General features: G+C 43.3%; 2 protein-coding genes across 4 annotated transcripts; one reads left to right on the plus strand and one right to left on the minus strand.

Annotated features, from left to right (window-relative positions):
• Positions 1–8,197: 8,197 nt before the first annotated feature.
• Positions 8,198–21,544, plus strand: LOC118578079 (cytochrome P450 4A10). 2 transcript variants are annotated; one of them, XM_036178715.1, is made up of 12 exons: positions 8,198–8,451; positions 9,541–9,685; positions 10,282–10,326; positions 13,774–13,901; positions 14,828–14,952; positions 15,774–15,928; positions 16,351–16,457; positions 16,559–16,749; positions 16,846–16,979; positions 18,587–18,651; positions 18,796–18,872; positions 21,371–21,544. In XM_036178715.1, exons 1-12 carry the CDS (start codon positions 8,263–8,265, stop codon positions 21,537–21,539), a joined length of 1,530 nt encoding a protein of 509 aa, XP_036034608.1. In that variant the 5' UTR covers positions 8,198–8,262; the 3' UTR covers positions 21,540–21,544. The 2 variants fall into 2 exon arrangements, with proteins under 2 accessions (XP_036034608.1, XP_036034609.1); XM_036178716.1 differs by lacking the exon at positions 10,282–10,326 and having other exon boundaries at positions 18,813–18,872; positions 21,371–21,403.
• A 3,019-nt stretch (positions 21,545–24,563) lies between these two features.
• Positions 24,564–42,123, minus strand: LOC118578078 (cytochrome P450 4B1). 2 transcript variants are annotated; one of them, XM_036178713.1, is made up of 12 exons: positions 41,944–42,123; positions 35,546–35,687; positions 35,317–35,361; positions 33,971–34,098; positions 30,424–30,548; positions 30,043–30,194; positions 29,798–29,904; positions 28,861–29,051; positions 27,042–27,175; positions 25,692–25,756; positions 25,513–25,595; positions 24,564–25,152 (listed from the first exon to the last, which is right to left on the minus strand). In XM_036178713.1, exons 1-12 carry the CDS (start codon positions 42,121–42,123, stop codon positions 24,975–24,977), a joined length of 1,530 nt encoding a protein of 509 aa, XP_036034606.1. In that variant the 3' UTR covers positions 24,564–24,974. The 2 variants fall into 2 exon arrangements, with proteins under 2 accessions (XP_036034606.1, XP_036034607.1); XM_036178714.1 differs by lacking the exon at positions 35,317–35,361.
• Between the last annotated feature and the right edge of the window lie 29,966 nt (positions 42,124–72,089).

Below are 72,089 nucleotides of genomic sequence, written 5' to 3' on the forward strand. Positions count from 1 at the left end.
TCCTTTGTTCTACAAAAGCTTCTCAGTTTCAAGAGGTCCTATTGATTGTTTCTTTTTTTCTAAGAATTTTTAAAATTCATTTCACATACCAATCACAGATATCCCTCTCACCTCTTCTTCAGCTCCCCCCAATCCTTCTCCTTCCCCACCACTCATTCCCTATTCTGAAAGAGTAAGGCCTCCCATGGGGAGTCAGCAGAGCCTGGTACATTCAGTTGAGACAGGTCCAAGCCCTTTCCCCCTGCATCAAGGCTCTGTAAGACAAGATGTCTCACCATAGGTAATGGCCTCCAAAAGGCCAGCTCGTTCACCAGAGATAGATCCTGATCCCACAGCCAGGGGTTCCCCAAACAGACCAAGTTATACAACTGTCTCCTGTATGCAGAGGGCCGAGTCTGGTCTCATGCAGGCTCCACAGCTGTCAGTCTAAAGTTCACGAGTTCCCATACGCTTGGCTCAGTTGTCTCTGTAGATTTCCCCATCATTACCTTGACCTACCTTTGCTCATAGAATCCCTCTTCCCTCTCTTCGACTGGATTCCGGGAGCTCAGCCTGGTGCTTGGCTGTGGATCTCTGCATTTGCTTCCATCAGTTACTGGATGAAGGCTCTATGATGACAGTTAGGGTATTCACAAATCTGATTGCTGGGGTGGCCCAGTTAAGGCACCCTTATTTAAAATTTTTATCTTTCTCTTTTTTTGAGAATTTTATCCATGAGTACTGTATTTATAACATGTCTACCCCTTTTGCTCCCACTCCAACTCCTCCCATCCCCCCTCACAGTCTCTCTCAAATTCAAGATCTTCTTTAAGTATGTACTGAGTACGTACTTGCATTTAGGGCTGATGACTTGACCTATATGGGGGCTCATCCCCAGATAAAATAAATTCTCCCCTTCTAGCAGCCAGTTATTGCCTAAAGCTCTGCACGTAGGGGTGAATTCTTGTGACATTTTCCACATCCATGTTGGCAAGTTGACTGATGTTGTGATTATACAAGTCTTGTTTGGGTGACCATATTGTTGAGATTTATGGATATAACGTCCCTGTCATGTCTTGAAGACACAGCAGCAGGCATCTGACCTTCTGACTCTTACAACATTTTTACCACCACTTCTACGATGTTCCTGAAGCCTTAGGTATCTAGTTTGTATTGTAGATGTACTAAGGAGGGCTAAGTACCCCATTGTGGTGGTATTGTGTTCCCCAAAATATTGTACACCCTAATAAACTTATCTGAGGTCAGAGAACAGAACAGCCACTAGATATAGAGGCCAGAAAATGGTGGCACACATGCCTTTACTCCTCTCACTTGGGATCTCTGTGCGTTTAAAGCCACACTGGAAACAGCCAGGCATGGTGACTCACACCTTTAATCCCAGGAAGTGATGGCAGAAAGCAAAACGGTATTTAAGGCATGAGGATGAGGAGCTAGATAGAGCGGGTTAAGTATTCAGGCTTTTGAGAAGCAGTTCAGCTGAGATTCATTTGGATGAGGACTCAGAGGCTTCCAGTCTGAGGAAACAGGATCAGCTGAGGAGCTGGCGAGGTGAGGTAGCTGTGGCTTGTTCTGCTTCTCTGATCTTTCAGTGTTCACCCCAATACCTGTCCAGGTTTGTTTTTATTAATAAGAACTTTTAAGATTTGTGCTACACCCCATGGTCACTTATTCTCTGCATTTTGACAAGAGAATCTGTCTGTTGTAAAAGAAGCAGAAGCAGAAAGAAGAAGTAGGAGGAAGAAGAGGAGAAGAAAGACAATAGGAGGTGGAGGAGAGAATGAAAGAGAAAAACAAAAGGAGAAGGAAGAGAAGAAGAAGATTTGATAAAGGATGAGAGTGACATTTGTCTGCAGGTATAAGGTAAGTATTTATAATGCATTTAGAAATTATGTTGGTTTAGGAAATTGGAAATAGTAAGTTCTCCTCCAAGGACAACACCTAAAGACTTTCGAACTTGGAAGGAGGAAAGCTCATGAGGACTCAACCCTATGCAAAGAACTACAGGCAGCTAAGAAATGCTGAGAACATGGAAGAGCACATCAATTGAGTATCCAAAAACAAATAATCAGCCCCCAAACATACATACAAGTGACATTATATGGATTGACCAGGTGTTATTTATGTATTTAGGATCGCACATATGCATATATGCATAAATACATACAAATGTATATATGTTTATATAACAACAATTAAAGAAAAAAGGAGATTAGTTTGGAAGAGCAAGGAGATTTGTGGAAAGGAGAAGAAAAGGAAAGGGGGAAATGATGTAGTTACACTACAATCTCAAAAAAACTATTTTAAAATAGGCTATGGGATCTGAACAGAGAATTCTCAAAAGAAATAAAACTTCTAGAAAATGTCTTTTAAGGGTGTCCAACTTTCCTAGCTATTAGAGAAATTCTAATTTTGAGACTCTGTCAATCCTAAGATAAAAAAAAAAAAAAGCTGAAAACAAGTTCTGGCGAAGATGTAGGGAAAGGGGTCAACCCCCTGGTAGGTTGACCATGCTTCTTCAGTGAATGGCCACATAAACAAGTGTATATGGGCAGCACAAATTGGACTTGACAGGTGTAGGGTAGGGGAAGAAGACAGAGAATGAAGTATGTAGGGAAGTGAAGCACATATCTGGGAGGAATTGAGAAAGGGGATGAATATGATCACAATACATTGTATAAAATTCTTAAAGAACTCACAAGTGAGTTTAAAGAATAAAAGACACATGACTGTAACTGACAGTCAGGTTCAAACTCCAGAACTCTTTCCACTCTATTCCTTCATTTTAAGGGTTAAAAAATAGGTCCTTGGGCAAAAGAAGGAAAAGGTCACAGTCCAAGAGTCCAAGGTTAGAGGGTACGAGCAGAATGTAGATACAAAAAGTAGGCACGAAACTGGGATAAAGTTCAATGAGAGGGGAGGGTAAATTGTTACATTCCCCTTTGCTCTAGTTTTTGACAGGGCATATGATTTAGGAGAGCAAGAAAGGACCTTTGGCCCTGTAGGTTGAGAAATGCATCCCTTGTTATTAGGAAAGGCAGAGGAGAAAACTTTTAGGAGCATGTCAGCAGTTTCTGGGGGAGGCAGTCTTGTAATCCAATAGGGAAGGTGACCAGTACTACCATGGACTCTCAATGATTGATTTCCTTTTTACCATATCACTTTGCCTCTCTGTTATCAGTTTCTCATCATTGAAATAAGGGCAAGGGTACAACTAACAATACTTATTGAACTAAACTGAGTTCTTTTAAGTCAAGGTTGGTGTCTGTTTTGCTAGCTGTGTGCATACCCCCTACCGCCCTGCCAGGCACACAATAAATGTTCAGTGGAAAGTCACCAGCAAAATAGCTGACTAGATGTATCTGCTATGTTCCCCTCTATAACAAGGGCCCAAACCAAGAAAAATCAAGTATTATTCCACTGGAATAGTGTTTGAAGGGAGTAACAAACATCACACAGAGCCCAGAGACCAGAGATATCTGTGTAAAAAGGGAAATGGAGGACGCAACATGTATTGTTATAGTTCCTAACATGAGAGCAAACCTAAGCTTCACAACATAGTGAATGCATATGTTGGAGGTGTCTAGCAGTCCCTGTTCAAGACACAAGCATCTGAAACACTTGCTCTCAGAGAAGCCAAAGGCCCGTTTGCAGCACTGTCAGGTAATCTTACACTGCAGCATTAACTCAGGTACAGCCACCACTCCAGCTTCTCCTGCAGGACACCATCTTGAGCTCCACCTTTTCCCCCAGAATCCCATGATGTAGCCAATTAGCACCAATCAGCTTCCTAACTTTCCACAAAGCAGCCTGCCCTACCAAGGCCATAGGAAATAGCTTAGAGATCCTTTCCTCCCACCAGAAGCCCCAGGAGTAACTAGGCATTGCCATCCTAATCAATTCAGTGAGTAAAGTCCCCATGAAGAAACAGTGTGCAGCCAATTAACATTCACTAGTCTCCTACCTGAGCCTACTCTTATATCTTAGCCCCTGCATGGTCCTAAGACAATTGTAGGGAATGGGAAAAGCCCTGAATAAATGAAGCCTTGAGTGAATGTGTTCTGTTGACATGGACATGGCTACGTCAAGGACCCTAGCTCGAACATGTAGGAAAATGGCAAAGTTTCACTTCCCTGGGATGAGGCTCAGAGGGATAGCAAAGCCTTTTTTGGTCCTTGTAGAGATACTGATTGTGTGTGCAGAAACTGTCCACCATAGCTTTCTCCCCCTGAAGAGCCCGAAGAATGCTCCCCTACAGAGGCTTCCAACTACCACAATTAACTAAACCTGCCCCATTGATCAGCTGTGTGCAAAAACCTGCCTCTCTGTTCAGCCATATATATAAACACACTGAGCTTAGGAAGAGGGACTTCAGCTTCTCCACCACAGACCCCAGTCCATGCAACTGCAGCTTTTTCTGTGCATCTGTGTTTCTGTATATCTGTTTGTCATTTCTTCACTCCCTCACCACCCCAGTCAGATCTGTCCTGGAGCCATGCAGAACAGAGTAGATACGCAAGAATGCCACATTCCTGCTACCAGGCTTGCTGTGTTCTGCCTGCTCAGAACTTCCAGAGATTGGGCACGGTGGCTCAAATCTTTAGTCCCAGCACTCAGGGGGCAGAGGAAGGTAGATCTACATGAGTTCGAGGCCAGCATGGTCTACAAAGAGAGCTCCAGGATATCAAGGACTACACAGAGAAACCCTGTCTAGAAAAAACAAACAAACAAACAAAAACCTCCAGAGGAGCCTGGACTACCCAGCCCTCAGACAGTGATATATGCCTTTTCATTACTAAACACACAATAATAAACCTTTGTGATCCTTCAGCAGCCTTGTCCCTTGCAGCCCTCAGAAACTGGCTAGCATGGTCCCTTCCAGTGATATGCCAGTCATGCCTTGATTTCCTGGCTCCATCACATCAGCCATACCTGGTGGAAACAACAGAAACTAAAATGTGACCTCCCACCCTCAGACACAGCAGCATGCATTGCCCTCACAGCTACAGACAGGCTAACTTTCTAAGGAGACCTATCAGTAAAACCCCACAAAAACCTGTGGGCTAGACCACTAAAACACACACACACACACACACACACACACACACACACACACACACACACACACACACACACACACACACACACACACACACACACACACACACGTCATCAGTGTTGATATTGTAAATGAAGAAGCTTCATGGACACCACAATGCTGGAACTAAAACCAGTGTAACTATCCTACTGACACACTGGGGCACATCTCCAGAAGAAAGTCCCTTGCAAAAAACAAAAAAACAAAAACTACCCCACAAAAGCTGCAGAAGCAAGTGATCAACCACAGACACAAGTATAAAAATAAAGACACTTCTCCAGAGGGCCTGATCCAGCTGGGGCTCCACTGCCTGGGTGCCTCCCAAACAGATCAAGCTATTCAATTGTCTCACTTATCCAGAGGCCCTGATCTAGCTGGGGGCGCCACAGCCTTTGGTTCATCATTCATGTGCTTCCATTCATTTGGCTATTTGTCCCTGTGCATCCAGGCTGTGGGACCAGGACCTGCCCTTAGTGCATGAGCTGGCTCTTTGGAACCTTGGGCTCACACAGGGACACTTTGCTCAGCCTGGAAGGAGGGGACAGGACCTGCCTGTACTGAATCCACCAGGTTTAAATGAATCCCCAGGGGAGTCTTGGCCCTGGAGGAGATGGGAATGGAGGGGAGGGGATAGGGGGAAGGTGGGGGGGGGGGTGGGAGTGGGGAGGACAGGGGAACCCATGGCTGATGTGTAAAATTAAAATACAAATATAATAATAATAGTAATAATAATAATTAATTAATTAAGTTTTTAAAAAATTGGGACAATCAAAAAAAAAATAAAGACACAACTAACATAACAAAGAACATCTTTCTAGCAAATGCTACAAAAGCAATCAATGGATTGCCTTAAGAAAAAACTCAAAATAACGATTTTAAGGAAACTTGACAAGATGTGGAAGAATACAGATTTTATTAAAACAAACAAAAAAATCTATCACTTGAATAAGAAACTGGAAAAAGAGATTCAGAGCAACATGAGAAGTATTGAGGCTACAAGTCAATCAAACTATCAATTTGTCAATCATTTAAAACAAATGAGAGTTGGTTATAGACGTTGCTAAATAATTAGAGATATTGCAATTTATAACAGTTAGAGTATATTTCCTATGTTCAAAACATTATGCTGAATTTTCTTTTTCTTAAATAAAAAGGCTTATAGAGCATAAAAAGAACCAAATAGATACTACAGAGAACTCAATTAATGAAATAAAAATACCATTTTGAGTCTGAATAGCAGATTACATCATGCAGAAGGAAGAGTTCTGAGCTTGGAGACATGCTTTTGAAATAACCAGACAAAAAAAAAAATAAAAAGGAACAGGAAAAAGACAGAATAAAGTAGATAAGGCCAACAAGATGCTATGAGTGAAAAGTATTGGAATTATAGGGTACAGAATGAAAAGAAACCTACTTTGTGAGAGCTGGGGAGGTCACTCAATGGCTAGAGGTACTTGCTTCCAAGTTGACAATATGAGTTCATCTCTGGAAGCCACATGATAGCTGGAGAAAATCAACTCCTACAAGCTGTCCTCCGACCTCTACACACACATTATGGCATGCATGTGCAACACACATGCAAACAAATAAACAGGTAGATCTATTTAATTAAATAATAGCTGAAAGCCTTCCAAATATTGAGAAATATATGGGCATCCAAGTGAAATATATTCAAAAGACTGCTTAACCTGATATGGTCCTATCAAAGACAAACTATATTCAAGTTCTCAAATGTCCAGGGCAAGAAATTCTGAAAACAAGAGAAATATGCCAAGTCACATGTAAGGAAGTCTCTAGTAAACCAACAATAGAGTCCACAACAGAAATTTTTTATAAATGGATGAAACGTTCCCATCAAAAGAGTTAGTTTGGCTGAATAGATTTTAAAAGTGGAATTTAACTGTATGCTGTCCACAAATCCTCATCAGAGGGTGTGGAAGAACAGAAAGAAACTTACTGACTCCAAATAAAAAGCAAAACAAGACAGGCATGAGGAAGGAATATCTGCAGTCTATGTTGCTAAAAGGGCACTCATGACCCTGCATAGCCTGACTCCTTTTGCCATTGTTGATGGAAATTTGGGCAGAAATCGTCCACAATCAGAAAAACATGATGTCAAGGAAAACCAGATCCACGTCATCTATTGCCCCATAGAAATAAAGCCCAGACTGAACTGAAGCAGTAGAAATAATAGAATCCCAAACATCACTATGACCCTGCAAGAATAAAAGTTAACTCAGAAAAAAATGCATGCATGCGTGTGTGTGTGTGTGTGTGTGTGTGTGTGTGTGTGTGTGTGTGTGTGTGTGTTGATATGTTCAGAGAAAGTCTCATGAGCTGACACTTAGACTTATCCAGTCAAAAGAAACTGGACATGGAAGATGTGCTCAGCATCCATCTGGGATGCTCAACAGCATTCAGGCAGAGGATGAATGCCTCAGGAACAATGCAAGACATTGACTAGAAACTTTAGCATCACGAGGCATGGTCTGCTCATGAAACCTAGAGGGAGAAGGGCAGAAGTGCCTGGATGCTTTGCAGTCTGAATTAGAACCACTCACCATCCACTTGGCATGGACAATTCAGAAGAAACTATGTAGGTGTTGAGTTCGCTGTGGGAACTGAAGGACCTCCCAAGAGCAACAAGTAAAGCCACAGACTGGGGAAAGAGCCAGAGTATGGTGACCCCCTGTCAGATACTACTTCAGCAAGATAGTTATTTTTATATGACAACTTCGTTTGATATTTAAAATATAAATAAAACTTTGTATGAAAAAGTTAAAATGGATAAATATTTAAGGAAATAATATTCTGCTTAGCTAATATGTACAATATTCATGCATTGAAATACCACACTGTACCCCATAAATGTATATGAGAAATAATGAAAAGGAAAAATAAAAAGGCAAATAAATAAATGTTTTTGACTAACACAAAGAGAGCAAAGTAGGTGCAGTTTGGGCACTTTGCCGCTGTCTGCTGACAAATCATTCCTCTGCCTCCCCAGGTAAATAATTCACTTTAATTGGCCAATTGCACTTTGAGAGCGAGCTCTGTCTGCCTTAATCTTTCTCCCTCCCACTCACAGGTGGGCAGTCCTTACAGGATTTAGGCAGGAGCCAGAAAGGACTCCAGAGAGTGAGGGCAGGCTCAGCAGTGGCCGCATCATGAGTGTCTCTGCTCTGAGCCCCCTCAGGTTCGCGGGCAGCATCTCCGGCTTCCTGCAAGTGGCCTCCGTGCTTGGCTTGCTTCTGCTGCTGCTAAAAGCAGTCCAGTTCTACCTGCACCGGCAATGGCTACTCAAGGCTTTCCAGCAGTTCCCATCCCCACCCTTTCACTGGTTCTTTGGGCACAAGGTATGAAGGAAAGGGAAGGGTGGGTGGGTGGGAGAGCAGGGAGGATGGGGGTCTCACAGACTGGCCACCAAGTTCACAGGACAAAGCCCCCTGTATAAGAAGTCCAAGTACTTCATGAGACACACAGCTCAGGCCGAGACACATTCCAGCATTAGGGTGGTTCAACTCTGTACTGACAGCCCTGCACTTGCAAGGCTGTGGTTGAGCCTACCTAGTCTCCTCCTCTTCAGACTGAGCACCTTCAGTAGCCTCTGCTGTTCTCCAATAGCTTCTAGGTGGTTCCTTGCTTAGTGACTCCTGACTATTCTCTCCCAAGCTCAGAGACTGCCTGGGAATGCAGACATCAGTGAGATGGAAACCTTGCCCTGTGGGGTTCTTTTTATGGCAATGGCACACATCTCAGGAGCTGTCAGGCACAGGAAGAGTTCACACTGCTGGGATGAGTGGGTAGCTGGCCTAGAAAATTCCCTTCAGGGGAATACTCAGGATGGGTGAATTACAAGCTGAAATCCTGAAGTCATGGCACATAAAGGAAAAAGGCTGTGTAGTGTCCTCACATGAGGGCACTGATGTTAGAATTTCCTCGGGGTCTGTTTAGCTCTCCATTCTCCTTCCAAGCACCCTGCACTGTAAGCTACTTGGATTCAAGCAAACCATCACTTCCCTGTACAGGCACAGGTGTCTGAGATCTCCTAGGAAGATGTTGTAGCACCCTGTATGTTGGGAATGGGCAGTACTGACTCCCTCCACTGTCACCCCAGGAAACAAGGCACAGAGCCAAGTAGGAGGATACATGGGAAGGTAGTCAACAAAGGACTGTGCAATGGATGCTCTTCGAAGGAGATGGCTATGAGGTGCTTTGTGTGTAGAACTGAGGGTCCACCCAACAGCACTATCAAATCCAGCTCAGGAGCAGTCCCCAGTGTAGCAAAGCTCTGAGTGACAGCATACACAGTCCATCAAACTGCTCCAAATTCCTGGCTGCTTCTGAAAAAAATAATCTAGAACTGTGTTCCTGTGCTTATTCTGCTCTTGTCTCCAGTCCAAAAAACTAAACTAGAGTCCCACTCTTTATGTTTCCCTCAACAGCAGTTCCAAACTGACCAGGAGCTACCGCAGATTATGAAGTGTGTGGAGAACTTTCCAAGTGGCTTCCCTCGCTGGTTCTGGGGCAGCAAAGCTTACTTTACTGTCTATGACCCTGAATACATGAAGGTGATTCTGGGGCGATCAGGTGAGAGAAACATAGCACTGTGAAGAGATAAGTTCCTCTTTGTAGCTCACCCTAGGTTGTCACATTCCAGAACAGTGTGGTACTCCACCATTGCCCTACACACTCTACCTACCATTCTTCCCTGGCCACACCCCAGTACATGGCCAACTACACTCAGTCCTGAAATTTCAAGCCCTTAGCCAAAAGCCTTCATCTTTCTTTGTTATTTAATCAAAATTGTTCCAGGTCTGAAAAACACACTTCAAATGCATATTGGTTTGAGGTTTAAAATCTCTGTTACCTTCCCAGAATCATAATTAAGCCATGATCCATTGTAATGCACACACACACACACACACACACACACACACACACACACACACACAGTTGTCACACTTGTCCTGTTCTTTGACTTTGAACATATGAATTGTTCCTCATCAAGTCACCATCCCTGCTCTGGGCGAGTTCATGTTCTGGTACATGAATCCTGGCTTCCTAAGCCTGACTGTTCAGACATTTGCCAACAGACAGCCCTTAAAAGATCACAGAAGCCAGTGGCTTCAACCACAGCTGCCTTGGAGCTGCCTTATTTATCCCATTTCTTGTTTCTGTTTCAGATCCTAAGGCTAATGGTGCCTACAGATTGCTGGCTCCTTGGATTGGTATGTATGTCTAAATTGGGAATGTGGTCTAGTCCCAATTAGGTTTTTCAAGTGCTGTGGCGCTTTTTCACAGAGAACAAAATGTGACAGGCTACCACCATCTTGATCTAGCCCCAATCCCACCTGGAAGAAGTAGAAGCTCTGTTGTGACCCTTCACTTCTCCAAACAGTCTTATCTAAACATTGTGTATGTTCCTGGTTGGTCTACCATCAACTCTTTTGCAATTTTTATCTCACAGTGTAACATGAATCTTAAAAGGTCTTATTAATAGAATTGAAAAAATAGAGCCAGATATTGGGGTGAAAGCTGAAAGATCAGAGAAACAGAACAAGCCAGCCACATTCTGACTTCTACGAAATCCTCAGCCTCAAGAGAGTGAGTTCCTGTTTCCCCATGCCTTATATACCTTTCTCTACCCAGACATCACTTCCTGGGATTAAAGACATGTGTGCTTCTCAGTACTGGGATTAAAGGTGTATGCCACCACTGCCTTGCCTGCCTCTATTTCCAAGGTGACCTTGAATTCACAGAGATCCATATGGATCTCTGCCTCCCAAGTGAAGGATTAAGGGTGTTTGATACTACTGTCTGGCCTCTATGTCTAATCTAGTGACTGGCTCTGTCCTCTAATCCCCAGGAAAGTTTATTAGGGAACACAATATAGCACTAGATTTCCCCTTTTTGTCTAAAATAATAAAGGGTTATAACTAATATTAGAAAATCTATATATAAGTACAATAAGTATATACAATATATACAGTCAAGAATTATATTAACAATGCCCAGTCCATTAATATTTGACAGATTCAGAGAAAATACTCCATTATCTATCCTATTTTGGTGAGTCCAAAATGTTGTACCTATTTCACTTTCTATCCTAACTTGTATTACCAGCCAAAAATATCTTTTGTTGTCTTTCAATCTTATAACACTTTACACCTCTTCAGTAAGTTTCTGTTCTGAATTTGTTAACAATGAAAACTATAACTATTTAATCTTCAACTCCCTCAGAGACCCGAGAAGGAAATAATATTAAACTGAGTAAGGAGGAAATGCAAACAAGCAACTTCCAAAAAATGTGAGGAATGACAGAAACAACTGGTTGCCTGGACAGCCACCCAAGGTTCCTCTGCAACATTAGAGCATCCATCTTCAGCCTATAGGCCTAGCATATCTGACAGACTCATCTGTGAAGCAGGATCTTTTAAAGAGCTTTCCTACTTCGTGTTGGCAAGGATCAGCAGTCCTTTCTTTTGTATCCTTCTTGTCCATTTTGGACAGCATACTGTCAGCAGTCGAGGCAAACTCCATAAGGAGTTTTTCCAATGTCCATCATCTTCTCTGAAGTAGATTGGTGCTGCCATGAGCAGACATGTCTCATTGTCATTTTAAAAAAAGAAAAAAATCTATATTATTTTTAAAAATCTTATTAAATCTATGTTATTAAAATATCTTAAATGCCATATTCTGTAGATCACTGAAGTGTTTGAAGATGACCTATCTAAAATATATCTCTGTTTGACCTCGAAAAAATATCTAATACAACTACAAGTTCAGTTGTAATAACTAACTACTAAACTGCATTTATTATCCTAAATAGTTGGTAATAACTTTCAAGGACTAGAAAACTGCATTACATTGTTAAATGAACTGTATAGATACAATACCTTGAACAAGAATAGAATGCACAACAACATGCTTCACCTGATATAGTCACATGAGTGAGGTATCTACTATTATTATTTGTACACAGATCTATCATGCAGGGTGGAAACTAGGCAGCCCCCTTGACACGAGGCAGATAAAAAACCACCTTGCTGGGAAGGATGAACAGGTTGAGTTCTAGAGGATGGAAAGGTTGTCTACTTGGGGATGTGGGAAGCAGAAACTAAATGAGCCTGGCAGTGGTGTCGCACGCCTTTAATCCCAGCACTGGGAGGCAGAGCCAGGTGGATCTCTATGAGTTTGAGGCCAGCCTGGTCTCCAAAGCGAATTCCAGGAAAGGCGCAAAGCTACACAGAGAAACCCTGTCTTGAAAAACAAAAAAAAAAAAAAAAAAAAAAAAAAGAATAGAAATACATGTATAGTGTTTTCTAACAAAATCAATCTCAAATTTGTATCAATACACATGATTTTTATACAATATACAAAAATCCAATCCAATGTAAAATATTTAAACTAGCAGTTGCTTTCAAAAAGTAGATTCAATAATCTACCTTTTTATCTTATCATATCCATGTTCTCTTTTTTTTCTTTTGAGTAGATTCAATAATTTTCCCTTTATTCATCATTTCTATTTCTTTTTTCAGATTAGATCCAATAACCTACCTTTTATCTTATTATATCTATATCCTCTTTTTTCTTTTTCTTTTTTTCAAACAAAATCTCTGAATCTAATCTCCTTGATTAGATTTTTTTTCCTGACCATTGTCAATTAACAACTTGTAACCAACCATCCTAAACAATGACAATTATCCATAATTGAACCCATTGAATGACCAAAAAACCACCCACCCCACCTCTTGGGAATGTGGACTTCATGTTCTTAAAATTACTTCCTGCTGTCTGGGGGCAACAGCATCTTTAAGGAATCCTGAAAAGAAAATTTTGGGGTTAATTGTCAAGTCCTGGGAGAGATAACTGTATCCTTTGTTGTCCAGTCTCCACATAATGCAAAAGTTCAGGGCTTGTCTCAAGTCCTTGGATGAGTAGTCTGTGAGGCTGGGTCATCTTAGCTGGTCAATCAAATTGTCCTAAGCAGTTTTTAGTCCAAAGCTGATCTGTGGGTGGTGTTTGTCAGCTTGGTGGCATTACCATAGTCCTAGTGGAATCATTGTTGTGGGGTCCCATCTTTTATGTGATATCTTGTGTACCCTAATAAACTTTCCTGGGGTTGGAGAACAGAGCCAGCCACTAGTTTAGACATAGAAGCCAGATGCTGGTGTCACACACCCTTAATTCTGTCTTTCGGGAAGCAGAGATCCATCCAGATGGCTATGAATTCAAGGCCACCCTGGAAACAGAGCCAGGCAGTAGTGGCACACACCTTTAATCCTAGTACCAGAAAGCACACATGCCTTTAATCTCAGGAAGTGATGTCTGGGTAGAGAAAGGTATATAAGGCATGAGGAAACTTATTCTCTTGAAGCTGGGAATTTCATAGAGGTAAGAATGTGGCTGGCTTGTTCTGTTTCTCTGATCTTTCAGCTTTCACCCCAATATCTGGTTCTGGGTTTTTTATTAATAAGATCATTTAGCAGTTCGTGTTATATCACAGATGTCATAATCACAGATTGTAAGACTGTCTCACTAGCTAGGGAATTCATGTTCTAAACAGTACCATTCTTCAGAATTGTCATCCTCAGTTCCATTACACACCCCTCCCTAAGTTTATCTAATTGTCTCTCTGATTCCAACTCACACATACACACCCATCTCTGGCCCAGGCTATGGTTTGCTCTTGCTAAATGGACAGCCATGGTTCCAGCACCGGCGGATGCTAACCCCAGCCTTCCACTATGACATTCTGAAGCCCTATGTGAAGACCATGGCTGACTCTGTCCAGTTGATGCTGGTGAGTTCATTTGACTTTCTACTCTGCTCCCCTCAGATCTGCTGTTCATTCTACAACAGCTGCTGCTTCTGCAACTGCTGCTACTCCAGCAGCAGCAGCAGCAGCAGCAGCAGCAGCAGCAGCAGCAGCCACAGCAGCAGCCACCATCTTCCTTCTTTTGCTCCTCATACTCCCTTCTCTCCCTTCTCTCCCTTCTCTCTCCTTTCTCTCTCTCAAGCTCTATCTTCACCTACTCAGAGTGTACAACAACAAGCTCCACATGTGTATTCTACTATGAATATAGGCTCTTCAAAAATAGCTGGACCAGAAATATTACAGGTACCAGGATATGGCCATACTTTCTCATTGCCCAAGGCAACGAACATCATGTTAGATAGAGACCCCAATTCCCTCTTCAAATTGTTGACTTCAGAGGGACTTTCCAGATGATACTGAGTCAGAGTTTCCCTTGATCTCAGTGCTTCTACATGGACTTGACTGACACAGCAGAGTAATGGATGCCAGATCCACATTGCCGTAGCCAAGGTGGCTATACCACAAACTTTCAACAGGACTCTGGACTCTGACTCAATTGTTCTAGACAAGCTTTGCTGAATACATAGTAATTGAAGTCACTGGTGACCCCATTAGAAATGCCCATAATGGCTACTTGGGCTTTCTTATGCTTGATACATGGAAGTCCTACCATTATCTCAGGTTGGGCTCAGCTCTTCAAACACTGATGCATCATCTTCTTTACTGTCCCCCAAACAGCATTGCTTGTCAAATAAAACATGGTAACTAGTTGCAAACATTTGAAACTTGTTTCCTATCTTATAAGTTTGTAAAGGACTTAGAACATGGTATCTGAAAATATACAGAAATAATCAAGTTTATTGAGCACAAGTCTTCTGTGGATATTAGGTCACTGTTCCCTCCCACTGCAGGACAAATGGGAACTGCTGGCTGGTCAGGACTCCTCTATAGAGATCTTTCAACAAGTCTCTTTGATGACCCTAGACACCATCATGAAGTGTGCCTTCAGCCACAAGGGTAGTGTCCAAGTGGATGGGTGAGTGACAACCCTTAAACTTTAGGGTCTTTGGTCTTAACAACTGGTATAGCCTCATCTGACATGCAGATGGGACAGCTTGGATACTTACCTCCACACACACACACACACACACACACACAAAAAAAAAAAAAAAAAAAAAAAAAAAAAAAAAAAAAAAAAAAACCAAGAGTATGACTCCAGCCTGGAGCTGGTCCTGCCTGGCTCATGGTCAGGACAAATCTTTCTCACCTGCCAGTCCCGTAGCTTCTTGGACCCAAGCAAACACACAGAGACTTATATTACTTATAAACTGTATGGCCGTGGCAGGCTTCTTGCTATCTAGTTCTTACATCTTAAATTAACCCATCTCTATAAAACTATACGTTGCCATGTGGCTTGTGGCTTAATGGCACCCTACATCTTGCTTCTCATGGCAGTGGTGGCTGGCAGCATCTCCTGACTCAGCCTTCCACCTCCCAGAATTCTCCTCTCTTCTTATCCCACCTACACTATACTTCCTGCCTGGCTACTGGCCAATCAGCGTTTTATTTATCAATCAAAGTAACACATTCACAGCATCCCTAGCACCAACCCCAGGTCAATTTCTGACACAATCCAACCCTGTCCCAACCACAGAGCACTGATCCCTAGCTGAGGTGGATGCCTGGATACTCATTCCCCACTCTGCAGTCTTGAAAATTACAAGGGTTATAAGACAGAATTAATGTGTGCCTCAATGCTGTCTGTCTCAACCATATAGAAAATCTCTTCCCAGAGTCCATTCTATCTGCAGGTCAGATCTCTCCACAGTCTAATCTATTCTGCATCTTCTTCCTCAGAAATTACAAGTCCTACATCCAGGCCATTGGAGACCTCAACAACCTGTTTTATTCCCGTGTGCGGAACATCTTTCATCAGAATGACACTATCTACAGTCTGTCCTCCAATGGCCGCTTGGCCAACCATGCCTGTCAACTTGCTCATGATCACACAGGTTCTGTCTGTACTTCCTGTCTCTCCTCCTTTCCAAGGATTAGCTCAAAGGGGCTGGTTGTTGATGACCTCTGAGGCAGATCTAGGCTCTTCAGTGCCCCTATAGTACTGAGGTCACATACACGTGGATATTTTCACACTGCAAATGTTTGAGTTGTGATCTCAGAATGCCACATTCTATGTGGATGTCATCACATTGGCAAAGTTTAGTGAGATCTGACCTATCAGCTCAAGCAGAACTTCCTTGGCCCATGGTCTTGAGAGGAGTTCTAACCTACATCAGATAGTACTGGTCTTCTAATGTTGCCCACTCCTTACTAACTCATCTATATATAGCACCTAGCTTTAGGCAAGGAGACACATGGAGCTATGTGGGGTTACTGTAGCTCTTGGGGGTATGTGATAACTGATGTTCTGGAACAGATGGAGTGATCAAGATGAGAAAAGATCAGCTACAGGATGAGGGAGAGCTGGAGAAGGTCAAAAAGAAGAGACGTTTGGATTTTCTGGACATTCTCTTGTTTGCCAGAGTGAGTGTGTGTCACAGAGGCCTGTGTATCACAGAGAGTCTGCCTGGGAGCACACAGCAAGGAACATGCACAGCTCTGATGACACCTGTTGCCTCCCTCAGATGGAGAATGGGGATAGCTTGTCTGACAAGGACCTACGTGCAGAGGTGGACACATTCATGTTCGAGGGCCATGACACCACAGCCAGTGGAGTCTCATGGATCTTTTATGCTCTGGCCACACACCCTGAACACCAGCAGAGATGCAGGGAAGAAGTTCAGAGCCTCCTGGGGGATGGATCATCCATTACCTGGTAAGAGTTCAAAGGGTGGAAGAACCCTTATTCTATGAGCAGGGAGCAGCCCCTGGTCTCCAATCTACCTGCTCTTCACGATGGACCTTGTTTTAGGGATCACCTGGACCAAATGCCCTATACCACCATGTGCATCAAGGAGGCCCTGAGGCTCTACCCACCTGTACCAGGCATTATTAGAGAGCTCAGCAAGCCTATCACCTTCCCTGATGGCCGCTCTTTACCCAAAGGTATGAGTTTCCCAGGCCCATTCACCTAAACTCATTCCAGAGATAAGGCATGATCAAAAAATCCATGTGCTTCAACAGTCCTGAAACCCTACTCCAATTCTGCTGCTTTGCAAGAATAATTGTAAGCATCTCTTGTTCATCAGCTAACACTCCATTTGAATCCATGTCCTTATCATGAGGCATCCATTCTTTGATTTTTATATTCCAGACAAAATTCCAGATGCCAACACTATGTAATTCATAGCCAGTCTTATCCTTCATGTGTCCTTACTGTCACATGTGTTTGTTTTCATGGTGGGGCTGGGAACACAGGCGTATGTTCGCACCTACAAGTGGAAGCCAAAGGTCAACATTAGTTTCATTCAGCAGGTACTGTCTGCCTTGATACTTTTAGTTCAGGAGGTCTCTCACTGACCTGTAACTCACCTATTAGGCTAGGCTGGATGGTCAGTGGGTGCCTGCTCCTACCTCACCAGCAATGTGATGACAAATATGTTCTTTTTATACAGGTTCTGCAAATAAAACATAGGTCCCCATGCTTGCACAGCAAGCACCTTACCAGTTTATCTGTCTCTCCATACCAATTGTTGCATCTTTTTATCATCCTCTACATTTGATATTAATTTGTGGGATTTGTATTTATAAAGAACTGCTATTTATATATAAATCAGTAAATACAGTGTGACTCCAGACTCTTGCCAAGGCCATTGGTTATTCTCCATAACTTGGTGGTAAGAGGAAATGACTTGATGCCCAACTAGCAGCACTAATTTGTAACCCAAATATTGAATAGGGTTTTTCTTCAAGCTTGTTTCACTGGTAGTTTTACATTTATACATGTACAAAACACACACACACACACACACACACACACACACACACACACACACACACGACATGACTCAATCTTTGGAAAATTCTTCACAAAGAAATCTTTGAATATGGTACTATGACTTCAGGTCTCAAATACTATTTTCTGGTATGTGTAGGATAGATAAGGAATCATAAAGGAATCATATAGGGACTACAGAGATGTGTTTCGTTCCTGGGTCAAAGCAAATGAAGGAGATCAATGATCCTATGACATGAGTCATATATGGTCCAGCCTCTGAGAAGCACTCAGGTTGATGGCAGAGATGAACTGATGAGCAGATACTGGACCCCTGTAACATCAAGAAACCACCCTTTGTCTCTTACCTCATTCTGTCAAATCCCTAGTTCTACCACATACTACTGTGGGGATAATATATAATCCATCTCTGAAACTTCATTAACTCACCTGAAAAAAACACACTAAAACACCTGGGAGATCATTTGTGGGGACCGAATTATTATACATCTTTACTGAAAATCCTTCATCAAATTTAAGTTCTAATTTTATTTACTCCCCAAACTCAGGTTCATATTTTTCTTGCTTTTCTTTCTTTAACTCATTTTTATATTCCTCATTTGTGCTTCAAACTCATTTCAAAGTCACCACATCTCCCAAAGCGATGATCTGTAGTATCCAGACCTTTTGTACAGGCATGTCCCCTGCTGTCTCAGGAACCAAAGATTCACAACCTGGGTATAACCCATCTCCTCTCCTATTTCTGTCTGCTCCACAGGTGTCTCAGTCACGCTCTCCATTTATGCACTCCACCACAACCCGAAGGTGTGGCCAAACCCAGAGGTAGGAGACCCCAGAGGAGGGCATGGGAAGTTCTCTCCAGACCATTAGCTCCTGTGGTTCCCACCTTCAGGCATTGCCTCCTGGTGGGTTGAAAGCAGGAATTTAACCTCTACCTGTCTTGACTGAGGTGCTCTCTCCCTGCAGGTGTTTGACCCTTCCAGGTTTGCACCAGATTCTCCCAGACACAGTCACTCATTCCTGCCCTTCTCAGGAGGAGCAAGGTGAGACAACCTGTGTATATCGATGGGATATACTGTGGAGGGTATTTGTAACATACCTTGATGTTTTTCACCTCCTGCATACATGACATCTCCAGGAATATCCTTATTGGTGGACATGATGGAAAATCTTCTTGGGGATGTTTTTGTGCACAACTGGAGGGTAGCATTTCAGAAGACACTATAAAGACATTAACCCATCGCCCTTCCCATTGGCCAGACAAATTTTTATGTCAGTGGATACCACACACTTGCATGCGTTCTGATATTTCCCTCACTTTAGGGGCAGTACTTTAAGTTGATTTATTTTTCATGTGAATTTAACTTTAGGTGTCTAGCTTTTCAAGTATCAGAATTCTTAAAGGTCCTGCCTTTTTCCACAACTCAGCCAGGCCCACCAACCACCCTTGCTGGGTAGTTCTCTAAGTCCAGAATCACTGTGGCAAGTGATTAGTTTGCTTGGGTGTCTGCATGGACAACTGCCCAGTCATATGCATGAGGTGTTACAGTAGGGCTTTTAAGGAAAGGTTTACGCCGAGTGCATCGACTCCACCTGTGCAATCACTCCCAGAACAACCAAAGAATCAATGCTGATGTTCACAGCCCTCTCCTGATTGCCCAAAGTCCAAACCTTGACAGAGAATATATATTCCTTGAAGTTACACTTAGAAGTTGAGTGGTCTCTCTTCAGACAAAAAAAAAAAAAGCATTGAAAAGGAGGAGAATAAGCTGTTTTTGAGTAAACCCTCTGTTTTATATATAACACATAGCATTTTTTAAGGTTCCTGGTGAGTGAAATGTAAAACACTCTTGAAATAGCTACTGAACCGAACAAAGGCTTTCCAATGGTTTCTAGGAAAATCCTCGAACTCACTGTGAGCTTTATAAGACAGTGCAGAAGCACGTATTTCTGAGCCTATACTTCACGAATTCCTCAAGTGGCAAATCAGCAATCACAGAGTAGGCTTTAAGCTAGTTGTTCTCCAGATTCAGGCTCTCTAGCTTTCGGTGTACTTCAGGATGGAATGTTCCCACCTCCACTCACTGCAAACCATGTCACTGGCACTAGAAGACAGGAGAGTATTGGGTAAACTCAGCTTAAGTTGGAATGAACCATGCTGCTGCTGGTGTTTTCTGAGACAGTCTTGGGCTTGCCTGGAGCTCATGATCCCTCTGCCTCAACTTCCCAAGTTCTGCAGTTCAGGTACAGGCTACCCTACCTTGCTTTGTTCAGAGATTTTTGTTGTTTTTTTTTTTTTTTTTTAAAGATTTACTTATTTATTATGTATATGGTGTTCTGCCTGCATGTGTTCCTGCAGGCCAGAAGAGGGCACCAGGTCTCATTACAAGTGGTTGCGAGCCACCATGTGGTTGCTGGGAATTGAACTCAGGACCTCTGGAAGAGCAGTCGGTTTTTTGATTTTTATTGTATTTCATTCCAGTTTTTTCATTCTTTAAATTCAAATGAATTAAATTTTAGAGTCAAGTAAAATTTTAAATGTACAATAACTTATGAAGGCACTCCTGTGTGTCAGGTGCTAGGCTATATAAAAACATGGGAATGAATGATACAATTCTATCCCTGCCTCCAGTTCAAAACTGTATTTCACAAGACAAATACGTCTATTGCCAAAAATATATTCTTCCTCCATTCTTTCACTCATTCATTGAGCAGTTTGCGAAATGTTCCTTGTTCTGACATCATCCCATGCCCTGTCTGTGGCATGTCCTTAAATAAAGCACTGATGGTGCCTTGGGTACCCAGGAGCAAAAAGGCAGTCTGCAAAGAAATGACAGCCAGGTACTCATTGGCCTGAGCTTTGGGAATATGCAACCTGTTAAGGTGTTGTTAAACACCTTAACAACTGGATGTGAAGTAGGAAGTGAGATGGGTGAGAAAGAGGTGAGGGCACCAGCCAGTAGAGGGTATGGCTGTAGCTAGGCATCTGAATACAGCCCTAGTTGATGGAAGTACAGAGAGCCATTGTGGTAGGAGGGTCAGGAAGATCAGAGAAGTCCAGGAAAGAAAACTAGAGGAGAAACAAGGGACATTTTTGAAGTAGAGTTAGATTAAGATGCTGATGGATGCAAGAGGTAGAGGTACCCTAAGTAGGATGCAGATGGGACAGCCAATTGAGGAACCCCAACTCAGTCCTCCTGTAGGAACTTTCTACTGAAATCTCAATTCACTCTTTGGAACTCATGCTCTAGATCTCCCTGGATGGAGTTAACTATGCAATGATTAACTTATTAAATAATTCACAAGTTTGCGCTCTAATTCTTAGAATACTGGCCTAATAGATTTTGTAACTCTAAAACAACTAGAGTCAAAGTAGCCTTGAAAAATGTAGAGGCCATATCAAAATGAGGAAAGCCAAGGCCTGAGGAAGAAGTGGGTATGGCCTGTAATGACAAAGGTTAGACTGGACCTGTGAAAGCAGGGCTTAAATGATGTTCTGGGATCAGAGGTCACTGAGTTTTGTTGTCCCTTTCTGACCCAGGAACTGCATAGGGAAACAGTTTGCCATGAATGAGCTGAAGGTGGTCGTGGCCCTGACCCTGCTCCGCTTTGAGCTGCTGCCAGATCCCACCAGGGTCCCCATCCTCTTACCACGACTTGTGTTGAAATCCAAGAATGGGATCTACCTGTATCTCAAGAAGATCCACTAATTCTGGTAGGGACAAGGACAGACTCTATGAGCATGCTGCCTGACATCCTGTCTTCATGCTCTGTTCCTGTCAACATCTTACTTTCTATCTGCTCATCTTTCTTCACCCCTGTTTGCTCCCGTGTTTCCTGTCCTCCTGTCAGTCCATCTCTCTCTCTCTCTCTCTCTCTCTCTCTCTCTCTCTCTCTCTCTCTCTCTCTCTCTCTCTCCTTCCTTTAGATTCCCTAGTTTCTGTCTGAATCCTACTACCCACATCTGATCCCTAATCTCCTTGGTCCTCTACCTCCTCTCCTTGCTTCTTATGTTTCTGTCATCTTATTTTTCCCTATGTGACTTCTTCATTACATCAATAATCAACCATCAAAACCCTTGGTTTTCTAAAATGACAGAAAGTTATTATCTTACAGTTCTGGATCTCAGAAGTCTGAAATGGTTGTTGTCACTGGCAGAAAACCAAGTTGTTGGTGTGGCCAACCTTCTCCTGAAGAGTTCTCTGGAGAGCCCCTTCTCCTCCACTTTCTGTATAAATGATCATTTCTTGGCACTGGACTGTCACCCCTGTTTTAAAGCCAGCATCCTCTGAACCCCTCTCTTCTAACTTCCTTCCCTTTTGCAAAGACTCTTGTGACATCATCAACCTCACAAAAAAAAAAAAAAAATCCAAGATAATTTTCCAGCTCAGTATGTCTTTCTCAATCCAACATACTAAGCCTTTTTTGAATTATGAGGAAATAAACATTCATGGGCTCCAAGACTTAGGCTTGATCATCATTGTGAAGCTATTGTAAAACCTGGCTTTACAGGACTGTCATCTGGTCTGTTTGTCTACTTCTCTACTGCACAGTGACTCTCTACCTGACTATCCCTTCACACAAGTTTCTCCATCTCCCCTCCTTTCATCAATAACATTCCCAGTGTCACGCATGGTGTTTGTTATGTTCCCACATTGCTGCAAACTGTTCCTGGACCAGGATTCATGATGCCATTAACAGACTTTCCTGGTATTCTGTGTTCTGCTTCTTAGAATGGGCTTCTCTTGAGGCCACTGTCTGCAACCAGGACCTCCTTCCTAGTTTCCTCACCTACCAATTTGCTGGTTCTGAGGAAGGGCAAGAGAGGATAGACTAGATACCCAGTGCCTGACTGAGGGGAGAGCATGAGCCCAAATCATCATGCACAGAATGTTCAAGCAATATAGAAAGTCTCATGCTGGCCATGCTAAGAGAACACAGGAAAAGTAAGAGGATAGAACTCTGGGTGCTCAGCCAAGGACAAGCACTCTAGCCACAAGATTCTAGATGGGATGAAATATGTAACAGAAAGTGATTCTACTGCCTGAAAGCAATGAGCAAGACTTAGGCTCAGTTCACTGTCCCATGCATTCCCCCTCCATGACACACAGAAAGTGACACTTATGTAAGCACTCTATACACACCCATAACACATTCTACCCACACATGTGCATGTGTATGTGCATGCCCAAGACCAATGGAGCCTCAGGCTGTGTTTGAAAAGTAATAAAGATGAAGCTGTGGTCATCTGTGATGGCCACCAGTAGCAGTGTCCATTCTCCACTCTCCCTCACTCAGGAGAACCCAACACACACACACACACACACACACACACACACACACACACACACACACACACACACAGAGTTCTTGACTTTATTTCCACTGATACATATACTCAGAAAGAACTGATGTTAATGATAGAGTTTTTAACAAAAGACATCAGAGTCAGAAAGCCTCAGCTCAACTTCCTCCTAGATTAGAGTCTCTCAATATCCTTCCCTTAACATTAAAATGCAGTCACAGTTTCCTCCTATCAGAAAAGGGGTGCCTCCCTCCTGTCCATACCTCGTGATGGCCAAGGTTCCGAAGATCTAAAATGATATTGTTTAGACTCAAGTGCCACCTAGAGGCACATGGTGGTTATGACCACAGAATCAGCACCGAGTGATAACTGTTGAAACCTTACTACATTTGTTCAGAGAGCAGTTTATCTGGTGTTAGGACAAAAGGGCAAGTTAGTTGCAGTAAGGCTCATAGCCTACAGGCACACTATAATGGGACCTTTGCATCCCAGCTTCAGGTTTACAAGATCTGGGTCTTGATGTGGCTTTGTAGGAGTTAGCAAGTGTCCTAGAGCAGATTTGCCAAGATGTAGCCTTCTTCCAAGTGGAAAAGAATCAGTAGTAAGAAAGTATATGGCACATAACCCAGGACAACCTAGGGCAGTGACTCTCAACCTTCCCAATACTGCGACCCTTTAATACAGTTCCTCATGTTGTGGTGAGCCTCCAACCATAAAATTATCTTCATTGCTTCTTCACAACTGTAATTTTGCTACTATTATGAATTGCAAGGCAAATATCTGTTTTCCAGTGGTCTTAGATGTACAACGTGAAAGGTTTATTAAACCCTATCCCACCCCTTGGGTTGAGCACTGCTGCCCTGGAGACTTCACCAAGTCCCAGGGCTAGAATTCCTAGCTCCTCCCTCTGATCTTAGTTTCAAGTGCCCTTCCTTCCCTAGGTGGCTGATTCCTAGATTTGATCCTCCTAGTGACCTCAGACCTTTAACCCTAGAGATACAGGTACTCATGGCCATCAAGCAGCTGCTGCAGGGACTGCCAGAGAAACAACTCTTAGTCATCATGTGGGTCCCACCCTGAACTCCACCCCCAAAGTCCTTTGCACAGTCATGCCTTGTGGAAAGAGTTTTCTTTCTCCCAGGAATTCATCTTTAGTGCTACTGTACACCTTCCCTAGGAATACTGTGAATGCCCAGAGCACTGTGTGACTATGAGACACCACTGTTGTGGATGGCAAGAGTGCCAGAGAGACATATCCCAAGAAAGAAATCACCCCAGGAAAGGCACCTTTCACGTTCTTTCATGTTAGTGGTGGGAGTGTGCTTTAGGAATTATTCTTTATTTTGTAGAGATTTAGTTTAAACAGTTTTCCATTATGTCCATTATATTCCAAATACACAGAGACAGTTAAAGAAACGCAAGTCAATGAAGAGTCACCTTCTATCCAAACCATCCCTCCTTCACATCCATCTTTCACAAATGTCAAGGCAACATTTCCATGGTCTTCACCAAGATTTTTCAAGAGCTGGAATGTATTTTTCTGGTTTTGGTTTGTTTGTTTGTTTTAGAAAGACACACAGTTATGAGAAACAAATGAAGTTTCTCAAGACTCCCAGATGTTCAACAAATGTTTGCGGAGTGAAGGAGCTGCAGAGTCCATCGAGTCATTAGACACATGTGTTTACAAGGGACTGCCTTCCATGAGACTGTCAGTGCTTTCACATCTATCAGCCCCCCCACCCCAGATCACGGATCCATGATGACTCTACATTCAAGCTAGGATGGCAACATCCCAGAAAAAGCCACAGCCTGTGCTATCTAAGCTGTGATCTCTGAAGGCCTATTTCCCAGAGCCCAGTGGCTTCAGGTGGAGGTGGATGCCATTTTTAGAGCGCAGGACCAGCTGGGGAAGCTTGATGGGCAGCTTTGAGGGATCCAGGGAGAATTCAAAGCGCAGCAAACAAAGGGCGGTGACCACCTTCATCTCATTCATGGCGAACTGCTGCCCAATGCAGTTCCTGCAGCGAGCAGCACAAAGAAATATCAAACTGTTGGCTATCCAGTGTTCTTAGAGACCCACAAAAAAAAAAGTAACTATTTTTGGATGCATTATGAATGATTGATTCATTGACCTGGGTTTAAAAGGCAAAACTCAGGAACATGGTAATGGGCCCCACTGGGTATTGTCCCATTGGGAGTTCTGGCTTGCAGTCTCTCACAGAAGGAAACACGTACCCCACCCATTTACCAGAACAGGAAAAAAAATTAGCAAAAGGCCCCCATTGTCACAGAGAACTCCGTATTGATGCCTCCCCAGTGATGACCTTCACTTTTCACTCCCAGTCTTTAAGGCCTGAGAATGTTGTCCCTCTCCCTACCTGGGCCCTGCAGAAAAAGGCATGAAGGCAAAGGGGTGGCGTCCTGCCACGTTCTCAGGAGAAAAGCGCAAGGGGTCGAAGACCTAAAGAGATAGGGCTTGCTTAAATACTCACCAAATCCTGCCAGAGGTTACCCCAGCCCACACCTTGTCTGCCCTCCAAACCCAGAGATGCAGTACCTCTGGATCAGGCCACACAGCACTGTTCCTGTGGAGGGCATAGATGTGCATAGAGATGAGACTGCCTGGAAGCAGAAAAGAAGCCTGATGACGAGGTGTTGTGAGGCAGCCAGGCCCAACTCCACATTAGGACTGAATCCCCTAATGTCCCCCTATCTGGGACACTAGCCTCTGTCTGTGCACTGCCAGTGACACTGAGCTCTTGGTCACAAAGCATTTTAATCATCATAATCAACAGCTCCGGGAGCCAGGTACTGAGAACAGTGCCTAACCTATACATCTGTGGAATGAAAACCAAGAGTGGTGAGCCTACCCCACTACAAAGTGGGATAAATAGGAGCTGCTTATTATAGCCTTTTGACTTTCAATTAACTAACTCTCAGGAAGCTATTATGCTATTAATAATAAGAGATACCCTTTATTTGATGCTTACTATATGTCAGGCTCAGGTCTGAACATTTTTATGAAGTCTCAACACAGAGTAGAACATGTTATACATGCATAGCATCATAGTCTATGTGAATCATCTCCTGGAGTTGTCCAGGGTGTAATCAGATAGGCACAGTGTGAATGAAAACTCTGAAGATCATTGTCATGAAAAATGTATTCTTTCTCCCTGCCCCCATTTTCATTTTTTGTTTTATTTTATGTGTATCATTACTATCTGCTTGTTAAATAGCACCATAGTAGAATCACTTGATATAGTTTTTTTTTTCTTTTCTGTTTTTTCAAGACAGGGTTTCTCTGTGTAGTTTTGGTGCCTGTCCTGAATCTCACTCAGACCAGGCTGGCCTCAAACTCACAGAGATCCTCTGCCTCCCAAGTGCTGGGATTAGAGGGGTGCGCCACTGCTGCCTAGCTTGATATAATTTTAAACAGAAGAAAAAAAGAAAAATTTCAGGTTACAAGAACCCCTCCCCAGAGAACAATGCAGCACCAGTACCCAGTGATTGGCCATGCCTGGGTCCTACTGCACTAACAGTCAAAAAGAAAGGCCAACTTTCACAATCACTGCCTCAAAGGAATACCTCATGTTGGATTCTTTAGGAAGACAAAAAATAGTCTTGCTACTTCAATCCACAGAAAGATGAATCCACATAATCACCCTAAAACCTAGGGGGGAAATGAAGTTTATATTTATATATACCTATATTTCTATCCTCAGCCCTATTTTAGAGAAGAGAAAGTGGAGGTTTGGGGGCAGAGACAAGTTTACTTTGTGAGGCCCAGGGCTCAGCACATGAAGCCTGAACTCTCTCAGCCTGATGTAAAGATTGGCCAATGGCACGGGTAATATCACAGAGCATTGAGAGGACTTTCATTTTGCCCTCACCATTTTCCCCAACCCACCTGCAGGTAGAGAGCGGCCATCCACAAAGGTGACTGGCTTGCTGAGCTGGCGGTACACCTGGGGCACCGGTGGGTAGAGACGGAAGCATTCCTTGATACACATAGTCAGGTAGGTCATCTTGGCCAGATCGTCCCTGCCAGCAACACGGGACACTTGGGAACTGGGAACAGGGATCCCAGGAGGGGGTAGGCCCAACTTTCACCATGATACCATTTTCATTTTCTGTTACCACCACACTTCCAACAGAGGAGTCAAGGGGGTTTCAAGTGCCTAAGCATAATGTAACACTGGGTGGCCAGAGAAACCTAGTGCTCTGGGAGGAGAAGGCACAGGATCCAAGAGACATACATGAACCCCACCCTGAAAGACAAGGCCACTTTTGTGTCATTCAGTGTCTTACAGAAGTCCCACAAGGGACACTTCTTTAGTTTCTGCTTGGCTTCCCTTGTGGCCTTGGAATGGAAAGGGTGACCTGATACTTGTTAGTTAAATAAATCAACCAATGTCCATGGATGAATAATGATAAATTCACATAAATACCCACTTTGGACACCATGAAGTTCAGACTCAAATGTCAAGTTCAATTATCAGAACTATATAATACCTTCGTACAGAGCCCCAAACTCCAACTCACTCTCCCCCTAATCCTGATTTTTCATTTCTTGTACTATTTTATTAAATAAGTATCCTCTAAGTTGCTTCAAATTCTGAATAAAACTATGTGAAAACAAAATAAGTATTTAATTCCCTGCCTCAGACTGTATACATGATTATCTGGCTAGAGAGCATGGCTCTCTTCACCTGAGTTTCAACCTTCTTTATAAAGTCAACTCAAGCCCCTCCCCTCCTCACGTCAACATCCTGGCCACTCAGTGTTACTCCATCCTGCAGCTTCCTCTGGATTTCAACCATGTGAGTCTGACTTTCTGAGAACTCCCTAAGAGCAGTAAATTGTCTCCTCCTCTCCTCTTCATATTTGCAATGCGCTCCCGGTAGTGCCATGCACATTGCTGGATCCCTTGGAAGGTTTCCAACATCCCACAAGTACACATTAGCTATGGAGACTCCATCCTTCAAATCTCTCACACTGGAATTATAAATCAGTCCCCCTTGGGAGAACAGGACTCCGGACACTGACAGGCCAATTTCTCTATCCCTGCTGTGTGCCCTGCCCCATGCTGGAGGTGGATCAGGAACTCAGTGGGATGAGGGACTGTCAGACTCCAAAGGCCTAAGAGGAGGAAGCAACAGAAGAGGCCTGAGTGGGACTCTCAGAGGACACTCTGAACGGGAAGGTGGTTCAGCTGGTGTCACATTCAGGACTTCAGACTTGAGCTGAGGAACAAGGAGGGACACATAGAAGTTTTTGGCATTTAGGATCTGTCTTTACTGTGATGAGGGATGTGGAGTCTGGGGCTTCTGTACTGTCATCCAAAGGCAGATGGCAGGTGGCAAGGGACTGGTTTTCCCAGCTGTCTTGCCACTGTCATCTCTGACTTTCCCTCTTTCTCAGCCCTCTCTGCTCTATCCAGAAGCCCAGCAGGGTCCATATTCTGTCATTATGAAATTCAGCCTCTGTTGACAATTTCTGTGACACTGAAAAGCCTCCATTTGGGGAGACTGGTTAAAGGGGGGGTACATCTAGAGTTAACCCCCCCCCAAGAAAGCTACACAACCAAACAAAAGGGAACACCTGTTGCCAACTTCACCTCATTTCCAGAACAGGTGTGGGTTGTCCTCGGCAGGCACTGGCAGGATAGGCACAACCCCTCCCTGGGCTGAGCAAGAAGGACCGAGCTCCCTCTCAGATTCACTCACCACTGGAAGGAGTCTTGGTCTCCTAGGATCTCATGGACCTCCTCTCTACACCGCTGCTGGTGCTCAGGGTAAAGGGCCATGCAGTAGAGAAACCAAGAGATACCGCTGGTGGTGGTGTCATGGCCTTCAAACATGAAGGTATCCACTTCAGCCCTGAGGTCTGCATCTGACAGCTTGCTCCCACCTTCATCCTGAAAGAAGGCACATGGGAGAGTTCGAGGCCTCTGAGTTAGGGTGAAGAAGATGCCCAAGATAAGCTGTCAGATGCAGGTCTGAGGAAGCATATGAACACTTGCGGGTATGCTTTGAGTCTTCCTCCAGATTCCTCTGTCCCTTCCAATTCCAGCCTAGATGCTTCTCATTCATGAAACCCTCCCTGAGCCCTCTGGACACATGCAACTTTACTCAGCCCCAGTATTGCTCATTAGGGACACCGCTTCTAGCTGGCAGGGAATAAATCTTTGTCAACATCCACCTACTACCTCCCCCATATGCAGATGGATGGCCATGCCAAGTCTTTCTTATCTCTGCATCCTAGCACAGGCATTGATTCAGGGTAGGCACCGAGTTTTCAGAAAAAGGAAGGGAAGGAGAAGCAGGGAGGAAGCAGAGAGGAAGAAGGGAGGGACAGGGACAGAGGTAAAGGAAAGAAAAGAAGGAAAGAAAAGGACATCTAAACTCTAAGCTTCTGCAATGCCAAGATGTTTAGGGATCTCAGAAGTCTAGAAATATCTTCAAGCTGCTACCATGTGATCCAGGCTGCCAGCTCCCTGGTGTCACAGCCCAACCACACACATGCTGCATAGTTTACCTCCATTGACTGGTGCCACGGACAAGCAGTAGGTTATAGTTGCCGAGCAAAGAGCCTGTCTTAGAAGGAGAGTCTAAAGGCTTCCCTGGGACCAGCTGTCCGGTAGGGTGGACTGTGTTCACTCACCCGAGCACCCAGGAGAATGTCCAGGAAGTCCAGATGTTTCCGCTGCTGGATCTTTTTCTGTTCCTTCTCATCCTGAAGGGCTGCCTTCCGCTGCCTGATGATCTGGTCTGGACCAAGAGCATAGGTGTCACTGCCTATTTCGGCCCTCTATCAGGAAGGGTGCAAAGGGATTCCAGGGGAAGAACCAAGGGTTCCTAGTTGGCATGAGGTGGCAGGGGGACAGGGGGCTTGAAGGAAAGGCCCACCTGTATGGTCATGGGCTATCTGGCAGGCCCGCAGGAAACGCTGGCCATGTGGAGTGCGCCAGTAAAGGAAGTCATTGTGGTACTGGAAGGATTCGATCCGCTGCTGCACCAGCAATGTGAGCTCGCTGACTGCCAGGTAGTAGCTGCTGTCTCTATGCAGAAGAGGGTGGAGAGAGGGAAGAGGCCTGAGCAGCTTTCTTTTAGGAATCCTATCCAAAATACTTCCCATTCCTCTTCTTGCCTCCTTCAGCCTCCTCACTAACACCAAATGTCTTCCACCATAAGTAGGGCAAGGACAAATCAAAGCAGGACCTCTGCACCCAGAGATCAGGAGTCCTTCAGCTTCCTTATCTGAGAGCCGTGGGTAGAGGTGCCTCTAACCTGTCGCTTAGGCCACTGTCTCCTTTGCCAAAGGTGCACTTCATGAGGGTGTCCAGTGCCATGTGTCCTACGTCACAGAAGATGTCAAAGCTCTTATTCTCGCTAGCCTTTTTTTCCCATTTGTCCTGGAATCCAGAGAGAGAGGGGATGTAATGTGCAAAAGAGCTGGGCTAGCTGGCCAGGGAAGCAGGTAGACTAACTACAGAGCTTCACTTCTCCCTCCTCTCCTCCAAATCCATTCCCCCAGTCTCATCCCCACCTCTGTAACAGACCATCTGCTGTAGCCTCCCTACTCCCCCCCCCATCTCCAGTGGATCACACAAATCTTCCCCTCCAAATTTTCTTCCCCCAACTCATGGCTTTATTCCAGTCCCCAACTCCAGCAGGCACTCCCTGGGAACCTAGCAACCAAGCCTGCCAGAGAATTAACTATGTCACTCTAGCAGGTGAGCTTCAGATCTTCAATCTCACACCCCTCCTCCAAATCCAATACCCCAGTCTCATTCCTAGATTTATAGTAAACTCCCTGTTTGTGCCTCTTCTCACTCTTGGCCCCATTCCCAGGGGACTAAAGTACATCCTGTGGAACACCCTGATTTCCTCTCTTCTGTGGACCCTTCACTCCTCCCAGGCCTTCTCCATTCCTAAGTGCCAGCTCCCATACCTAGAAACCCATTACCAGGACCCCTCTCCCACAGCAACACCTATATGAGAAAAATTCCCTACCAGGCAACACACAGCCACCACACTCTCCTAAGAACCTGAGAGGGCAACAGAAAGCAAGGAACAAAACATCCATGCAACAAAGACAAGACCAGATATCAGCACCTAGAATTACAATCTTCCCAAACCCAGATGCCTAGAAGCCAGCATGAAAATACAAGCAATAACAGCTAGAACAATATGTTTCCGTTAGAGCCTAGCAAGCCTAGCACAGCAGGCCCCTGAGAAATGCAACATAGCGGAAGCACAAGATAAAGATCATAAAATAGCATTTATTAATATGATAGAGGTCCTTAAAGAGGAAATCAATAAACCCCTTAAAAATCTATGAAAGCATAAATAAACAGTGGAAGGAAATGAACAAAACCATTCAAGTCCTGAAAGTGGAAATAGAATGAATAAAATTAATGAATAAAAGAAAACCCAAACTATAGGAAATCTGGAGATGAAAAGTTTAGGAACTCCAACAGGAACTTCAGAGGCAAGACTTGCCAACAGAATACAAGAGACAGCCATTTGAGACAAGATAGAAGAAATGGATACCTCAGACAAATAAAACATAAGATCTAAAAAGCTCCTGGCACAAAACATCCAGGAAATCTGGGACACTGAAAAAAACCAAACAAGAATAGTTGGAATAGAAGGAGAAGAATCTCAACTCAAAGACACAGAAATATTCTCAACAAAATCATAAAAAAAAAAATTCCCTAACATTAAGAAGGAGATGCCTATGAAGATACAAGAAGCATACAGAATACCATGTAGATTGGACCAGAAATGAAATTCCCCTTGGCACATAATAATCAAAACACCAAACATACAAAACAAAGTAAGAGTATTAGAAGCTGCAACAGAAAAAATGCCAAGTAACATATAAAGGCAGACCTATAAGAATGACACCTGACTTCTCAGGAGACTCTAAAAGCCAAAATGGCCTGGATAGATGTCTTACAAACTCTGAGAGATCACAGATACCACTTCTGAATACTATATGCAGCAAAACTTGCAATCACACTAGATAGAGAAAACAAGACATTGTGTGATAAAATCAAATTTAAGCAGTATCTGTTTACAAACCCAGCCCCACAGAAGGTATATAAGGAAAACTCCAATCTAAAAAAGTTTACATACCTGGAAAAACACAAGGAATAAATAAGCTCAGGCCATCAAATCTAAAGAGGGGAACACACACACACCATCACAACAAAATAACAGGAATCAACAAATACTGTTCATTCTCAACATCAATGTTCTCAATTCCACAATAAAAAGACACACATTAACAGAATGGATGCAGGGCCCATCATTCTGCTGCACCCAAGGAACACACCTCAACATCAACGATAGCAATTACCTCAGGGTAAAGGGTTAGAAGAAGATATCCCAAGCAAAAGGACCTAAGAAGCAAGCTGCTGTGGCCATTTTAATATCTAACAAAGTAGACTTCAAAGCAAAACTAATCAGAAGAGATAGGGAAGTACACTATATACTCATCAAAGAAAAAATACACCAATAGGACATTTCAATTCTTAGCATCTATGCACTGAACATAAGGGCTGTTTGTAAAAGAAACACTAATACAACTTAAATCACATACTGATACTCACACACTGGTAATGGAAGGCTTCAATACCCGACTCTCATCAAGAGACAGGTCAACCAGACAAAAACTAAGCAGAGAAATGCTGGAGCTAATAGGCATTATAAACCAAATGAGCCTAACAGATATTTTCAGAACATTTCACCTAAACACAAAAGAATAGACCTTCTTCTCAGCACCTTATAGAACATTCTCTAAAATGACACATACTCAGACATAAAGCAAGTCTCAACAAATACAGAAAAATTCAAATAACACCCAGTATCCTATCAGACCACCACAGACTAAAGCTGGATCTCAACAACAACAGAAACAACAGAAAGCCTACAAACTCTTAGAAACTGAACAACACATTACTGAATGAAAAATGGGTCAAGATAGAAATTAAAGGCTTGAATTGAATGAAGCCTAGAATTGAACGGAAAAAATCTATAGTTGAAGGAAAATGAATAAACATATCTGAACTTACAGGACACAATGAAGGCAGTTCTAAGAGGCAAGTGCACAGCACTAAATGCCTACATAAAAAATGAAGAAATTTCGCATTAGTAACAGCACACAAAAGCTCTAGGACAAAATGAAGAAATCACACCCAAAAACATAGAAGGCAAGAAATAATCAAACTCAGGGTGGAATGAATAAAATAGAAGCAAACAAAAACTATTTTAAAAATCCATGAAGCAAAGAGTTGGCTCTGTGAAAGAATTAATAAGGTTGACAAAACCTTCTTCACAGTGGTTTTCAACCTTCCTAATGCTGAGACCTTTAAAATAGTTCCTCATGTTTTGGTGATTCACAACCATAAAATTATTTTGTTGCTACTTCATAGCTATAACTTTGCTACTGCTATGAATCATAATGTAAACATCTGATATGCAGGATGTCCAACATGTGACCCCTGTGAAAGTGTCGTTTGACCGCCCAAAGGGGTCGTGATCCACAGGTTGAGAACTGCAGCCTTATCTAAATTAACTAAAGGCAGAGAGAATATCCAAACTAACAAAATTAGAGAAGAAGGGGGACATAACAACAGACACCAAGGAAATCCAGAGGATCATGAGAGACCTTTGGCACCATTGTTGCAGTCATAATGAGGACAGGGCTTCAGGAACCCTCTCCACAGGAGAGCACCACTTGCCTTCACCCAAGGCAAATTGGGATGTGTACAGAAGGCTGGTCCAGCAGCCCACAATTCCAGGATACTGCCATAGGGAGGGTACTCACCAGCATGATACGTGTGGATTCAGCAAATATGGCTGCATAGGGCTTCAGCACATCATAGTGGAATCCAGGTGTGAGCAGCTTGCGGTGTTGGAACCATTTGGGCCCATCAAGCACCAGTAAACCTTTTCCTGAGAAGGGAAGGGAGATGGAGGCTGTGGAATCCAGGCAATGCTGCTTTACCCATAAGACCACTCCCTATGGGAGGCACTGCAAGAACCAATATAGACCTCTGGTACCCAATTGCAACCTCCCAACATAGAAACCTCCCAATTGAGACCTCCCAACCTAGAGAAGGTAGCAGATCTTGAGTAAGTCAATAGTCTAAGACTGTTACCTTCCTACCAAGCAGCCCTTTCTTAGCTCCCAGGAAGCTTCCAAGGGCTAATTAATTAATTAATTAATTAATTATTATATATAAATAAAGTTTGGAGAAGCATATGGCCTTGGATCAAGAAGATTCAGAGGAGGCTGGAGAGATAGGCCAGTGATCAAGGGCCCTCACTTCTCTTACAGAAGACCTGTGCTCAGTTCCCAGAACACACATGACAGCTCACAACCACATATAAGTCCAGTTCTAGGGGATCCAAATAGGTACCTGTGCACAAGTGGCATAATCTACACAAACACACATAGAGACAAATAAAAGTAAAAATAAGAATAAGGCCAGGTGTGGTAGTGTACACCATTTATCCCAGCACTCACTCAGAAGTCAGAGGCAGGTGGATCTTTGTGAGTTCAAAGCCAGCCTATTCTACATAGAAAGTTCTGGGCCAGCTAAGGCAACATAGTGAAACTCTGTCTCAAAGTCAATTAATTAATCAACTAACTAATTAATTAATTAATTAAAAGAAGTGGATGACTCAGTGGCTCACTCCACCTTCAACATCAGTCCACATACTGACAGCCAACATTGGCCCATCTTCCCTGACTAGCCCCATCTTCTAACTGAAGTCTACCTTTCAGCCATCTGCAGCCTCCATGGTCCTACAACTATTACATCTTTTCTCAGACCCTTCTTCCAGAAACAAACATCAGTATAATATCCTGTAGGATCAACTCTAGGGTTGCCTCCTCTAGAAAGCCATTCTTCAAAGACACATTGCCTTGCCTCTGCTTAGAAAAGAGGGAAGACGAGTGTCCAGCGAGAGAAAGTGTCTAGCCCCTGTGACAGACAGGAGCTCTCTTGCTGCTCTACTGCCTCCCCACGGAGATGCTAAGCTTAGGACAGGCACTCAGGAGCCAGGCAGTCCACTGGAGTGATAACTGGCTAAGTATGGCAGGGCAAGATTCTGGTCACTTAGCACAGGGAGGGAAGGGAAGGTACAGTAAAACAGATGTTCACTTACCAATCCACTGGAGTAAGAAGTCATACACATCTGGAGCCTTTGGGTCTGCAGAACAAACGGATGTCAGTCACAGAGAAACAGGATTTTCCCAGGTGAGGCATAGCAATGAATGAGGTAGGGACTTAGTTATTCTCATCCAAGATGTTAGACACAGGCCCTGACCTTCCCCAACTTGGTCCCTGAGCCCATCATTCCCAGGAAATCCCACCCTCTCTCCACGGCACCTCACCCCCACGGCTGTACACAGCTTTGGCATAGTCAGGCTCGTAGATGTTCAGGAAACCAATGAATTGTCCAAGCCAGAGAGAATGGGCATAGGGGAACTGTTGGGACCAGGATACCACCTTGTCCAGGCTCCCTAACTTCTGGATCTGAAATGATAGCAGAAGACAAGGACCACTCAGGAACCCAGTATAGCCAGAAGACCTGCCCCCCAGGTTTCTGGGAAAAGAAGGAAGGACACTGCCCAGTCAGAGCCTGGAACCTCCTTCCCTCCTCCCGTATCCCCCTCTCCTGCACATTTCTAATACCCTCTCCAGTCCCAGAGCTGCTGCTCTAAGCCCAGGAATGCCTGTCACTCCCAAGCCACTCCCTTCAAAGTCACCAGTTGTGCCTTCTCTGCAGTTTTGGCTCCCAGGCCTCTATCTGTATATAGGTATAATCTGCCCATAGATTCATCTTTCTGAATCCTGAATTCAACCAAAAGGTTGCCTTTTGCATGCAATGTCAGGGAATGAAAATGATAAAAATTATCTTTACCTATAGATAAAGGGACATTTGTGGTGCCCTTCCTCCTTCCTAGCTGGTAATTCCTGGACTTCTCTCCCTTCTTTTATGTCTCTCTTCTTTCCTGCCTGCCCCTGAAGTAACTAAAGTAACACCATTTTGTCTTGACTCCATTTTGTGTCCACTTAGAGAATTTTCAAGCCTCTAGCCTCTCAATAACCATGTCTGTCTTGGCAACACATTCAGGATTTCTATCGTTTGGACCATGGTGTAGATGTATTAACCAAAAATAATTAATGTTTAAGTAAAAAATAATGTCTAAATAACTACTATGTTCTGCTGAAACAAATGTTGCAAAGTTACTTTGCCCCTCATCTAACATTGAAGCCATCGTGGTTTCTGTCTTTAAAAATGCTGTACCCCTGAGCTTCAGCACCAAGAGGCTCTGAGGCATTAGCTCACTCCTCGTTGCTGCCCAGAAATAAGGATCTCTGATACTCTTAACTGGCTTTAATCGGTTGTCTATATCACTCTTGAGTGAATTATTTCCCCCACATGGGGTTTCCTTACATTCTGCTCCCTATATTTCCCAACTCCTGGGAGCCATGCCTGTGCCATTTTACAGTATCCCAACCACAGACACAAGACCTTGGCCTTCGTCATGGATTGTCATGACCTCCCTAGAGACAGCTTTCTCCTATGGACCCTGATTGTCCCCAGGAGTCCAGTGAGAGTGAGGACAGCTCACAGGGTCTGGTCTCACTTTTGCAGCTGCAATCCTTCAAAATGGCTGTTGAGACATTGTTCTACATGTGGCTACTGCCAAACTTCTCTGAGTTACACAACAAATGTCTCAGATGTATCCTCAGATGCCTGAAGCCTGGATACTTACTATCAGATCTAGAACAGCTTGTTTTCTCCCAAAGGAAGGAAGCAGGGGAAAAACAGGAAATGGATATAAGTCACTCCAGCACCCTGCCTCATCCATTCATTTGCACTGGGGTTGACCCGGGCAGCAGTGAACAATAGGAAGGTCTTGTTCTCCAAAAGTAAGTTAGACTCCAAGAACAACATCAGAAAGGGACAGTAATGAAGTTTAGTTGAACCATGACCTCTTCATAGGTGGGAACAGTGCATTCTAAGGCCAACAGAATGGTCTCACATGACACAGCAGAATAGGGATCATGACTGAGCTTGTCCTGCCATCCTTCCTGTCAATAAATCTGCTCAGGCCATTTGCTATTGGACCTAAAGATCAGTTGGCTAGTGTCCAAGGAGCAAGCTCCCTGCTTCACCAGTCTGCTGCAGCCACAGCTCTCTTGGGGACTGCTAGAGGACAATATTAATCTGTGTGGGGAGGTGGCTCAGTAGAGGAAGCATTTGCTTCCCATGTAAGAAGACCTGAGTTTGAACCTTAGGCCCTTACTTAGAAGCCAGACATGGTGGATATATCTGTAACCTCAGAGTCATATAAAAAGATCAGGGGAGGGGGCTTGCTGACCTGCCAGTCTTTCCAAAATAAGGAGAGCTCTGGGTTTAATAAGAGACCTTGTCTTAAAAAAGTGAAATGGAAGGGGCTATAGATATGGCTCGGCAGTTAAGAGCCATACTGCTCTTGAAAAAGACCCAAGTTCAGTTCCCAGCACCCACATGGGACTGCCCATAATTTCCTGTAAATCTAGCTCCTAGGAATTTGACACCCTCTTCTGGACTCTGCCAGCACCTGCACTCACATGTACACATTCACTACACACACACACACACACACACACACACACACACACACACGCAAGCACTCACTTATGTAATTTTTAGTCTTCAAAAATATTTTTAAAGGGGATGGAGAGATGACTCAGCAGTTAAGAATATTGGCTGCTCTTCCAGACAACTGAGGTTCAGTTCCCAGTACATACTTGGTGGCTCACAACATCTGTAACTACAGTCCCAGGGGCTCTGACACCCTCTTTTGGCCTCTATGAGCACCAGGTACACATGATCTACATATGTACATGCATAAAATACCCATATACATAAAATAAACTGAAGCAAGTTTTTTAATTCTCAAAAATGAATAAATAAGGTAGAGAGTCATAGAAGACATACAATATGAGCCTCTGGTCTTCACACACACACAGATGAATATACATACATCACACACACACACACACACACACACACACACACACTCACAAATTCATCTGCTTGAAAAACAGAGATGAATATTTAGAAAAGCCAACCATTGAGGGTAGAAGACAGGGACTTCTCTTCTCCAACATGAGCTCAGTGTCTTCAGTATAAAAATTTAACTCAACAGCCATCTTTTGACTTCCCAGATCTCAACAAGATCTCTCAGTCCCTGAACCAAAAGCCACCTGCCAGGACCTTTCACATGAGTCTCTGCTGTGCCATCTGAGGCCACTTAGGGAAGTCTTGTGAGGATCAGCATAGTTGCTCTCCTCCTCGATTGCTATCCCTTGGTGTCCTTGTGTGTCTAGAATCAGTCCTCCTGACCTTTAGTTCTCTTCTTAACACATATAAGACTATTAGGGCCTGGTATGTGTGAGTCCAAGCCACTGTTGAGACTTCAAATAAGGGACAGACTATCAGGAGGTCTGCTGTGAAACAATCCCTCCTAGAAACGGCTACGTAAGCAAGACCAGAACAATGGTAGTACCAATGAGCATATTAACATAAAAGGCGGAAATTTTCACAAGGTCCACCCCTAGACAAAGAACAACAAGCAACTAATAACTGTTGGGAGAGTGAGAATGAGCCTCTGTCAGGGAAAGATGGAGAATTAGCTTCTCCCAGGGGTGAAGCCCTTATTGGTTTTCCAGTGCAGAGTGATCAGTCTTGAAAACATATCAACAATAAAAACAGACTGAGGGGGGACATGTGTGTGTGTGTGTGTGTGTGTGTGTGTGTGTGTGTACACATATGTAACAATAATAAGGAAAAAGAGGCTATCAATTTGAGGGGGACATGGGAGGGGTTTAGGAGATGGTAACTGGGAGTCGCTGGAGGAAGAAAAAGGGGTAGAGGTATAATTCCATTCCAATTAAAAATATATAATTTTTTAAGATTTTTAAATAAAGCTGCAGAGTGGGAGGACCTGCAGGAACGATCAACCAAAACAAGAAGCACCAGCTCTGGAGTAACCCTGACCTCTCTCCTCCTGCTCAACCTTAACCCTGACCCCCTGGGCCCCTGGCTGGTATTTGCCCTTCACCCTGGTCCCTGCCCCTCTGCCTCCTCTTTCATAGCGCTGTTCAGTCATCTTTGCTGGGAGGACTGGGGGAAACCAAAGACCAGATGGATTTGGGAAGGAAGAAGAAAAAGAAAGCAAATGTGTCACAGTATTTTACATCAATCACCCTCTACAGAAATTTCACATCTGACATTTAGCTGCCCAGCTGTTTGCTATGTCCTTATAGTTTGTTCTACGGATACTCATCTAACTCAGCAGTCTGAAGATGACTACCCCCATTTTAGCAATAACAAAGAACAGAGAGGAGAGATGACTTATCAAACAGGACACAGCAAAGGTCAATGATCAGTGTTGGCTGAATAGAACGAACCAGAGTTCTTAGTATACGGGGCAATGCTAAGGGGGCTGCTCCAGTAATAAGCAGGGCCAGAGATGGGGCCTCTGAGGTTACAGAGGATTGATTTCCTTTCCTTGAGCTGGAAACCAATACCCCCTAAACACACACACACACATACACACACACACACACACACACACACACACACACACACCACTGCACACAAGTTAGATATGTCAGCTCCCCACTAACTCCTCAAACTTAAGCCCACAGAGAATATCCCTGTTCTCCTCAGGAAAAGGACACACACACACACACACACACACACACACACCCTGCCTCAAAAGGACACATTCTGAGACCTGAATAAGATGAGAGGTAGATGCCACCAATGCTTCTAGATTGTAACTGGAAATCAAGAAAGAAGAAACTAATCCTGGTAGAAACTTCCACACCCAGGCCTACACCCACCTACCCTCCTTTCCTTCCTGTGCGCATCTTCACTGCATTAGAATCAAATGTTAGTTACTTGGCTTTTTTTGTTTGTTTATTTGGTTATTTGGTTAGTTTTTTGTTTGCTTTTTTTTTAATTCACTGTGTCTGCATTAAAATGCAGGAGGTCCCTGGTCCAGCCTTGATTTGATTCCTGAACTATTATTATATGTCCTTAAATGAACACCTTGTCCCTTTGAATCTCAACTTCCTCATCTTTTCTCACACTGGGGAAACAAATCCACACCCTGCCCTTCACAGGTTTAGGTGTGAATCCAACCCACAGCAGAGAGAGATACCAAGCCCTGAAGGAATGCAATGGTGGTGTGTCTATGATGGTTCCCCAGGGAACTTGTAAGTACTCAAGATCAGCCACCACTCCAATCTTGGCATGCCCTTCCTGGAGTCAAGCCAAAGCCCTCCAGATAGTGGTATTGGCAACAAGCAGCTGAAGCTAGGCTGTGTTCCAGGCTCTTTATGTACTTCCAAGATGGGGTGGAGGCCCTGGGAAGAAGAGGGCAGCCAGCTCTGGAATGGAGTTGTGAGAGAGTAAGGATTACATGATATAGAAGTCCACTGATTGGGGATCATCCTCAACTCTGAAGAAAGCAGCTGGGCACAAAGTGGGAGGTACGGAGGGCCCCTTCCCATGTGTCTCTCATGCTCCTTCAGGGTGTTCAGACCTCAACCTCCCAGAGTTGTCAGAGGTGCTCCCAAGTCCTCCTAATCCCTCACCTCCCTTCCCCACTACTTTCTTGCCAAAGTGTTGTGCTGTACCTTGAGGGCACAGGAATAAATCAGACCGGATCTCCATTCTCCAGAAGTCTCAGACTAGTAGGAAAGATGAAAAGTATGAAGCAGAAGTGGACGCTGGGGAGGCTCCTTTCCCATCCTGGGAGCAGGGGAGGCTCTAGTGTCTGTTTTCTCCCACCCAAAGCATCCTGTTTTTTCATTAATTCTGGATGCTCAGTGGTACAGTGAAGTTCATAGGCTAACCTCAACAGGGGCCAAAAATAAGATTAGAGATTAAGTTCATTTCCAGCATCAATCCCAAAAGAGAGGCAATTTCCAGATGGAGGAATAAGGCAGTAGGAAAGAATTATACTCTCTTTCTGTGACTATCCCTGGCATCCATGCCTAGGCTCCCAAACCTGCCTGCAGCTCAAAACACTCAGGAAGACTTTTAATCTTAGGTGCCTAGTTACAACTTGACATATTAGAATCTCCAGAAGTTGGAGGGGGTGGAGAGGGCATCTGCTTCTCCCATTTCGCTTCAAACCCCCAGAAGGTCTGGATCCCCATGACAGGAGTTCCAGAGACTGGGTGTTAAGGTGGACCCCTACTGTGCTGCCTTTACAGGAGAACCAACCAGGATCTGACTCCCACCAGGATCTGAGCCTGGAAAAATGCCTTAGTTTCTCAGCTACAGGAAGGGGACACAGAAGGCACCACCTGGCTCTGCAGGCACCAACCTCTCAGACATACTGGGAAGTCTCAGGAGGCAGTATTTGTTGGTAGTAGAAATCTTGACACTACACAGAGCAGGACACATAAGAAATCTAAACATGACCGCCTCGTTGTTGGGTCTCGTTTTGAACATTCAGTCTCTTCCCTATGTGATCCATCAACAAGCCTCCACACAGACTTGCACTTTGGGCCTCAGAATAATGGAAAAGAATCTTGGGCCTTCTTAAGCTCCACTTCTGAAGTGCTGTGTTGCTTCTGAAGTCAGCTTGAAAGGCAAGAGTGGGAAAGCTGACTAGGAGTCTTGGTTCCAGGCATTACCCCCAGCCTGAACTGATGGCCTCCTTCTTAGCATCTGAGGAATTAGTCCTGATTCTCCCACACACCCCTCTCTACCTACCTCAAGAGCATGACCAAAAAGCCAGTGAGTAGGGGGCCCTGGGAAGCTGTCCAGAGCCCTGGCCAGCTTCTGCCTCCGCAACAACAGGCCAAGGAGCTTGAAGACAATTACGATCAGGATCACTACAGAAGCCCACAGGCCCAGGCGGGATAGGCTCGGGGACAGGACGCTGAGTGCCATGGCTACACTTGCAGGGTCCAGACTCCCAGCTGCCTCCAGCTGCCCACAGGCTGCCTTGTACTCTGGACACAGGCACCCTGCCAGTTCCCACCTCCTTGCCACGCCCAACAGCCAGCAGCAGCCCAAACTGGGCTGAGTGCCATAGGGTGGAGATAGTTGCCGCAAAGTTCATAAGCAACAGAGAGAGCATGACTGGCTTCTTCCAAAATATGGCTTAATAGAGACCAGACCATGAGCATCCCACCTTGGTTTCTTGGAGAAGAGAACATAGGGCAGTTCTTGGTTTGATCATTGCAACTACCTTTTTATTTACAAGTACTTTCTATGTTTAAAAGACTTTATACATACTATTTCACTTAACCCACCCACAGAGGTCATAGGTTCTCTTTCTTTACATCTGTTTCCCAAATAAGATCATCTGTGGCTGGGCAGTGGTGGCGCACGCCTTTAATCCCAGCACTCGGGAGGCAGAGCCAAGCAGATCTCTGTTAGTTCAAGGCCAGCCTGGGCTACCAAGTGAGTTCCAGGAAAGGCACAAAGCTACACAGAGAAACCCTGTTTCGAAAAACCAAAAAATAAAAATAAAAAAAAAATAATAAGATCATCTGTGCTTTCTCATTAGACAGCTTCCACTGTCCCCTTAATGTGGACCAATGTGGGACTCATATTTTTGCTAGTTTCATAAGGTTTTGAGTCCCTTTTTTGTGAGATGACTTTAAGGACTATATCATAGCCCCAAAAGGATCAAAGGAGGATGAACTACTACCCCTAAAGCCATAGTACAAATTAGACAGGAATATAGAATAGACTTTCAAGAGGATGAAGATAAATTATCAAATCCCTCTTGAATAGATGGAGCCACTCAGGCCCAATGATGAATAGAGAAATGCCCAGTATCCCAGAAAGACAGCAGTTGCTCTGAATGCCACAGCCAAAGGTTCTGTTGAAGGACAATCTTAGCTGAAGCACCTGCCTTGACAGAGAATCCCTGCTGTTTTCCCTCCAATGTAGAATTGTATCATTCTGGACAGCAACAAAACACAGAATTCACCACCAATATTGATGTAAGGGTCCTTTCAGAAGGGTAGATAGGGTTGTAAAGCATCAGACAAGATCTGACATGGCATCCATAAATTAGCAACAAGAATCCCATCAACACTCTTGCAAAAAGGAACAAGAATGGTGTCCCCACAAATAAGTCGGAGCTGCATTTGCTAGACATAATGCTGCCACAGGGAACTGTACTCCAAACCTTTCTTTTTCCACTTTTCGACCTACTGGTGTCCCCCAATAGTCAACTAAATCAGGAGATAGCAAGGGCATAAAGGAGGGTCAATCTGTGGAAGTCAGATCTTCAGTAGGGACAGAAAAACAAAGACTGAGTGTGATGCAGAGGTGACAGGGCCAAACCAGGGCACAGGTGGACTTGGAACTCCAAGAGCAGGTTCTGACTCAGAAAATGGTAATGTTGTCAACATGGCTTTCTTGTCCTTTCTTGCAGAGGAGACCAAGTCTCCTCCCTGTTGGGGAGACAGCATATCCAGACCTACTCATAGGTAGAAAAGCAAGCTATAAAATGGTGAAAGGAGCCCCAACAGTTTCCTCTCTGTTGGTCTATCCCACTTCTGAAAAGTGATATCCATGACTCACTTTATCCCGATGAAAATACAGTTCACCCAGGTCAGAGAATTAGCAAACATGATGAGCTATCTGCTGACTTTCACATTTTATAGTAAATTTGTATATTAGCATGGCCCTAGCAGGAAGTGTGATAAAGGATGTGTTTGAGGAAGGACCTAAGGGAGGTCGAGCTGATGAACAAGTCATGGGCTAGGCAACAACTAACTCCAAGGTCCCGACCTTACCTATCACTGGCCATTTGGTAGTATAATTAAAGATGTCTGTATTTATTCACCTGCCCCATAGTGATTCATTTTTTTCAGGATAATTATATAACCAATGTCATGTAACCAAAGCTAATGAAACTTGACTTCTCGTCTTAAATTAAGGAGTCCAGATACTCTCTCTCTCTCTCTCTCTCTCTCTCTCTCTCTCTCTCTCTCTCTCTCTCTCTGTGTGTGTGTGTGTGTGTGTGTGTGTGTGTGTGTGTGTGTGTCATTGGATTTGATCTGGAAAAATATAATCTCATGTGGTATTGATATGGGAAGAGCTGAACAAGAATTTACTCAACACCTAAGAGAATTGAGAAGTATTCACACTGAAACAGTATTCATCCATTTTTCCATCACTATAAAAAAAATATATACCTAAGGCTGCAATTTGTAAAGAGAAGAGATTGTTTCACTAATAGTTTGGGAGGTACAAAGACACAGCACTGCCATCAGCTTGGCTCTGGGAAGGACCTCATGTCAGATGGCATTATGGCAAATACATTCAATAGACAGGGATCATATTGCAAGAAAGTAAGCTCCAAAGCAATTCAAAAGTCTAGCATTCTCTTATAACAAGTATTTCACAAGAACTAACCAGGGATCACATGACTACATCAATTTTTTGTGGGGGTATCACCCTTAATGACCTATAACTTCCTATTAGAGCCCTCTTTTAAAGGTCCTACTACCTCTTAAGAGAACCACAGTGGTAAACCCCTAGGAAACTCATTCAAATTGCAGCCACCAATTACATTGTTTGAACTCATAGCTCAAACTTCATCAATAGTTCCAAATAACTTTAACCCATTTACTTATATGAGCCAATAAATTATTTTATTGCTTAAACTCAAGTTAGGTTTTCCATTGCTTGGAACCTTGGGAATCGTACAAGATGTACCAGACAAAACTCAGGAAATTGGCAAAGTTGTTGTTAAGTGGGGCTAAAACATATTTAGAGCATTAACCTGAGGCACACTGAATGAAATTAACCTAAGAATGAACACAGGGGATTAACCTAGTGCCTTCTGAGCAGCACTGAAGGGGAGTTTACAGAGGAGTTGGGAGATAGACCCAGGGAAAGATCCCATAAGGACAGCACAGAGTCAAGTGTGGTCAGAAGGAGGTTCCAGGAAGATCCTCTCCCACTCCCCACCCTACCCCTCTGTCTCTGTCTCTGTCTCTCTGTCTCTCTCTGTCTCTCTCTGTCTCTCTTTGTCTCTCTCTCTCTCTCTCTTTCTCTCTCTCTCTCTCTCTCTGTGTGTGTGTGTGTGTGTGTGTGTGTGTGTGTGTGTGTTGACTCTGGAAGGTAGGAGGTAGAGCCTGCTAAACACTTAGAGAGGAGACAATTGATCAATGCATTGTTCCTTTAGGAGATGGCAAGCCTGGATAGGGAGATAGAAGGAAGTCTGATTCTGGGCTGCTTTTCTGGGAGGGGCCTGAGGCTTAGCTAAGGCTGGCAAACTAGGAGAAGAAGTTAGAAAGAGGGCGTCGCTGGTAGCCACAGAGATTCTACTTATCTTCTCGTGCTAGAAACGAGGCCCCGGACTCATGATGAATGCTGAGGGCCGTGGGAGAATACAGCAGGTGACAAGTAGTGTTTGACAAGCCCCTGATGGGGAGCCCCACCTAGCAAAGCTGTGAGGTCACTGACTGTGGAAACCAGTTGTTTTCTGTCTGTAACTTTTTCAGGTGCCACTGCTATGCCTCCCAAATAAGAACAGCTGTGGGGTGCTTTCCACTGCCCTTTGGTTATGTGTTTTACATCTCTGGGCACATATTTAGCTGTGGAATTCTGTTTAAGCTGTGTGATTCTGATGTATAGAAATATTACCGGAGGAAAGTAACAGTATTCTCAGTCTCAAAGAGAGCCTCTTGCACATTTTGCAAAGACCTTAGAACTAGTCCAAAACAGACTAAGGTGCCCCTATAGAATATACACAGACTAACTCCCAGGTATTGTTTATTGCTAAATCAAGGCCAGGCTGTTTACACTGAGATTGACTCCTTGCAGTAGCTCCCTTTCTGCATATACCCTGACCGCTCAAGGTTCAGCCAATTGTTGACTGTCTGGGACCCCTCACCAATTCAGAGCTACGTGCAGGGGTCAATGTGACATTAATAGCACATTGGAAAGCTGGTGTACTATGCGAGACATGATCATTAGTGTATGAAATGGGTAAAATAATGGGAAATCTCTGCCTTATCCTGGCATCTGGAATTTTCTAATCTTTGTGTTCTACCAAGGTCTTTCCCTTCCACTCAGATTGTATTTGCACAGGGACAGTCTCAGCCAGCTTTGGATAAGTATCTTGGTCATGAAAGTGTGAAGGGAGAAGGGGGATGGTGGAGCTGGTGAGGGCAGGAGAGCAGTCAGGAATGTGAGGCAGCTGGGCTGGACCAAGTCAGTCATTCTTCAGGCTCAATCCAGAGCTGAGCCTCCCAAGAATATAAGACTTCTTCCAAAATGTTCCAGTGCCCCCCACACAACACAAGAATGGCTTTGCCGTGTCCTCGTAAGAATATAGCATGTCAGAGAAAACACAGACTCAGAAACCCTGCTTCTCCAGAGTTCCCTGTCCCTTTGTGTAGGATGGTGTGATCATGTTCTCTGTGTGATGTTTGTATGTACGTACAGGTGTGGAGAGAACAGAGGTTAATGTTCAGTATCTTTTTCCATTGCTGTCCATCTTTTGTTTGTTTTATTTTGAGACGAAGTCTCTCCCTGAACCTGGAGCTCACCTGCTGTACTAGATTCCCTGTTCAGCAAGCCCAGGGATTATCCTGTCTCTGCCTCCTCAGCACTGGGATTACATATGCGCACCACCAAGCCTGAATTATTTCACATGGGTGCTGGGAATGTTTTAAAAATTAAGAGGAAAAAAACTTTTTTACAGATACAGTTCTTAGGTTGCAGATCCAGTCTATGATTTTCCATGATTGCTACTTTTCATAAATTACCATAAGCCTGAATTTTAGTATTGAGAATTTTTTGCCCACTGTATCATAACTACTTTAAATTCTACCTGTATTCATATTTTCAATAATACAATTGATTTAAGATATAGGCTCAAATTAAAATTTAAAAAAAAGATGGAGCAAGCAGGAATCAGCAGAAAGAATGGGAACTAGAGATGCATCGACCACTTGGCCTGCAGGCCCAGTCCTCAACACGGAGTCTCTGCTGCTGCTGCCAGTTTGTGCTGCTCATCCTGCTGGAAGGAAGAGTGTATGGACCAAGGTGAAGCCCTTAGGCTACAAACACAGTGGTTATGCCTGGGGTACTAGCAGGGCAGCCAGTGCCAAGGGCACACTGCCCAACTACACAGTCACCCTGACTCTGAACAACAAGATACCAGAGATGAAGAATTTTCTGGGTTAAGACTCCTCAAAAGACTTTAGTAATCCATGCTGCCATGGAAACCATGTTGATGTCCATGATCTGTTCTGCTGTGGAAATCATGGTGATGTCCATGATATGTGCTACTGCTGGAAACCATGTTGATGTCCATGATCTGTGCCGTCATGGAAATCATGTTGATATCAATGATCTGTGCTACCACTGGAAACCATGTGGATGTCCATATATGCTGCCTTTGGAAGCCATGTTAATGTCTATGACCTGTGCTGCCATGGAAAGCATGCTGATGTCCATGATCCCTGCTGCCACCACCTGCTATGGGCAGGGAAGCTCTTTTGCAATGGTATCAATGACTGTAGACTCATAACTGAGAATGAGAGACACTGAAGGCTTCTGTGCAAACCTCTCTCCCCAAACCCCACCAAAAAAAAGAAACAGTGCAGACATGAAACTATTGAAGAGAGTCCTAAAAATTTGTGATAAAGATACTGAGGCTATAGCTCTTCACAGCTGATGGCTTCTGGGGGGGTATAGAGGACTCAGTTATCTTTAAGGAGTTAGCCTTAAAGTTGAGTTTGACCATTCTCCTCCAATGAGTATCTGAATAACACAAATTGAACTTAGAGGTTTTGGGGGTGCCTTTTGGGGAGCCTATAGATGAGAGGGTGAACCTGGAAGGAATGAGAAGCATGTGTGATCAGGGTACATTGTGTGAAATTCCCAAATAATAAAAATATTATGTTGGAGAACAAAAAAAACTTCCAATAAAATCAGTATAGTTTATTGCCTCATCAGATAGTTCTTTTTGATATAACAATGAGATTGATTTGCTATTTACATTAGTTTGCAAAACTACATTATAAAACTGAAAAAAAAATAGGCTCAAGTCTAGAAAGATGACTCAGCAATTAAGAGTACTTGTTGCTCTTTTAAAGGACCCAGGTTTGGTTCTCAGCACTCACATGTTGGCTCACAACCATCTATAACTCCATTTTTAGGGATATGATATCTTCTCTGACCTCCACAAGAACCAGGCACACACATACATGCAGTCAAACATTCAAATCACAAAAATAAAGTAATATGATATAAACAAATAGAAATTATAGATTCTTATAGTGAAACCTACTATTCCATAATGTGTGTGTGTGTGTGTGTGTGTGTGTGTGTGTGTGTGTGTGTGTGTATTCTACCTAAACAGGTGGGCTTAGGCTGTATAAGAAAGGAAGCTGAAAGGCCCCATTGCTGAAGGCAACACCTACACAGCTCATCAAACATGGAAATGTAGAGCTGGTGCTTACATAGAGCTTTCACCCCTACATTCCTGCCTCATTGGTACAGGAAGGTATTTTGAACTCTGTCAAAAGAGAAACATAAATATCAAGCCAGCCACAAACCCTTTATCTACGATGATCTACTGCCTGTAAGATATCCTAGGGTAATGGGGGCACAAAGCTTATTAGAGTAACCAATCAATAACTGATTTGACTTAAAGCCGACTCCATGAAATGGGCCTTACACAAAACTTACCCCAAAAATCCATACCCAAAACTGCTTGAGTGACCAAGAACCTGGGACTGAATAGTCCAAGAAGCTAGGGTAAAAGCAAATAATATGGTATAAAAAAGGGGGGAAATGTAGTAATGAACTGACTCCTAATGCTATTCTACTATATTCATAGATCAGTGCCTTGTTCAGCCATCATCACAGAAGCTTCCTCCAGCAGCTGATTGTAACAAATATAGAGACCCACAGCCAAATATTATATAGAGTGAGAGACCTTGGAACACTCACTAATTGGGATGTTTCCATCAAATCCCTCCCCTCAGAGCTCAGTGAACCCTGTGAAAGAAGAGGCAGAAAGAACGTAGGAGCCAGAGGGGATGGAGGACACCAAGAAATAAGCCGCTCTAAATCAAAGCTCTGAAGAACACACAGAAACCAAAGCAGCATGCACAGGTTTTTACCAGGTCATATATATTATGGCTTTCAGTTGAGTGTTTTTATGAGATTCCTGAGTGGATCTCTGATTCTTGTGCCTTCTCTTGGGGCAGTTTTCTTCTGCTGGTTTGTCTTGTCCAATTTCCTTATAATTTTTGTTTTATCTTAGTATATTTTATTTTGCTATATTTTCAAATGAATGAATGAATTAAAACATAGCCACTAGGGTAAAGGTTAACAAATGAACTGTCATTTATTCCTGCTGGGAGAGGAAAAATCAGTTTTTTCCAATGGAGTGACACTGGGTATATCTACCACTCCAGGTCAGGCCTCATGTTCAGGAGGAGTTGATCAAATATAATGGACTCCAGAATTTTTTGTGTGCTTTTATTTGGTTATAGTTTGATGTTTGTGGTTTGGGGGGGTTGTTTTATTTTATTTTCTTGGTTTTGGGAGATTTGTAATTGTATTGAGTTTTTATTTGCTCTCTGAGAAAGAAGTTAAAGTTGGGTGGATAGGGAGGAGAGAGAAAGGATCTAGAAGGAGTTGGGAGAGGGGAATAATATGGTCAAAATATATTTAAACTTCAAAATTGTTTTGAATAATAAAATTATAATAAATAACAAAGAAAATGTAAAAAGAAACTTTTGCTGTAACAAAGAACGGGAACCTTTATTAGCTTTCCTATACAGCTGGAGAAATGCTTTGAGCCTTGAATGTTTAATGATTTGGACCTCTGATGACCTTGGTGTGTTCCTTCTGATAACAGGGATAAGACTGAGTAGGTCGTGCTACACTTTCTTATCTAGACATGAGACAGCATTTTAGGATATTCTGAACAAGTGTCTCAAGATATCTTAAAATTCCCAGAGAGATGTTCACACGAGTTAGCACAGTACATAGGAAAAACACATGAGAGATTGGAGAGCTTGTTCAGCCCTTTACCAGCAGGTGACTCGTGATACCAGAACATCAAAAGCTCAGGGACCCGCAGCTGTTCTCACTCCTTCTGAGAAACTAACTCATTAGCCTTCTTAGACACACCACAACCTTCAGGGAGCGTTTTCCCAGAGTCAGCACATAGAAGCTGTGGTCCAGAAGGGAGCAAGGCTGCATCACAAGCAGCAGCAGAACTTGGTAATAACTAAGAGCCTCTCACATGTTACTGGTTTGGGTGGCAGGCACATATATATGTATAATAAAACTAATAAAAGCATTTTAATATATATATTAGTGTGGGCTATTTTTTACCTTTGAGTTGCGGAAGAGGCCTGAAAAGTTTACTTATTTATCTTTTATTCCATTTTTTATAAAGCTTAATTTTACTTTAAAAAGTGTTTCTTATTCTTCTTTTCCTCTTTTTGAAATAGTATTCTCCTTACATGCCCTATTTTTAAAATAAAAATTTCTAAGAAACGTCTTATTTATAACACTCCACTTATTTATAACCTCCACTTCTGGTGAGGTTCCTTTGATTATGGTGTTTGGTCAATTCTGATAACCCCATCATAAATGTTGTTGCTATTAGAAGTTAGTCTAAAGCTGAGGAGCCTCCAATTGGATCAGGCCCTCTGGATAAGTGAGACAATTGAATAGCTTGAACTGTTTGGGAGGCACCCAGGCAGTGGGACCACGACCTGTCCTTAGTGCATGAGCTGGCTGTTTGGAACCTGGGGCTTATGTGGGGACACTTTGCTCAGCCTGGGAGGAGGGGACCAGACCTGCCTGGACTGAATCTACCAGGTTGAGCTGAATCCCCAGGGGAGTTTTTGCCCTGGAGGAGATGGGAATGGGGGGTGGGTGGGGGGAAGGCAGGGGCGGGGTCGGAAGGGGGAGGACAGGGGAATCCATGGCTGATGTGTAAAATTAAATCAAATTATAAAATAAAATAAAAAAGAGCCACACACAAAAAAAAGAAGTTAGTCATCTTCATACAATTTGTTTGAAGAGTCAACCCACAGTAGATGCAGAGACTGGAATGATATAGTCTAAGCTGAGGAATGCCTGGGGTCACTAGAAGCTGAGGAGAGAGAGATGGAGCCTACTGTCTCCTCCAAGCTTCTAGAAGAACCCAACCCTGCTGGTACCTTGATTTCAGATTGTGGCCTCCAGAACTTCAAGGAAATAAGTGTCAAGAAATGGGAGGGATGAAGGGGGAGAAGAGGAAAGAGGAGGAGAGGAGAGGAGAGGCAAGGCTGGAATCTTGGATCTCTCAAGTTAATATTGCAGAGCTGTCATCAGAGGGTTAGCACCACCAACACCAGCTTGGTAAAGTCTTCTAGCAAACTTTGCATCTGAGGGGGTTTATGTACAAAAAGACTGAACACAAATTTTAAAAGGCAACAATAAGTAGCATCATTGGACAGAAGAATGGCACAGAAGCCTTCTAAATAGCAAGGAAAGGGATTTGCTGCGCAAGCCTAGTGACCTAGGTTCTATCTCCAGAACCCAGATAAGAGCAACAGGAGAAAATCAACTCTACAACTAACTCCATGGTGCACGCACATGGGCCATATGTGAGAAGGTGCCCATGGAGGCCAAAAAAGGGCATTAGATCTCCTGGAGCTAGAGTCACAGAAAGCTGTAAGCTGTCCAAAGTGGGTTCTGGGAACCCAAACCAGATCCTCTGGAAGAGCAGCAAGTACTATTAATCACTAAGTCAACTCTCCAGTCCTCAGCTTCAACTTTCGAATTTTTGGTTCAATAGGATGACAATGATAAGGGTATAATGATAAGAGCACAGCAAATTACATAAGAACACTTTGTACTTTATTCTGAAAGAAGAGATCCACGTGTACACATGGTTAATGGCTTGTTTGCTCTGCCTTAACCTTTAATCTAGATGTCATCCAAATGACCGTCTCCAGGGGAATTCAAGAATTCAAGTGGCTCTGGTATTTGTGAACCTTCCTCTGCTCTGGGGAGATGATAAGGAAAAGCATCAACACAAATCTCAGAGACAAGACTGATCACATGACCACAGAGGTGACCAAAGTCTGGAATGATCGATTAGCTGCTTCTGTTTCCCCTTCCTATAAAATCTGCTGACTAACGATGAGATGGGAGCTAGGTCTTTAGGAGAGTAACCCATTATCTTCTCAGATTCCTGGTTCTCTGAATAAAATACCGCTTAAATATTCAACCTCTGGTTTGTACACATGATGGGCAGAGTGGGCTGCCACTTGTGTATCTACTGACACAATCATGAGTTTAGACTTTTTACAAGGAATAGTACAAGTAACCATAACCTGACTCATTTTCTGATATACAAATCCATCTCATATATACAATAACAAAATATTTATTTTGTCAAGAAAAAAATCATATAGATTACAGTTTCAAAGAGCAAGGCTTCATAAATGGCAAAGTGGTAGGGGTTTGTTTGTTGTACAGATTAAATTGAAGAAATGTCAAATGATTTCAACAGCCATTTTAGATCGATGTAAATAGTCAAGAGCAAATGAGCAAAACAGAATTTGTCCATTTTACATGTTTTAGAATTCTATGTCTTTAACTGCAAGCTTTTGCATAATACACAAAGTTCAGACACACAGCTATACCTGTTTCTGTACAGGCACATAGGGTATTAAATGTTTTCTTATAAAGTTGTCATTTAAAAGAATTTAACACAAACTTAAATGAACTGTTGTTGTTTGCATTGGCTCTTTTGGGGGGCTCGCCATCCAGTTCCCAAATAAATCACACACAGCAGCTTATTCTTAATTATAAATGCCTGGCCTTAGCTTGGTTTATTTGTAGTCAGCTTTTCTTAACTTTAAATTATCCCTTCTACCTTTTGCCTCTGGGCTTTTTCCTTTTCTTACTTCTGAATATCTTACTTTCACTCTTACCAGATGGCTGGCTGTGTAGCTAAGTGGCTGGCCCCTAATGTCTTCCTTCTTCTCTAGCTACCTCCTCTCCTCCCAGATTTCTCCTTCTATTAATTCTTTCTGCCTGCCAGATCTGCTTATCCTTTCTCTTGCCTTGCTGTTGGCCATTCAGCTCTTTATTAGAACATCGGGTGTTTTAGACAGGCAAAGTAACACAGAATTAAACAAATGCAACATAAACAAAAGTAACACACCTTAAAATAATATTCTACAACAATGAACTTTGACATTGTTAAGATGGGGTCAAAAGTAGTCAAAAGCACCTAAACATAAGCAGTTATTTTAAAAAGACATAAAATTTTGATAATTTTTCAGACTCTTCTTTTTTGATTCTTTGTGGATTTTACATCATGCATCCTGATCCATTCATCTCCCTGTCCCTTCATATCTACCCTCTGCCCTCATAACCTCCCCCATAAAACTGAAAAGAAAAACAAAACAAACTAACATTTAAAAAAAGAAGAAAGTCTCAGTGTGAATGCTGTATGTAGTGTGACACAGCGAGTCATGCAGTAAACCCTTTAGTTCATACATCTTTATTTGTAAGTGTTCATTTGCACAGAGTCATTGGTCTGGTTCCAGGCCTCTGGCCTCTGTTATACCCTTGATACTGGGACTCACCGGGTCTCTACTTGGATATCCTATAGTTGCCTTATGTCATAAAGATCCTATGGCTTTGGATCTACAGATCCAGCCCCTTCACATGCTCCAGCAGTTCATAGATGAGGTGGATGTTGGGGTGGGCCATCTCATAGCCCTGGTTCTGGGCCTAGATGGCAGCTGGATTGGTCAGCCTGTCAGCTTTCCCTCATCACCACCACCAGGGTGAGCTCTCCAGCATTACCCTGGCTAACTCACTCACTGCAATAGATAGCGAGGAGAGGGGCCAGTTCTCCTCCTCTCGGGCCCTCAGATCCAGTCCCCCTCACTCGTACCGCCAGGGCCAGCTCTACTGTTTTGCCAAGGCAAGGTGCAGGACCCTCTCTCTGGATTGCTGTAGGGGGACATATGGGGGAGGGGGTTCAGGGTGGGATGCCAGCTCTCTTGCTCTGAGAGGAGGAGAAGGCCTTTTGGGCCATTTTGTCCCACCTGAGCACAGTGGGAATGGGAATCAGACAGATCTGTGATTCTCTGTGTTGGCAGGCATTCAAGTCTCATAGAAAACAACTCACGGAAAATCAGTTCGTTCTGAGGCTGGAGAGATGGCCCAGCAGTTGAGAGCACTTATTGCCCTTGCAGAAGACCAGATGGGGCTCCCAAAAACAATATGGCGGCATACAACCTCCTGCAACTTCAAATCCAGGGGATCTGCCACTCCCTGACCTCTACAGACTCCTTCATACATGTGATACACACACACACACACACAATATATATAAACTAAATAAATATAAAACAATCTGCCATACAATATTTTTCAGATAGTTAATCCTGATTTAATACTTCAGCAACCTATAGTGCTTCCACACAGAAAAGCAACCGCCAGGGACTCATGTGTTTTAAGGCAGTGCCAGGAGCCCCCATTTTATTCAGGGACACAAAGGCCTAAACAAGCCACACTGCTCTATCTGTTCTCCTTCCTTTCAGAAGTTTTACCAGCTGTGACAAAACGGCAGTAGTGATGGAGACAGGAAGGAATCCTGTGCTCAGGGAGGGAGTGAAAGCTGGCACTATTGCCCCTCGCCACATGGCTGTCAGCCACAGACGCAGAAAAACAATCCAAAAAGGAAGGGTGTTACATGTATGCACAAATGCTCTATATCCTGCCCTCGTCCTCCAAGGTAGAGTTAGTTCTTGGAGAGAGAGAAAGTAGAGACCTTTTTTTCTTTTCCTCAGAAGGCAGAGCACCAAAGCAAGAGGCTTCCAGGCCTGTGACAAGACAAAATGCCATTTCCTGGACATGGTAGTGCTGTAGGATGTCCTGTATGTTGAATGTGAATATATGTTGCTCTGATTGGTCAATAAATAAAACATTGATTGGCCAGTAGCCAGGCAGGAAGTATAGGCAGGATAAGGAGAGAGGATAATTCTGGGAAGTGGAAGGCTGAGGCAGAGAGACACTGCCAGCCACCACCATGAAAAGCAAGATGTAAGGTACCGGTAAGCCACGAGCCATGTGGCAACTTATAGACTAATAGATATGGGTTAATTTAAGATACAAGAACTAGATAACAAGAAGCCTGCTGTGGCCATACAGTTTGTAAGAAATATAAGTCTCTGCATGTTTACTTGGTTGGGTCTAAGCAGCTGTGGGACTGGCAGGTGAGAGAGATTTGTCCTGACCGTGGGCCAGGCAGAAAACTCCAGCTACATGGTACAGCCATTATAGTCATGAATTCACAAAAGCTTTGGTAAGGGATGTGGCTATTGATAGGTAATCCATGCTCCATCCAATGGCCACACACCCATGTCCATGTGGGCATCATTAATTGTACTCAATGAGCTATAAAAAGAAGAAAATATGAAAGTGAAAGGGAGACATGGGGAGGTCTGGGGAAGGGAGAGTGAAGTCTATATAATCAAGATAACTGTATAGACATATGAAATTGACAATGGATAGAACTTTAAAACTTGTAATGACAGGACCTAATATCATCATCATTTATAGTTTCACTAAAACTCTCAGTATCAGCAGTATTTTTGTCATTTCAGAAAGTCTACCCATCCTCGTGTGGTGAGATGGCTGATTAGAAGTTTCCTGCATGCAACTCCCTGAATGAGAAGTCAGGATCAATAAGGAGAGTTCACAGTCCAAGGAAAGGAAGAGAAGAACATCAGGAGTCAGTGAAGAGATGACAAGACAGCTACAAAACACAGAGAAACAGAACACAGTGAAGAAGGATGTCGGGAGCAGCCCGCCACCAGCACTGCAGCTTCTCAGGATCAGCAACCCGAGGCTATAACCGCAAGGTGAACCTGAATCAGGCCACAGTCCTGGGGGAAATGGACTAGCAGTCCTGATGCCAGCAGTTAAGTGAGGCAGGCACCCTTAGAGGCAAACTCTTATATTAACACGCATTTCCTTTGATTTCTTTGATTTCATCTAAAACCCCTGTGGCTAAAAGAAGCTGAACAAGACCAGAAGTCTTTCTGACAGCCATCTTTTCAAAACAAGCTAAGTGTTCCCCCAAAATACTTCTGTCTGCCATCTTTATGACACAAACTAAGCATATTCAAAAGTGTCCCTGTTTACCATCTCAACCTTTCAAACCAAATGCTCCAGGACCTTGAGCTACACATACCCAGGACTGTGTCCGTCATCCTTTCTTCCTGAGCTGTGATCTTAACCTGAGAATGCTGGGTAAAATGAGTGTGCTTGGGAATGTGCCCACCCCAAGTACTTTCCTGTGTAAATGTATCTTGGTTCTCTGAGTAAAAATCCTGTATCTATTTTGTCTAGGAACACATAGTTTGGGGGATGATCCCATTATCTGTTGCAGGGAATGAACTTTTCCCCATTCTTTTGTTGTCTGGTTGTGCTTATTAACTTTGCACTCAACCAAGGGAAGAATCCACTGTGTTCAGCTACATAAGCCATAAGCAACCCCCGAGACCCTTCAAACATTAAGTTCAGTGCAGGGATTTGGTGCAATAGTAACTCCTCTTGCACAGCAGGTAGCGTTGGAGAAGAAATCCACTGCATCACTTCTCATATCTTAGAATCTTCAGCCAGATACTATCTTGAGAGGGAGCCTCTTGTTTAAGACTGCACTGCTCCAGAGCCCTGAAACAAAGAAAACACATAAGCCAGAAATCCTAAGGACACTATGCCGGTTTTGAATGGGTGTTAGTCACAAGAGGCAGTTTTGAATAGAGGGAGGATCAGATGTGGAATTTAAGTAACAGGGAGCTCAGGCTGTAAAGATCTGTTGATCTGTGGGTCCACCTCTAGAGTAGGGAAGAAGCCCAGCACCAGTGTTATTGTAGTGACTTATGACCCCAAGCCCCTAGCTGTCACAATGCTCAATCCCTGGAGCACCATTTGCTTTGCTGCCACAGAGTCTGATCCAAAGACCCAGCATATCACTATCAGTGTCCAAAGCTCCCTCGTCTTGTGAAGTGGCTTGTTGGATGGATACAGACTGGCGAGCAGAGTTCTCAGTTTCCTCAGTTCTCCCATCAGGAGCAGAATCCAGGGCTCTGGCAGTTTCTTCCTCTTTCCCACAGACTTAGGAAATATCTCTCAGCTTGAATGTACACAAACCAGAGATCATCTGGCATGAACAACTGGAGCCAGAAGAGGCTCATTATGTAAAGGAGGGAAGCTTCTCAAATGAATGTAGCCCTGATGCTGACAACATATTCTTGACTCACCCAGCTTTCAGCCTCCACAAAGCACCAACCTGTACAGGAAGAAAGGAGAGAAACTGCAACAGACATCAGCTATGACTCTCTGCTCTCTCCAGACCCAGCAGATTCCAATATTAGAGAGCCTTCAAATTTTTGCAGGTTGTTTTTTTGTTTTGTTTTGTGTGTGTGTGTGTGTGTGTGTGTGTGTGTGTGTGTGTGTGTGTGTGTGTATGATGTGTATTTGTATGTTTTTTAATAGAAGAAAGATTTTATTTGGGCTTATGGTTGCAGAGAGATAAGAGTCTATCATTGCAGAGCAGCATGGCAGTACCCAGAAGGCAGGGCAGCAGGAATAAAAACCTGAGAAATGATGCAGTTTCCTGAAAACATGGAGCAGAGAGGACGAATTTGAAGTAGGGCAAGTTTATATATTTTCAAACCCTGCCCTCAGTGACATACTTCCTCCAGTTGGACAACACCTCCTAAACTTCCCCAAGCAGCCCTTGTACACTGGGACCAAGTGTTTAAATGCCTGAACACTTCTCATTCAAACCATCACATAGGCTCATGGCCATGTCATGATGCAAAGTGCATCTAGATGAACTCCCAAAGTCCCCTAGCCTTTAGCATTCTTGGCACTAATTTTTAATAATTAAGACTTTGCTGTGCTGGGCAGTGGTGGCACATGCCTTTTATTCCCAGTACTCAGGAAGCAGAGGTGGGTGGATCTCTGTGAGTTCCAGGACAGCCAGAGCTGTTACACAGAGAAACCCTGTCCCAAGCAATAATAACAAAAACTTTACTGTAAAGGACTTGCAAATAAAAAATATTATGATGCAAGATTAGTGAGACCCAAAGTCTATGCATCTCAGTGAACTTCTATATGGTTAGAATAGCCATTCTGACACTGAAGCTGTAGAGCTTCACAATGGATTTCTATACTTTTGCTATCAATTAGATTTTATGCACTTACATACATACACACATACACATGAAGAAAACAGAAAAGGAAAATATCAATAACAGAATTAAAATTAGAAAAACAACTAGCTTTATATCTTCCTTAATAACTCACTTGTCCAATACATGGATTTTATCATTTCTCATATTTTGCCTAATGGCGCCCAATGTGTTGGCAAGAGTTTCCACCTAAAACCTGAGAAAAAAGATTCTAAGATGGAACTAAAAACAGCTTCCTAGTTGTTTCTCTCAAGTTAGCGGCAGCCTGCTGGTTTGAGCTACTATGGCGGGTTTCTGGCGTGTGCGTCTGACCTGCAGTGTGGCGGGAATGAAGAATCTACAAGGGACATTTTACTCTGCTGAGTGGTAGATTTAGCCTTTGCTAGTTAAAAAAAAAGTTTCTGGGCTATGCACTGCTTTGATAGAACTGCTTCTGATAGTTGATGGTCCACATAGCTCCACACGCAGAGCTATGGTAAACTGTACAACTGCCATGTTGGGAAGCTGAGGTGGGCGGAGCCAGCAGCCACAGCAGCATTTCAGTCTTACAAAGATGGATATTACACAGAAAATCTGGTTTGTCTTGTCTTTGGGATTTTTAACTGCAGAAAAAGATTTGATCATAAAAGCTGTTGAGTTAAACAAATATGTAAATTTTAAAGGTACTTTGACTTCAAAATCTGGATATAAGGATATGTTGCTTTGGAAAAGAGTCTCTGCTTTTGTTTCCACAGAAAGACAGAGGCTGTGGATTTGTTCCAGATTAAGATACATCAGGTTTGATCAGCCAAGACCACCTGAAAGGTCTCCGATGACACCATGGCCCAGATGATCCAACATCCAGAATGCTTTCAAGGCAACTGGCTCAGAGGTTCACCCTAATGGACTACTCCATACTCCTAAAATCTTCTTTGTGTCCCCATAAGATACAGCGCCCCCCTCCAGCAGGAAGTAGTAAGAAAAACTACACCCACATTCCCAAAATTATCAAGCTGGCTTTGGAGATGGAATTGGCTCACTCCTTCTCTAAACCCAGACATATTGCTAAAAGAAAGGGTTAAGAGATTCTTGTGTCCCAAATCAGAAGAGCCCTCTGGTGTGGGACAGAGAAAAACCAATATTTTTCTTTAAAGCAGGTTGATTATAAATGAGATCTCTTTCTAAAGAAGAAAGGGGGATATGATATAGATATAATAGGATGAAAGTGTAGATTAGGGAACTTACTTCTAAAGAGCAACAACTTGTTTAAAATGTTTTACATTGGTTTAGATTTTAGTCTATTGATACAAACTTAGCTAATTTTGTTATATTGTGTGTATATTTCTACTCCTGTTTAAGGTATTATGTTCATATAGCTCATTTATAATTGTAATGGATAATTAAAAATAGATTAATAACTGGTCATCTATGATAATCATACTCATAGCCATGTTAGTTAAGTCTTCTAGGTATACACAGAGATATTTCAGATAGACAGGTAATCTTCAAACACTTCAAAGGTCTACAGAATATGGCATTTAAAATATTTTTAAAATTTAGACTTTCTGGACAGTGAGACATGTCTGCTCCTGGCAACACCGATTTACTTCAGAGACAACGATGGGCATTGAAGACACTTCATATGGAGTTTATCTTCACTTTGGCAAAAATAGCCATTTGGGCAAGAAACTGTTCTTGCCTGGACTGCTTGATCAACTGGACATGCAGGTCCCATAGAAAGGTGACCACTGAACTTTGCTTGACAAAATGGTCCTTCAGGTTCCTGCTTCGCAGAGGAAACTGCCAGACATTCTACAGGACACTGAGAGAAGTGACCGAGAGACTCTAGCCCTGTGGGCTGAAGACAAATGCCCCAACTTTACAAAGGAACATTAGGTGACTGTCCAGGCTGCCAGCTGTCTCTGTCTACCCTTGCAAGACTCCCGAAAAATGCTTGCATCCTTCTCCTGGTTCTCAGGTAATATTATATCCTTCTGAGGTCTTTGATGTGGTTGAAGACTAGATAGTTATAATTTCCTCAATTATGATAAAAGATAAGTTAGATATAAAACCTTAGACTCACAAATATAAAATAGATAGGATATCTTCTTTAATATTGTAACTATAATTCTTGCTAGATAATTGTTTTGTTATATGTAATTGTACTATGTAAAAGTTAAAACCTTCCTTTTAAAAAAAGAAAAGAAAAGGGGAAGTGCTGTGGATATCGCTCTGTGTAAATAAAGTTCTGATTGGCCAGTGGCCAGGCAGGAAGTATAGGCGGGACAAGAGAAAAGAGAATTCTGGGAAGTAGAAGGTTGGAGGGAGACACCGCCAGGCGCTGCCATGAAAAGCAACATGTAAAGACACCGGTAAGCCACAAGCCATGTGGCAAAGTATAGACTAACAGAAATGGGTTAATTTAAGATAGAAAAGGTAGATAACAAGCAGCCTGCCACGGCCATACAGTTTGTAAGCAATATAAGTTTTTGTGTGCTTTCTTGGTTGGGTCTGAGTGACTGTGGGACTGGCGGGTAAGAGAGATTTGTCCTGACAGGGCCAGGCAGGAAAACTCAAACCACAGCCTAATATTTACCCTTTCTTATTTTCCTTTCTAAATATTGTACTGTACCCACATATTCATTTACACACACACACACACACACACACACACACACACACACACACGCACATGCACACTTGTGTGTATATGCATATGCATGTGTGTGTAGAATGTGCATGTGGCATGTGTGTGTGTGTGTGTGTGTGTGTGTGTGTGTGCCTCTGTGTGTCTGTTTGTCTGTGTCTGTCTGTCTCTGTCTGCCTCTGGCACTATCTCTCTTTTTCTCTGTCTCTGTCTCTGTCTCTCTCTATCTCTCTGTTTCTCTCTGTCTCTCTCTCTAACTCTCTCTCTCTCTCTCTCTCTCTCTCTCTCTCTCTCTCTCTCTCTCTCTCCCTCACTCCCCTGGATGGCTCCACTCCCCTTGTGAAGTTCTCTTGTCTCATGGCTCTGGCATCTGTAACTTTTTTAAGACTCCACTACAACCCAGGTTTCACTTTCACAGCTTCATACAATGATCTCTCACAGACTCTTGCCCTTTCAGGTCCTTCATACAGGGATCCCCTGTCACACATTACTTGGCCTCAGAAGCTCTCTGAAACTGTGGAGGAAAATCCACAGCCCCCTCACTCTTATTCTTTTGTGCCTCTAAAGCCAGCACCACATGGACAATACTGCCACGTTTGGCTAACATCTTGGAATGGAGCCTCGCCCCCACTGAGTCACATTCACAGCAGCTTTTGTATTCAATTGCTTTTCAGAAGTAGAAAATGTCTTAAGTTCTCTTTCACAAGTTGGAAACTTACCTAGATTAGATCTTGCCCTGAAGGCACCCATCTTCTTCATTCCAGTAAAGAACACATTAATAGTGTTAATATCATTAACAATACAGCTTCTTCTTCAGCATATGCCTTGACTATAACATTAACATTCTTAGTGCTCTTTTTTCCCCAAACTGTACATTTTATAAGTCATTCTACCCGACTTGCAATTTTTCACTATAGACCTACATAAATATCAATAATAATCATACAACAGACTCAACATTATGTAGTCTTAAAATTTCCCCCACCAATGATATTAGTCTATTATTTTAAATTTTCCTTCAGGCAAGTTCTCAGGACAAGGGCAGAAGGCAGCCAGATTCTTTGCTAAAAATATCATAGGAATGGCTTCTAGCCCAGTTGCTAATATTGCTCCCCTCTGAAACCTATTGAGTTGGGCCTCCATAGTTCACATTTCTCTCAGCATCACTGATTGCCATGTTCCTACTGGAACAGCCTCTTGAGCTCTGCATACAGCATTCACCCATGTTCATATCCCAAAGTTCCAAAGATGTCCAAATTCCACCAAAAAAGGACATAGTCAGTTTCTTCACAGCAATGGCCCACTTTCTGCTACTAACTTCTGTATTGATTTTGTTTTGTTTTGTTTCTATTCCTGTAATAAGACACTATGGCAAAAGCAATTTATAGAAGAAAGTGTTTGATTTGGCTTACAGTTCTGGAGGAATAAGAGTCCACCATGGCAGGAAGACATGACAGCAAATATTGTGTATGGTGGAAAAAGCAGGAAGCTTGGCTCAACTATGAGCCTGCAACCTGACTCACTGACAGCAGCAACAGCATCTCTAGCTTGTGTTCATTAGCTTACTCCCATATCAATTCTCTTTGCATTCCTTTAGCTGCTGCTCTTGGTATCTTAGAAACTAAATAATCATGTGGTAGATGATCCAAGCTCCATGAATCCATGAATTAATCCAGGAGCTCCTATAGCTCCTCCCTCTTGCCATTTCTGGGTGTCAGGCAAGGGTGTTTAGAGACTTGGACAAGATTACAGGCTGGAGAGAATGCCAGGAGCCATCCCTGGCAGTGGACAGGTCCCAGCAGAGGATGTAAGGAGTTGTTGAGGAAAGGAGGTGAGCCAGGCTCATGATGAGACTCTTGCAGCCTGGCTGATTAGCAGCCAGAATGCTTCTTTATTTATATATAATTTAGTAAGCAAGGATATATTCTGGTTGTTTCAAAACATAGATAATATAATTTTGGGTTTTAGACATGTGTTTCATTTCCTCTTGCTCATCTTTTAGTCATCATTAATAAACTATGACAAAAACAAAGTTATCATTTCCAATCATTTTCTCACAAGTTTTAACATCATTGATAAACAGAGTTATCATTTTTACTCATTAACTCCATAACCCAATTTTTAAGACTCTAGAAGCATATGACAGCCTATTCTCAGGCTGGTAGCTTTTATGGCTACAAGGACACTAGACCAAAACAAGATCTTCAAGCCAGCCCAGACATATTGCCATGTCCCAAGCAGTGTATTATTAACTCTTAATGGTCAAAGTGTCCAAGAAAAATCCTCAGGCCAAAGCTGCTGAAGTAATTATTCAAATCCTGACATAATGCAATGTTTATATTTTATATCTATACAGAATTTGTTTCTAAATCTAATCCTGGCATTCTGTTGTTCTTTGGTCATATGACATTACAGTGACTCTGCATGTGCTAACTTTTCTAAAAAAGGGAAGTCCCAACATCTTATTCTTTTATGATCTTTCCATTCCATTCTTTTCTCATCAATATAAGTCTCTGTGTAGGACAGAGATAATTTCAGCTAGTCTAACTCTGTTGCTATATATGCCACATAGTTGTCTGAGTATATAGTGGGAAGAGGCTTGCAATATGATCTGTGGCCAACTCCTCTAGCCCACCAAATCTTGTTGGCCTTTTTAAGTTTACTTTGTTTTGAATACCTCGTTCCTGTGTAAATACAGGGACAGGTGTTTCAAATGTCTCATAGCCTCATAAGGAGACCTCTGGCTTCTTTATGTGTGTCATAACCTCCAAGGCGTAAGGTAGACCTTCTAGTAGATAAGGATATCTCCCTAAAAGTGGGAGAGGTAGTATGTTCAGGACTTTCCTGGCAAAGTGTACAAGTAATACTCCTGGGAGAAGGTATAAATGATTCATAAGAAATCCCCCATCAATCCAATACCCCCAAATTATGCAAATACAAAAAGTTCGCCAAGTATGAAACCGATGGAGATGAAAACCAAAGATGGCATAGCAGCCATCATGTGGCTCAGCTTTTCTGGATCTTTGTCAAGCATCTGTACTGGCTTTACAACTTTTGCCATTCTCATCAGATATAGCTATGCCAAGAGAAGATTAAAGAATGGATCACAGAAAGGCCAACTAGTGACACAAGTTGAAGAATGAAGGGAAGGTGGAACCTATAGCACATGTAAAGGATTTTCCTCAGCAGTAGGGACACTTTAATTGGGGAGAAGGAGCTTAGAACAGGTTTGTGATTAAGAATAAAGGATTTTGAGAAGGCCTTCTCAAATACTAAATATTAGGAGGAAAGAAACAGTTGTTTTTAATGATAAACTAGAAGCAAAATTCAAGAAAAAGAAAAGAATTAGGGTTTTCAAAATTATTAATTTGAGGGCTGGGCGAGGCAGTCCACACCTTTAATCCCAGCACTCAGGAGGCAGAAGCAAATGGACATCTATGAGTTTCAAACCAATTTGGGCCAGCCAGGACTACAAAGGGAAACCCTGCCTCAAAATAAAATTATTGACTATAGCACCTGAGACTGTGATGGTCTCTGAAATAGAAAGGGAAAACAGAAGAGAAGCAAGTTTGGGGAAGAAGGCAAAGTATGCAAGAACTTCAGATCAGAGCTACCTGCAGCAAGCACTGAGTGCCCAGAGGCTATGCAAGTAGAGAAATATGTTACTCAGTTCTTAAACACAGAAGAGAGCCTAGAGCAGTGGCCATCAATCAAAAATGAGAAACTTCCAAGTAATAAGTATCAGTCATCCTCTTTGCAACATACTTTCAGTAAATCATCTCAAAATTCAGGTTCCAAAATGTGCACCTGACTGATGAAATTGCAATCATATATCATCCCTTCATCTGGGGAAGGTGAGGACATTGATAGCACCTTGTTCTTAAATTACACCAAGACTAAATCCAAGCAGAGAAGAAAATATGTATGCAGAAAGCTGGGAGACAAAGAATGAAAAGTTCTCAGGAAGCGGCAGGGATGTCTCTTTCAAGGGTCATCAGCCTGTGTAGGACTAAAGCCATGGAGAGGAAGGACCCCATAGATTGCAAGCAGCGTTAAGAAGAGAGGCAGGGGAGAAGGAAGAGATTTTTCCCCTGTGACATTCCCTACACCCTTGGGAGTCACTTCATTCAGAGTTCTCTCAATTGCTCTGACCCAGTGCCAGAGGGGATTCAATGGTCAGTTTCTCCCCAAGAATTAAAAAGAACATTGAGACCACTGTGGCTTCTTCTTCATAAAATCTAATTTTCATCCATCATTTTGCAACACAAAATATTCTTCTGTGGAGTTCTTCCCCAGCCCAAGGGCATGGTTCTGTCCATTTCCCCAAAAGCCATCCAGGTACTTTTCCATTTCTAGCAACTAATGAGCATCCCAGGGACACAGAGTCCCCTTTAGGTACTCCATTCCACTCCTAGCTCTATCTACACACCTGCATGTCCAATCTGCAGGTCATTTAAACCCACATTGCTTAGTCCTAAATCACACTAGTTGGGGGAAGAAGGCACATCAGCTTGAGGAAGGCACAACTCTTACAGCCAGCACTTTATGGAGAGATGAATGGCCCACTCTAGATCTAAAGAAAGGGAGGAAGGAGATTCAGTGGGAAATGGGATAGCTTCGTCTCTTGGATGTTGTCGTTTGACATTCACTTCCTCTTTTCTGCTCTTGAATATTCCCCAAGATTAACAAATGAATTTGAGGCACTCACACCCAATACACAGCACCTCTCTGAGCTCAAGCAGGACTTAGGGCAACTAAGCTGCTATGCATGCAGTCATCTGTGAGTCCTGACCCTGTCCTCTAGCTGCTGGGTGACTGGGCAATACTTAGGCTTAGCCGTTTCCAAAACCCTTAAGAGCTTTCTGAGCACCTATGTCTCCTTGCTTCAACTACAGCCCTGTCCTGGGAAAAGCCATCTGACTCAGACCTGGTGAAACTTTTAAAAAGCAAAAGACAATATATAAAATCTGGGGCTGGAGAGGTGGCTCAGTGGGTAAGAGTACTTGCCGCTTTTGCAGAAGATCTAGGCTTAATTCCCAGCACCCCCTGGCAGCTCTCAATCACCTATAATTTTAGCTTCAGGGAACCAGAAGCCTCTTCTGACCTCTAAAGGCTCCTGCACTCTGGCCCATACATATACACATAAATAAAATACCTATTTTAAATAATAACAATTAATAAAACCCAGGGCAGAGTGGGGGATGAAGATGAAGAGGATCCAAACGTACATGTGGTATATGAGCGCCAGAGCAACACTGGCTGTGTCCAGGTGAAGTAGGGTGTGAGAGCTCAGGAGAGATAAAGCATGTTCTGAGGGGACCAGTAGGGATATTGGAAACTTCTCTGAGAAGCTGACACAGGCCTTGGGCAGTGGGGAAGCTGTCCTGAAGAGAGAAAGGAATGGGAAATAGTGGGCAACCTAGAAGCAATCACAGATGACAAGGAGTAAACAGGAACTGAGACAACAATTTTGACTAGATCAAAGGCCTCTGAGCTCTACCGTAGAAAACCAAGGTTCAAAAGAAGAGGGAGCACTTGCCAGGACCACACGGACAAATGAGGATTGGTGCTCAGTCAGGTCTCAGGTCATCTGACTCTGAGACAGAGCCTAGGCTTTAGAAGCTAGAATGACACTTATGTCCCTCCTCACCCATACCTGTCTAATTATAAGCATACTAATCTTATTACATCCTGCATGTCCTGAACCTGGACTTGGAAATCCACTTCAGGACACAGGGACTGCCAGCTCCACCCACCTGCTCACAGCAAACAAGCCACCATCCCTGGCAAATCTGGTTTAGGGATTAAGCCTGCTGTGCAATTCAAAGGTCAGCCTGGGGACACTAGAGACTGCATAGAGAAACATGCATGGAAGCACAGAAAGAATGTCGTGGTTCAGCCTGTGGATTTGATTTGAGGAGACAGCTACAGGGTCGAAACCAGCAAGATAGTGGGAGATAGGCAGGAGGAGGCAGGCAAGAGGAAGAAAGGGGACAGCAAGGGTAAAGGCTCAGAGGTAGAAGAAAGATGAAAGTATTCAGAAGGCCGCAAGTTTGGGGTGGTGGTAGTTACAGTACAGAGCAATACATGGGTAGAGGGGGAGGAGACTGGGTGCTAGGCTCTGCAAAGCCAGAAGTCCTTCCCACATAAGGTTCAAGTGAGGGGAGTGGAATGAGCAAACACCTGGAGAGGGACCTAGGTAAATTACCTAGCCTAGAATCTTCTGATGGGCTCACACCTCTTCCCCTAGGGATAAGAGCCAAACCCTTTGCTTCTCAGGCCTATCACAAGCTGATTACTGAAGGCCGGCTTGGTGCCCTCTTTTCCTGTACCTGTAAATCTTTCTCACCTGGAGAAGGCCCAGGACAGCCTGTAACCAGAACATTCTCCCCACCTAAGACAGCAGACTCATCAAGAAGCCTTCTCTAGCCCATGCTTGTAACTAGTCTCTCTCCAGTCCCTCTTCTAACATTCCTAAGGGCTAGTGTACACAACAGTTCTGATTACACAGCTATGTAAGTCCATAGCAGAAAGGAGAATGTTATTTCAATCTCCAGCCTTGTCCAATTGGCTTAGGAAGGTAATGGACCTGCTCTTAAGATGACAACATTCTTTTGGTTAGAGAACAAAATAAGAGAAAGAGTTTTGTGATGAAGTTACCTTGGCCACAGATTAGCTGTGAACTGAGCCAACAATAAACTATTCTGTTTACTTCCCTCTTCCCCATCAGCTGGTCCTGCAGGTCTTTGCAGTCAAAGTGAAGTCCTTGGTTTGAGGATTCAAAAGCCTAAGCCTGAAGATTTGGAGCATAAGCCCGATTATCAGATTTGGATAAATACATGGAACAGTGGAGCCACTTTCCCATGGTTAAGACCAGACTAGAACTTAATGCAGAGCAGAGGAGAGAGAAAAGAAGGAAGAGATGAAAACCAGTAAGTTCAAAAGAAACATTCTTTACATCACCTCGATTCCTTAGCAGAGAAGTCAATGTGCTCCATGGGGTAGCTATGAGAGAGTCAGACCTGGAGAGTCCTCGTGCTGAGAACTGAGTGAGGAAACAACAGCTGTCTCCATGAACGGACCCCTAAGGATGACACAGAGCCATGTACAGTTTGATGATCCCTGACAGATAGCTGAACCCCAACTTCAGTGTTGAGACTCTTAGAAGTTGACTCAAGTCATTACTGTTTGTGTTTTCCAAATTTGTAGGTTGAGACCTTGTCAGCAGTGTAGTAGTGTTCAGATTTGGGGCTTTGGGGGTGGGGTCATGTCAGAAGAACCTTCATGAAAGGATTAGTGTCCCTATAAGAGGAACCTCAAAGAGCTCCGTCACCCTCCCACCATGTCATCAGATACAGAACTTGATAATGTCTTGATCTTGAGCTTCTCACCACTGGAATTATGAAAAATAAATTTCTCTTCTTTAAAAAAAAAACAACCTAGACTAGGAGCTGAAGGTGTAACTCAGTTGGCAGAGTGCTTGCTTAGCATTCATGAAGCCCTGGGTTCCATCCCTAGAACCACAGAAACCAGGTGTGATTGTGCACCTCTATAATCTCAATACCAAAGAGGTTGAGGCAGGAGGATCAGAAGTTCAAGAGTATCCTTGGCTATATAATAATTGGAGGCCAGCATGGGATACATGAGGCCCTGTCTCAAAAGAAAGAAAAAAAAAAAAGTCACCTAGTCTGTAATGTTGCACTCTAGCATCTCCCATAGGTTACAACACCTGGTGAGAAGTATGGAGACCTTGGCTAATCTGAGATTTGTTTCTGCTGCTGGGAGGAAGAGAGTTGGGAAAAGGAAAGTAGGTTTTAATATGGAGAAATCTCACTTTCTGACTTGCAGCCAAAGTTGATGGATAAGAATCTAACCTTGAGGCCAGGCAGTGGTGGCGCACGCCTTTAATCCCAGCACTCAGGGTGCAGAGGAAGGTGGATCTCTGTGAGTTCGAGGCCAGCCTGGTCTACAGTGCGAGTTCCAGGACAGGCTCCAAAGCTACACAGAGAAACCCTGTCTCAAAAAAAAAATTAAAAAAGAAAGGAAGGAAGGAAGGAAGGAAGGAAGAAAGAAAGAAAGAAAAGAAGTTCTCCATGGTATAGCTTGTCTGTGAATTCTCACTCACATGAGTTGAAGTTCCTATCCATTCTGGTCTTTGCTGTAACCCCATTCCATGGTACCCATACTGCCAACCACACACTTACCCAGTGTCAGAAATGCTTTGTCAGACTAAAGGAGAACAGTAATTCCTCTCTCTCTCCTCTCTCTCTCTCCCTCCCTCCCTCCCTCCCTCCCTCTCCGTGTGTGTTGTGTGTGTGCATGTGTTGTTGTTGTTGTTGTTGCTGCTGCTGCTGCTGCTGCTGCTGTTGTTGAGCAGCACAGGAAGACGGCAGTCCCAGGCTATAGAGAAATGGCAGTTAGATGGTATCTGGGAATAGAGTCCCCTGGAAGGCTTGCTCACTCGCACAGTACTGCATACATGTCCCCCTGAGACCTCTGCTGCAGGAGGGCCTATACCTAGCTTCTCTGTTTAAGCTAGCTTTCCTCATCACTTGGTAGCTAGACTAAAAGACCAAGTATCCAATGAAAGAGATCCTAACAGAGACCTACTGCCCTTCATGGCAGCATAGTCTCCTAATCAAGCAGCAGCATCTGTGCTTTCCTTGTGTTTATTGGATGCAAATCCCATAGAGCATCTCATACCCAAAGAGGTCCAGAACTGAATTCAGTCCCTTTTTTAGATTTATTTATTTTATGTATGAGAGTTTTGCCTTTATATATACATGTGCACTGTGTGAATACCTGGTGCCCATGGAAGTCAGAAGACAATGTCAGATCCCCTTGGAACTGGAGTTCCAGAAGGCTTGTGAGCCACCATGTGGGTGCTGGAACTGAAGCCAGGTCCTCTGGAAGCATAGCCAATCCTCTAATGCTCTGAGCCATCGCTCTAGCCCTGGACCTCAACTCTTGGTAGGAAGAGAGCTGAAAAAGATAGAAGTGGGGGAGTGGTGCTGGTTTTCCCCAACCATGCTCTGATACAGATCCCAAGTGACTGTCTTTGAGAACCAAAGGGCATAGTGACCTTAAAACAAAAAGCCTTGAGGAAACCTTGCCATGAATGTCAGTTTGCTTGCCTGATACCATTTAGACAATGACTTCCTGCCCTGGTGCCATGAATAACTATCCCAGGGCATCGAACTCTGCAGGCTTTGGTTTTTGCTGGCCCACACATATTTGCTCTAAATCTGCAAATGTGTATGCTGCTCCAGAGCTCATCTCTGCAGGAGCAGGCAGGCAACTGGCAGACTTGGAATGTTCTCTAGAACTGACTTGGAAACTGATTGGAACTCTGCCAAACACATCCAAGGTGAGTAATGGTTTCTCCAATGAGCAAAACCCCTGAACTGCTTTTTTTGTGGTCCTAGGTGATCTGCCATGTCAAGATAAGCTGAGTATCTCCTTCCCAGCCACCACCCATTAGAAACACATTGAGGTGATGACAGAAAGCAAACTCTGCACTTTCTATAAGAAGTGAGTGCCCACAGAAGTAGCTGCTGATTCACTGAGTGAAGAGTGATAGGGTTGTGTGGTCTGAATCTGCAGGAAGGACATAGAAGGTTTTCCCACAAAGCAAAGTGTCTTGACTGAGCAGAGTGAGCCTGCTGTTGAGTAAGGAAATTTTTTGTTATAGACCAAGGAGACTGGAGAGAGGACTCACAAGTCTGCTCATAGATGCATAGCGGATGTCAATCTTAGTATTTAGTATTCTCAATTTGATGTGTGTATGTGTGTGTGTGTGTGTGTGTGTGTGTGTGTGTGTGTGTGTGATGTATGGGCGCACACGTGTTTAATATATATATGAAGGATATTCCTGGACTGACAGACTATGTCTCGGCAGCTGGAGATTGGAAGAGCCAGCAGAATCCTAAATCTTTTCAGTCTCTCTAAAGAAGATGATATCCACCAATATATTTTCAGAAAGCCTTAAACAAAGAAGGTGAGAAGCCCAGGACCAGAGCCCCCAAGATGCAGCATCTTGTGACTCCACATGTCCTACAACACAAATGCTAACATGTTGCTCTGAAAAATCATGCACAACAAAAGAGGACGCTGCAGGATATGCTAAACTTTGGCTAAGAGAATGAAGGAAGTCAGAGAAAAATGTCAGGAATAGATTGTGGGGAGACACAGGTTGTCCTCCCTGAGAAGGTCTACTTCTGAGACAAGAATAAGTCTCTAAGAGTGAGAGACTTTGGAGCATTCAGTTAAAAGGGATGTCTTCATCAAATCTAAGGAATTAGGAATCTATGCAGAAGAGGCAGAAAGATTGTAAGAGCCAGAGATGATGGGTGACTCCTGGAAACAGTGTCTTCCAGACACAACACAATTAATATACGTATGAATTCAAAGATACTGTGGCAGCACACACAGGACCTGGACAAGTTCAGGACAGATAGGGTCCCAGCACTGAGAAGTGGCTTAGGATCCCAAGTCTAACCAAAGGGATAGCTGCAACTGATACTTGATAACAAAGGAAAAAAATCAGTTTTCTCCAGTGGAGTCTCGCTGGGTGTGTTAACCACACTTTAGAGTAGGCCTCATACCCAGTAGTAGATGGCCAAACTCAACAGTCACAAGACAAACTCAACAGTATCTTTGTGAACTTTTTATCTCATTTTGTTTTCTTTGGGCATTTTTTATCTTATTGATCTTTGACTTGTATATTTTGCTTTCTGGTTTTATCTTTTTGTGGTGGTGGGTGAGTTCCTTGTTCTTATTTGGCTGCTTTTGTTTGTTTTTTAAAGAGGGGGAGCATGGAGTTGAATAAGGAGGTGAGGAGAATCTGGAAGGAGTTGGGAGAGTGGGAAAGCATGATCATAAAACATTGTATGAAATAAAATTTTTCCTATAAAAAAAATAAAAGTTTTTCAAAGTAACAAATAAATGATCAGATCTAAAAACAAAGATAAAATGAAACAAAATTCCTGAATGATGATGCTCTAAATGGT

Source organism: Onychomys torridus, chromosome 2 (genome assembly GCF_903995425.1).
Source record: "Onychomys torridus chromosome 2, mOncTor1.1, whole genome shotgun sequence".
Taxonomy (NCBI): Eukaryota; Metazoa; Chordata; class Mammalia; order Rodentia; family Cricetidae; genus Onychomys; species Onychomys torridus.

Excerpts from the sequence above, each read along its gene's own strand:
- LOC118578079 (XM_036178715.1), top strand. The coding sequence starts at position 8,263 with ATGAGTGTCTCTGCTCTGAGCCCCCTCAGGTTCGCGGGCAGCATCTCC. Across the intron at positions 13,902-14,827 it reads ACTCTGTCCAGTTGATGCTG|GACAAATGGGAACTGCTGGC; the intron begins GTGAGTTCATTT and ends CTCCCACTGCAG. Across the intron at positions 18,652-18,795 it reads AGGTGTGGCCAAACCCAGAG|GTGTTTGACCCTTCCAGGTT; the intron begins GTAGGAGACCCC and ends CTCTCCCTGCAG.
- LOC118578078 (XM_036178713.1), bottom strand. The coding sequence starts at position 42,123 with ATGGCACTCAGCGTCCTGTCCCCGAGCCTATCCCGCCTGGGCCTGTGG. Across the intron at positions 35,688-41,943 it reads TTTTTGGTCATGCTCTTGAG|ATCCAGAAGTTAGGGAGCCT; the intron begins GTAGGTAGAGAG and ends CTATCATTTCAG. Across the intron at positions 25,153-25,512 it reads CCTTTTTCTGCAGGGCCCAG|GAACTGCATTGGGCAGCAGT; the intron begins GTAGGGAGAGGG and ends TGCTCGCTGCAG.